General features: G+C 39.7%; 1 long non-coding RNA gene across 1 annotated transcript; it reads left to right on the forward strand.

The window, feature by feature from the left end:
• Window positions 1-25363: 25363 nt before the first annotated feature.
• Window positions 25364-37383, forward strand: LOC144454468 (uncharacterized). Its single transcript, XR_013482872.1, has 2 exons — window positions 25364-34571; window positions 36569-37383. It is a non-coding gene; the product is annotated as an uncharacterized LOC144454468 (long non-coding RNA).
• The last annotated feature ends 34706 nt before the right edge of the window (window positions 37384-72089 follow it).

Below are 72089 nucleotides of genomic sequence, written 5' to 3' on the forward strand. Positions count from 1 at the left end.
CGTCGTTTTAGTGCTAGAATGGTCCTCCAATCTAACCTCCTCATTTTATTGCTTATGAAACTGAGGGTTAAAGAGGCACCTGCCAATAATGTTGCTAATCATCGTGTCAATAGAGTCAGAAACAGAATAGAGTGTAAGTCTCTTGAGGACAGGCTGTTTCAGTTTTGTCTTTGTATCTAGCTGATTGATTCATCAAACAAAGATGCAAAACCAGCTCCTCTGACTCTAAATTTAATCCTTTCCACCAGAGTACAACACCGCCTCCTGTTGAAGTAAAATGGTTCAATTTAAAAATGGCGACTCATCTATTACTTCACCTACCCCCTTTAAGGTTTATTTCTACTGATTGATGGGAATTGAACCTGCCAGTTTCATCCAGAAAATCTCTCCCATCCACAAAGGGCTTTCCTACTACTGAAAATTTTGGTTTGCATTAGAATAATGTTACACAGAAGGGACTGGCTGCTTGCCTTATGACAGAACCAAACATTTCCCATATAGACAAAGCATAACAATGCTGTTTCGCAGAGTGAAGCTAATAGTCTTCTGATGTTCCAGTGCATAGTTTGGAACCCTGAATATGAAAAATTATAAGGATGGCAAGCCAGTCTCTTCATTCTCCATTTAAAATGTCACAAAGAATTCTTTGCTAATCATTTCTGATTAAAATGTTACATGAGCTCAAATAGAAAATCCCAATGTCATTTACTATATTCCTCGCCTGCGTTCCCACAGTCTCTTCCCTCTTCTCCCTGGTGTACAATTCCCTATTCAGATTATTTGTGCTGTTTTGTATTTAATTGCTATTGCAAAAGCAAACACATTGCCGAATTGCTTGTTAGCTTATAAATTTTCAGCTTCTAGCTGGAAGGTCTCTGTTTTCCTGGAATCCCCACCAAATTCAGTCCATGATTCCAAGGGCTCAAAAGCTGAGTTGTTTGGAAGCCTTCAGAGCTGCAATGGAATTTTCCAGTTTTCTCAAGACCAATCAGTATTGTGTTGGCACAGGGTGTGTCTACACTGTGTCAAAACACCAGGTTGGTTCAATAAGGAATTCAACCAATTTGGTAAGGGAATTGATTCTTTAGTTGTGAATGGGCCAACTAACCAGTTTAATGGCTCAGTATTCCACTCTCCAACTAGCTGTTGGGCTATTGTGAAGAGATAGGTATGACTTAAAAGAATAGAAAATTTGCTTGTGGCAAATAAGCTTGTCTATTGTCATTTGGAGTTTTCCTTTGTGTAGGGTATAGAGAGATACGTTAGTCATTCAGTCAGATGGTTGTGTATTTTAGTGGGAGAGAAAGAGTTTTTCCCCCTAAAGGTAAATGATTCTTAGTCTGAATTTAGCTTCCACCAGGACAAAGAAATTCATGCAAAATATAGGAGAGAGCTTCACTCCCCGGGAATAACCAGACTGAGAACTTCCTGAATGTTGAATGATTAAAAGGGGAGGGGATCTGTCATCTGGTGAAAACAATTGCCTGGGGATCTATATTGCACAGATTGTAGAAGGAGGGGGTGGCTTTTGAGAACATTTTGCAAATACCATTGGGTTTTTCCAGTTGGTTTCTAAGTCTTGTCCATAAGCTCCTAGGCATATAGTCTAGACTAAAGCATCAGGTAGATAAAATAATGATTTTCAAAGTCTCAAAGAAATCCACCAGTTTTGAAATCTTTCATTCTATTTGTACTTATTATGCAGTGTTCCAGACTGTATGGTGGGGGGGCACTAAAAGTGACCAGTACACTATACATTTATCTTTGTATTCTTATCATCTAGCATAGTGCCTGGCACATAGTAGGTCCTTAAATGCTTACTGATTGATAAATCAGAGAGCTTTCCTTCCTCCCTCTGAGATAAAAATGGCTCTTAATCACAGATTTAGAGGTAGGAAGGATTTAGAGCTAGAAGGGGTCTAGCCAAACCTCCTCCATTTTACAGATAGGGAAACTGAGGCCCAGACATGTTAAATGACTTGTCTAAGGCAATGTGTAGAGAAGAATCAGAATTCAAACGCAGATCTTCTGATTCCTTCTACAACATCATGCTACTTCCTTTTTTTGTGTGTGATGATTATGTTAATGAAACACAGAGTTACGCAATGAAAAGTCGGTTAGCTAGCATTTATTGACATCTACAATGTTGCCTAGCCCCATGCTAAGCACTGGGGATACAAAGAAAGGCAAATATCTATATCTACATATTTATTTATCTATCTCTATATCTATCTATCCATCCATCCATCTATTTATCTATCTATTTTCTCCTCTATCTCTAGCTAGCTAGCTAGCTATCTCCTTTATCTATTTATCTGTCTGTCTATATCTATTTATCTATCTCTCTCTCTTCTCTCTCTCTCTCTCTCTCTCTCTTCTCTCTCTCCCTCTCTCTCTCTCTCTCTATCTATCTATCTCCTTTATCTATCTATGTAGTCTCTGCTTTCAAGTAGCTCACAGTCTAATAAGAGAGACAACATGAAAACAAATATGTATAAATAAGATATAGAGAGGATAAATTTGGGATGATCTCAGAGGGAAGGAACTAAGTAAGATTAAGGAAAACTGGGAAAGGCTTCTTGAGATAAATCAATTATCAGATTGTTTGGTCTACATTATCTGTTGATGGATTTTTTCTTTCTTTCTGGTGAATTAACTATGGATAATTCAGAAGAAGGTAACATACAAGGGTGTGCTGGAGCCAGCCAGAACTGGCTCATGAGGGCTGATCGTTAAATGCTCAAAGTGAACATTTGTACCTAGGAAATCTGTAAACACTACAAATCAGGGATGCTAATTTTTGACTTAAGGAAGTGGTGGAGAAAATGTTAATGAAAATTAAACTTCAAAGCATGCCATGTGTACATTAAAAAAAGAGAGAGAGAATCAATAGTTAAAGATTTACCAGCAAACCCCTGCTTACATGGGATGAGAACCTATATGGAAGATGATGGCTCAGAAATTGCTTAAACTCAGTTATATGAAAGTCAAATCAATTATTTATTTACTTATTTACATAATATTTTATTTTCCCCTCAATTATGTTAAAACAGTTTTTAAACATTTTTAAAGTTCTGAGATCAAATCAAGCATTTATTATGCACCTACTATGTACCACTTACTGTGCTAAGTGCTAGAAATAGAAAAGGCAAGTGCTAGAAAAGCAAAAAAAAAAAAGTCTCTGCTTCCAAGGAGCTCACATGGAGGAGACAATATGGAAGCAACTCTGTTCAAACGAGATAGAGACAGAATAAAATGGAGGTGTTCTCAGAAGGAAGGCACTAGCATTAGGAGGACAGGCAAAGTGATCTGATCTTTCCTGGGCTGCAGAGTACAAATTTCCCAGAGCTTCTTGAAAACTGATGTGTTAGAGCTATTCACCATCTAGGTGTAACCATGGATTCCGATTCTTTCCCGGATTATTTTTGACACCTGAAAACAGTCGCCAAGGGGAAGAGAGAAAGTGTCATATTAGGTGTTGTGATGAATTAACATTATCGATTTTTACCTTTGGGGATTCAGGCTCCCTTCTCCGTGGGACCACACATTGCTGCTCACATCCTTCCTTTCCCAGCTGTGAAAAGCGTAATAGCGCTCCAAGCACCCCCAACTGATTGTCAGGCTTGCCTTTGAATTCAGAAAGGAGAAATAATAGATGAGATGAGATGGGAATTGACACCCGTAGGCAGTCAGAGAAGATGTGTTCTCTGCGCTCAGGCTTGATTCCTGTATTATTGTGAGTCTGTTTCATTGGAATGAGTGCCACACACACATATATGTGTGTGTGTGTGTGCATGTACACACGAGGGATTGATTACAAAGTAATGGGACCACAAGTCACGCACAGAATAATAAACAGAATGTATCTAGCCCTTTAAAATCTGCAAAGAGCTTTATATATGCTATCTCATTGGAGTTTCACGACACCCTACAGGTATTATTGTTTTTATTTTAGAGGTGAGGAAACTGAGTCTCACAGAGGTTCAATGACTTACCTAGGGTTACATGGCTAACAGTGTCAAAGATGGAAGATGAATTGAGATATTCTTGATATTAGGTCTAAGGATGTATCTTCTACCATCTTGCCCCTTAGAATTCACTGCCATCTCTTCATAACAATGCTTAATATATAGGGAAGCAGTTTAGTATGGTGAAAAGAATGATGAGTCTGGAGTCAAAGAACCCAGGTTCAAATCCTTCCTCTGACAATGACCACCTGCTCGATCTTGAGGAAGTTACCTAAACTGCCCAAGGCTTTATTTTCCTAATCAATGAAAGTGTTGGACTAAATGTCCTCTGAAATATTCTCCATTTTGATATCTATTATCCTATGGCATTTATTTATTTACTTATTCATTCATTCATTCATTTGTTTATCTATCTATCTATCTATCTATCTAGTTAGTTTTTGGTTTTTTTGGCTAGGCAACAGGGTTAAGTGACTTGCTCAAGGTCACACAGCTAGTAAGTATTATGTATCTGAGGTCAGATTTGAACTCAGGTCCTCCTGACTTCAGGGCCAGTGCTCTATCCACTGCACCACCTAGCTGTCCCTATCCTATGGTACTTAGACATGTATATGTGTGTGTTTGTATGTGTTGTCTGGTTGGGACTAGACCCATGATTTCATTGGAATAGACAATACCTGATGAGGAAATTCTTTCTGTCGCTGCAGATCAGTATTTGTTTTATGGCTTATGGTCTTAGAGTTGCCTTGGGCACCGAAAGGTTAAATAATTTGAGGACACACAGATATCATGGGTCAAGGTAACAGAGGTAAGATTTGAACTCAGGTCTTCCTGACTCTGAAGCTGGCTCTCTGTCCACTGGAAAATGTGTCTGCCACATACATACAGATATTTGTTATCTAAAATAATATGTAAATATACAAATTCTATATTGAAAGATAACATAATACAGCATAGCATAGCATAGCATAGCATAGTATAGTATAGTATAGTGTGCTAGAGTGGGAATCAGGAAGGCCTGGGCAGACACTTAACCAGCGCTGACAGCCTGGGGAAATTCCTCAACATTTCGGAGCTTCAGTCTCTTCATCTGTAAAAAGAAGGAATCAGATTCACTGACCTCTAAGAGTCCTTCCAGCTATAAATCTGTGATCTTATGATATGCATGTGTATGTGTGTGCACATGTGCACACATGCATGTATATTAGTGGTTCATAGTGGAAAGAACCTTGGATTTTGATTCCAGAGACCTAATTTGAAGTGTCAGGGTACTCAATAGCCAGATGACCATGGGCAATTCAATTTACCTTTATGTCCATGGTTTATGCAGTAGATGGAGAGCTGGGCAGGGAGTCAGGAAGACCTGAGTTCAAATCTAACCTCAGATACTACTTAGCTGTATGACCCTGGACAAGTCACAACCTCTGTTTGCCTCAGTTTCCTCAATGGTGAAATGGGATGATAACAGTGCTTACCTCCCACGATTGTTGTGAAGATCAATGCATAAAGCACCTGGCACACAGTAGGCATTATATAAAAGTTAGCTATCATTATTGTTGTCATTATTAAAAAGAGGCCATTGGGCCAGATGTTTCTAAATTTCCTTCCAGATTCTACGATGATATACTCTGCCCTAGGTATATTTTTATTCAGATACATGCTATGCCTGTGACTTGCTCTCCCTCCCAAGGTGACATTGACTAACATTTTAATCATTTATGAGCTGCCTGGTGCGGTCTCTTGAAACCTTTTGCTTTACAAGGTTTATGCTTTTTTTCTTTGAGATAAAGCCAAGTCAGAAATACAGCCCCAAGGTTGATTACCCAATTCCAACTCAAATAGCAGATTGCTTGGAGGTTGAAAATGTTTACATGTTCCTGTCAATAAAATTCAAGAGTTAATCTGAAGACTTTTAGCTTTGAATAAGTAAGGTACCATTTAGCTAGCCTTGGCCCCTTTCAGCTTACTGACCTATTACCCACAGTGATTGCTTTTGGATTCTGTGTACAAGAAGAAAGAATTTTCTACCTTCTCTACAGTAGTAAGAGCAGCATGTTAACTTGATTTGAATGCAAGCAAAGTAGCAAAAGGAATGATCAAAATGCAGGCCAGGACCCTGGATTCTGTGACTTATGACATCATAGAATCTGTAGCTAAAGGAAATGATTGAGCAGTTCACGAGTCTCATTTTATGGATGAGAAAACCGAGGTGCAGCAAAATAGAACGGCATGTTTGAGGTAACAAAGGTAATATTTAACAGAGCTGAGCAAGGAACTCGGGTTCTCTGACTCCCAATCTGGGCTGCACTAAGTTCCTTCTAATTCATTCTTTACTTTGCTTCCTGGGCAATCTTCCTAATATTCGTGTCCAGTCCGATCAGAATCCCTGCCTGCACAAAGATCTTCAATATCCTCATTCAGATAAAGGTGGGGCTGACAATACCACAGCCAAGCAACATGTTGCAACATGAAAGATTCTGACAAAGAAATCACTTGTTGGTCTATGATTGATGCCAAGTAACCTATTGGATTGATTTAAAGAAAAAATAAATAAGTGTTTCAAACTATGCAGAAATAGTCGATCAACAAGCATTTATCAAACACTCACTTGGTCATTGCTTGGGCTCTGACTGACTGAGTAAATGTAAATAGCAACTGTTTCTGTTTTGGCCAGAAACCCTGATAGTCTTCCCCTCCCAGATCTATCTATCTTTCTTTCTTTCTTTCTTTCTTTCTTTCTTTCTTTCTTTCTTTCTTTCTTTCTTTCTTTCTTTCTCTCTCTCTCTCTCTCTCTCTCTCTCTCTCTCTCTCTCTCTCTCTCTCTCTTCCTTCCTTCCTTTCTCTTTATCTCTCTCTCTCTCTTTCTTCCTTTTTTTGACTAGGTAAAAGAGGCCATTCTCTGCCTCATTTCATACCTAGCCTTAATCACTGAATGGGTGTTGCCTCAAATTGAGACCTGTTAAAGACCTTAGCTTAAAAAAGCCCACTTTATCCAGGGTCATCTCCAGTCATCTTGATCCATATCTGGCCACTGGACCCAGATGGCTCTGGAGGAGAAAGTAAGGCTGGTGACCTTGCACAGCCCTGCCTCACTTAAATCCAATTCATTTACATGTCATGGTATCACCTCCCTGATGTCCGGTCCTCTTAGAGAATGAAGGACAAACAACAACAATTACAACACTCACTCTGTTCTAGGTACTACTCTGTAGATACAACGAAAAATAAAGCAAGGTCCCTGCCCTCTGGAAGCTCACACTCTAATGGAGGAGATGACATGTAAACATCTACACGTTTACAAGATAAATAAAGTGTAAATGGGAAGTTATCTCCGAGGGAAGGCCTCGGAGGGTGTGGGTGCTGGGAAAGACCTCTTTTTAACTTTGATGTAAACATATAACGTTAGCCTTTGTTCTATCATTTATGAGATGGGCATTCTGAGAAATAAATAATTATGACTAAACAAAATAAAAGTAAAAAGTATTTAAGAAGTTAAGTAATGTATGAAATGAAGGCCCAAGAAATAGACTGACTAAGAGGATAGAGAATCAATCTCAGAAGATCTGGGTTCTAGTCCTGATTCTGATAGAGTACACTAGCTGAGTGACCCTGGGCATTTAACCACTCAGGGGCCAATGAGCAATCTAAAAAAGAGAGTCTTCACCTTTTTGTTTTGATATCATCAATCTCTTTCCCAATCTGGTAGAGCCTTATATGTCTTCCCAGAATAATGTTTTTAAATGTATAAGACAAAATACATGCAATTAAAAGATATCAACTAGGTAATGATCACAATATTAGTAACTAGCATATATATAGACCTTAAAAGTTCTACAAAGTGCTGTACACGTATTATCAATGAAATAAAAATTTTGAAACATAAGGCAATAACAACAAAAAAAGTTCAGGGACCGTCTAGGCCAGGGGTGGGGAACTTCTAGGGTGCAGCCTTCTAGGTCCTTGGGTGCCACCTTTTGAAAGAGGCCAAATTTTACAGAACAAATCCTTTTATTTTATTTTATTTTATTTTGGGGGGCAATTGGGGTTAAGTGACTTGCCCAGGGTCACACAGCTAGTAAGTGTCTGAGACTGGATTTGAACTCTGGTCTTCCTGATTCCAGGCCTGGTGCTCTATCTACTGCACTGTCTAGCTGTCCAATGAAACCACAGGTCCAGACAAAATTAATATCTCCTGATGGATACCAAACACAATATTGAAGGAACACAAATGCTTTATCCTACCACATAACAAATCTTCACAATGTTTCGGGAGGTAAACAGAAGTTAAGAATTGTTATCCTTAGTTTATACATGAGAGCTGTTGATTAAAACTTAAGAGATAAAAAAAACCCTCAACCAGGCAGTCAATAAACATTTATTATGTGTTTGCTATGTGCAAGACACTATGTTAAGTGCTAGGCAGTATATAGCATAACATATTGAAAGAAATTGGAAGTATTTCTTTAAAAATATTTTTTTTGGCTGTTCTCAAATTGATAAATATAACAAACACAAACATTTCCAAATACAAAAAAGAGGATAAAAAAGATTATATACACATATATGTGGTTGTATCTCTATATGTGTGTATGCACACATACATATACATATGCACATACATATGCATACACACACTCATGTATATTATATATGTGTGTGTATATATACATACATATACATATATACATACATATACATACATATACATATACATACATATACATATACACATATACATATACATATATACATATACATATACATACATATACATATACATATATACATACACACACACACACACACACATATTGGAGTACTGTGCCTGGAGTCAAGAAGACTCCTCTTCCTGAGTTTAAATCCAGCCTCAGACACTTACCAGCTGTATGACCCTGGGCAAGTCACTTCACCCTGTTTGCCTCAGTTTCCTCATCTGTAAAATGAGCTGGAGAAGGAAATGGCCAACTACTCCAGTATCTGTGCCAAGAAAACCCCAAATGGGGACACAAAGAGTTGGATACGATTGAAATAGCTGAGCAAGAGCAATGTATGTGTGTACATATATCCATTCACATATAATTAAGCATGTTACTTTCAAAGCTATCCTACCTGTCTGTGTCTCTCTCTGAATTTCCTTCTGTTCTCCAACTTTATTTCTAAAAAGACCGTCAAATCTACATCAATGACCGTCTAACTTTCTGTCTTTAAAAGTCACGGTCACTAGCCCCATCTCCCTCCACAGAGCCCCCCTCTCATTTAAAAAATAAAACAAAACAAAATAAAATAAAATAAAATAAAATCTCCTTTGTAACAAGCAAAACAAAACCACATATTGGCCATGTCCAAAATGTATGTCACATTCTTAGCCAAACACACACATGTATGTGTATGTCTATATACATAAATGTAAAGATTTAATAGCATAAAATTCCACTAAGCCTTTGGAACACATATACACACATATATAAACCATATATATATATATATATATATATATATATGCGTGTGTATATTATATATACATAGTGTATATTATATATACATATGTATGTGTGTATATGTATATTATATATACACACATAAATACACATAATATATATTACATATACATATATAAACACTATATGTGTATAGTCACATGTGTGTGTGTGTGTGTGTATACACACACATAAAGTTCCACGTATGGTTCTGAATATATGTTTGTGCATGTGTGTGTATGCATAGGGGTGTGTGGGTATTCCAAAACACCTATAGTCCATGCAGTTTTGCGCTTTTGAAGTTTTATGCACGTATATATATATATATATATATGTATATATGTATGTATGTATGTTATGTATGTATTTGGGTATTTGTTAATATTGTTGTTCAGTCATGTCTGACTCTTTGTGACTCCATGGACCATAGCACTTGAGGCCCTTCTGTCTTCCACTGTCTCTCAAAATCTGTCTGAGTTCATGTTCATTGTTTCCATGACACTATCTGTCTCATCCTCTGCCATCCCCTTCTCCTTTTGCCTTCAATCTTTCCTAACATTAGAGTTTTATTTTTTTTTTCCTAATGACTCCCATCTTCTCATTATGTGGCCAAAGTATTTCAGCTTCAGCTTCAGTATTTGACCTCCCAGTGAAGAGGCTGAATCAATCTCTTTAAGTATTGACTGATTTGATCTCCTTGCTGTCCAAGGGACTCTTGAGAAAAAAAAAAAAAGAACAACTTGGGGCACTTTCTAAGTGAGACAGGTAATAAAAGGCACACAACATCTCTAAGTAACATTTCCTTTGGGGGATTTTTTTTTCTTCCTGATTTCTGTGGATAAATCCAAATAGGCAAAAATGCAGCCCTAATCAAGACAATGAGCTCTGCACGAGAGCTTAGCCCTAATCCATTCATCTGTTCTGTTCATCTATCTGTCTAGCTCTATGAGATATTCAAATGATAGCTAATTGGAGTGGCACCTGCCCGGTCATCATTCTTCTCATCTTGAATTTTTCCATAATCCACTCCACCAATCTCCCCCCCACCCCACACTAAAAATAGCAGTGAGTTTCTCGATGAACCACTTTGATACTGCCAGGAATGAAAGTGAGTAAGAAGCCTCCTGCCTGACCAGCTGTGGGTCTCTGTCCATGAAATCCTCTGGTAGAATTCTAATCTCTGCCTCTTTGGAATCTTAAAGACATCTTGATGGGAAGAAATGAACTGAGCAGAGACTACTAGGGAGAGAGCGAAGACTATAAAAATGTGCTGACTTTCTTTTCCCTCCCATATTAGCCTCAGGTGTTATTATCATTTTCTTGTTCCCATCTTATCCAATAGAGTTTAGAGTCCAACAATACCTTACCATCCTGCTATATATATATATATTTTAAGAATAGAGCTGATATGCTGTTTTTCAGAGTTTAAGAAAAAGCATAAGGAGGTAAGTTCATCTTCTGTAGGCTCACTGGAAGAATCCTTGGTAAAATTCCAGTGACAAATGAGAGGATGGAATGATAGATGCCTCATTCTTTTCCCATGTGATTTTGATTTTTTTTTTCTGCTGAATCTCTCTATGTTGTCTTTTTTTTTTTTAAGGCAATTGGGGTTTAGTGACTTGCCCAGGGCCACACAGCTAGTAAGTGTCTGAGTCAGGGCTTCTTGACTCCAGGGCTGGCTCTGTATCTACTGCACCATCTAGTTGCCCCAAGTCTCTCTATTTTGAAAGTTCTTCCATGAAGCTTAGAGAGTCTTAATATTTGGTTTGGCACCATCTATTAAAAATGTTGCTCTTAATAGATAAGTTTTAGTCGGATGACTGAGATGCACGGAAGTTTCCTTGCCCAATGATACCCAGCTAGTTTGTGTCAGGATTTTATCCTAAGTCTTCCTGGCCCTAAACCTGGCATCTATTCACTGCCCCAAAATACTTATATTAAAATATGAATAATACCAAAAATAGATAATAAAATCAGTCTGGGTTGTATTGGTTGCACCAAGAGCAGACACCTCATCATTTCCCACCTGTCTACTCACCTGGATTTCACTATTATCTCCAGAAACTCATCTTCTTGCAAGATCCAATTAACTCTGAAACTCACATCTCTTCAGTACCTCCTGCCAGTTGGGTCCTCTCTCCTTTTAACTGGAGAGGGTGGAGGGTGGATGTGGAAAGAGTCCTGGCTCAGGGAAGACACGTTATAACCTCCTGTCTGGCTGAAGGACTTCATGCCCATGCACTAAATATCCTCCTTCCCCCCCCCATTCTTTTTAATATATCCTTTTATCCCAATAGTTTGTGAGCTCCTTGAGGGCTCTTTCGCCTTTCTTTGTATCCCACATAGTAGGTCCTTAATAAATACTTGTTGACTGACTTAACGAACTTCCATGGGCAACCATATACCAGGCATGCAAGGCAGCCAGGAAACTAACAGAATTCCCACCGTCCTCTTTCCCCTTTCCTTCCTACCTCCAAATCTTGTGATTTGCATCAAATAGTACAGCTATGTGCTGACAGTGGCAGTTCCTGGCGCTCTTGGCATAAGTATTTTTAAGGGTAACAACACTCCCCTCCCCCTCGGCGGGTTATCAAATAAGATCGCCAATTTGCCTGGCACTTTTATTGCAGGATGTTCCACCTAAATAGCAGCCTCCTGGAGTCCTAAGCCCAAAGCACAAATGTCAGGGGTATTTGATTCACAGAGAGGCCCAAGAACACCTAAGCCAATCTGCCTTTGTCTAAATGTACTCATTAAGGAGATTGCAAGAAAAGGGCTTTGACACTGGACTCCTTGAGGATACAAAAAACTAGAGAGAAGGCATTACGTTTTCAGGTTTTTTTACCCGTCCCACTGGTTCTGGGCATTTTGGTTTTAAAATTTTTCTTTACCACAGGATATAGTGGATAGAAAGCTAACCCCAGAGTCCAGAAGACCTGGGTTCAAGTCCTACCTAGGAAGTATACTGGGTATATCTTCCTGGGTAAGTCACAACCTCTCAGTGCCCTGGATAATTCTGTATCTATGGATTGTGGAGAAGAGATGATCTGCTTACATGGAGAATATTTATATACATGCATGTGTATCTATGTGTATATATGTAGATGTGTTTGTGCAGTAATGTTTGCATGTAGATATGGGTACACACAGATGTTCCCAGATCTGCCACTTCCTACTCTCTTGAGAAGAGTTTTCCACCTCTTTCTTTTGAGATTCTGATTTATGAACAAATGTGACTCCCAAAGACTTTAGTGATTTAAGTCCCCACTCAAGGCAGACAGTCTAAGCCTTGCCAGAAGAACCATTATATAAGTAATATATGCGTATGTAATATATAAATATATGCTATATGTAAACAAATATGCAATTATAAATGTATGTTGTATACAAATATGTAATATATAAATGTATACATGTAATATAGAGATATATGCTATATAAAAACAAATACATAGTATATAAATGTACATCTGTAATATATGAGTATATATTATATATAAACAAATATATGCAATATATAAATATACACATGAAACATAGAAATATATATTGTGTATAAACAAATATGTAACATATAAATGCACATATATGATATATAAGCATATGTTATATATGAACAAATATGTAATATAGAAATATATAGTCTATAAACAAATATGTAATACATATACTATATAGATGTACACTTGCAAAATATAACATAAACAGATATGCAATATATAATGCACATATATAATATATAAATATGTAAAATACATACAACACATATAGATGCATATATAAGCCCCGTGTGTGTATATGGCTGTGAATGTGTACAATTAGGTATATATGTGGATATGAATTTGTACATTTATGTATGTGTGTATATATATATATATGTATGTATACACATACATACATATATATATATATATGTATGTATACACATACATACACACATATCTACGATCTATCTATCTATCTATCTATCTATCTATCTATCTATCTAATATTTACTATGGATGCAACCTTGGGCATCTAGGTGGTACAATAGATAGAACCCTGCACTTGGAGTCAGGAAGACCTGAGTTCAAACCCAACCTCAGACACTTATTAGCTATGTGATTCTGGGCAAGTCACTTAATCCTATTTGCCTTAGTTCCTCATCTGTAAAATGAGCTGGAGAAGGAAATGGCAAACCACTCCAGTATCTATGCCAAGAAAACCCCAAAATAGGTCATGAAAGATCGGGAACAACTGAAAAATGACTGAACAACAGCAAAAACCTTGGACAAGTAATTTAATTCCCCTGTGACTCAATTTCCTCATTTGTAGAATGAAGGCGTCCCCTGCATTTCCAAATCCATGATTCTGTGAGTCTATGAGGCTCATTTCTAGATTTGCAGCAGGATAATTTATTGCCATGACAACTCTGGAAGGAAATTTACCAAGATTATGATCTATGATTGAAAATATAGATTCTTGAGTTGAGGTGAGATACTTAATAAATGAGGACAGTCATATGTATATGGATGGATATAGACATAAAGATAGTATACATTTACACACATGTACATGAGGTATGCATATATAGGTGCATATATGTGTGCTTATATATTTATATGTATATATTTACACATACATGCACACATATATACACATATACATGCATACATGCATACATACACACACACACATAGATTATCACAGAGACACAATTCAAGCCATGGAAGTAAGATGGCCAATAGAGTGGAGAAAGAGAAGAAAAATCTGGGGACAGAATACCTTAGAAGGGTAGGACTGGGAAGAGTTTGAAGGAGGGGAAGGGTGACAGAGAAGGAGAGGTTGGAGAAAAACTGGGAGAGGATGCTGTCTAGGAAGAAGGAAGGAGGGAGTAACTGAAGGAGGGGATGGCCTATAGGGTCAGATTCTTCAGAGAGGGAGAGAAAGATAAAGACAGAAAGAAGGCCAGGAAACATGGTGATCAAGGGTGACTTTTGATAGAGCAGGTTCAGTAGAGTAGTTAGTGAGAAATCTGATAGTAAGGAGGGGATTCTTTATCAAGTACAGATAAGAATAGGTAGCTGATGACGTTCTTTTGCACACTGTAATTCTGTGATTCTGGATGGAGGAAAGGGTGAATGTTGAGGAAATGGGAGCATTAGGTAGATACTACTTTTTCAAGATATTTGCACATGATGGGGTAGCTAGGACAGGCCTGGAGTCAAGAGGACCTGAGTTTAAAACAGGCTTCAGATACTAGCCATGTGACCCTGGACAAGTCACTTATGCCTCTGAAAGAAAAGAAGAAGAGAAAAGGATGTCTTTGTGCAGGAGGAGTGTGTCAAAGAGCTGGATGGGGTAGAAAGGGAAGCATGTTTTCAAGGAAGACCCAATAAAGAAGGAGAGATAGAAGATCCCTGAAAGAGAGGCAATGTTCGATTTATTGGAGCAAGGTTCTGGGGAAGGTGGGAAAGGTAGAGGTCGATACAGGTGGAGAGATTAGTTTTGGCAAGGATACCTCTTCTTCTGAAACAGAATGCAAAGAGGAAAGTCCTCAGAGGGTAGAGATTATTTTGTTTCTCTTATTCCTCTGAGGTCTGGTAGTCCATTTTTTAGATGAGGAAACAGGCCAGGGAATCTAAGAGCCCAAGGTCATATAGTTAGATAGGGCAGAGGAAGGACTTGAACACATGACCTCCAGCTCCAAACTAAGTGTTTGGAAAGGCTATTAAGTGAGGTATACATCATCACATAGAGAGTGAATATTATGGATAGGATTCAAACTCACTTCCCTTTTGTTCTCAACTCTAATGCTGGTGAAAAAGACAAAAATAAACAAACAACTTTGAAGCCAGAGGGCTTGGATTTGAATTCTATGTCTGTTACTTGTTGCCTTGAGCAAGCTTCTTAATCTGTTTGGGCCCCAATTTCTTTAGGAGATTAGAGTAGTTCATCTCTAAGGTCCTTTCCATAGCTAATTCTCTAATCCTATTAGCTCAAGTGTAGAAGGTATGTGAATAAGTTTGGGAGTTTGGAGAATGAAGAAAGAGGTTTTGACAGTCCCAGTGGAGAATGAGCTGGAGTGTCCCTAAGACAGGAAGTACAGAGTGGCAGGATTGTTGGGTAGCCACCTCAGGCCATCTACCTTTTATGCCATAGACAGCCAATTAAGAGGCTTGGAATCAACAGAGGAGTCTTGCTCAGTCATGAATTAAACCATCTTCCCAACGGCAGAAAATGTCAGTTGGAAACAGATGTTTTGGTAATACATTTTCATTGGGGAATATTAAGAAACTATTGTCTAAGAACTGATTTCTCCAAGGGACATTTGTTTATAATTATGGAGGCACAGAAGCTAGAGAATGATGAAATAAAGAAACAAACACATGCCAAGGGAGCATAGATGAAATTGAGAGCAAGGAGCAACCTTTGAGATCATCTGGCCCTAGTCTACCATTACACATATGAGAAAACTGAGATAAAAAAGATTAAAAATGAAATAACCCTTGCTTTCAAGGAGCTTACACTCTATTAGTGGGGGAGGCAACACCTGTGCATATGAACATATCTATCTATAATTATTTATCTATCATTTATCTATCTACCATTTATCCAATCTGTCATCTGGCCATCTCCAGTCATCCTATCTGTATCTGGCCACTGGACCCAGATGGTTCTGGAGGAGAGAGTGAGGTGGGTGACTTTGCACAGCCCTCCCTCACTTAACTCCAATTGACTTGCTTGTCATGGTATTACCTCCTTGATGTCATGGTCCTCTTCAAGAACAAAGGACAAATAACAACAACAACAATCACCTACCATCTACCATCTACCTAGCCTCCATCTATCCATTTACCTATCTACCTATCCTCCAGCTATCCATCTACCTATCTAGCCTCCATCCATCCACCTATCTACCTATCCTCCATCTATCCATCTACCTATCTACCTAGCCTCCATCTATCCATCTACCTATCTACCTAGCCTCCATCTATCCACCTACCTATCTACCTAGCCTCCATCTATCCATCTACCTAGCTAGCCTCTATCTATCCATCTACTCATCTATCTATATCTATTATTTATCAATGATCTGTCATCATCATCATCAATCCATCCATTCAACATTTAAGAAAAAATCTATCTTTTCAATAATCTTTTAACGGCATGGTTTATATCTGACAAATATCCCTTGGGAAATACATCAACTAGTATACCCACCATAGGCTAAACTCTACCATTTTTGTTTTGTTTTCTGTTACCATTAACTCTGATTTGAATAAAAATAAACATTTATTAAGTATCTAATATTACAGAAGAGTAGTAGATAAAAAACTGGCTTGGGAATCAATAAGGTCTGGGTTCAAGTGTTGCCTCAGAGACATATTGATGGTATGACCTTGGGAAAATCATTTCATCTCAGTGTTTTAAGTAATTCTCGAAGACTTCAAGCCACAGAGAATATGTCAACATGCACTGATAGAAGAAGCTTCCATGTCTGGAAGTTTCCTATTTCAGTGCAATCATAGACATAGCTTTAACCTTATTTTCTCATTCCAATGTTATTTCCATGACAATAGTGAAATTAAAGCAAAACCTGACTTAGATAAGATTTCCTTCATATTCTTCCTTCTCTGCTAAACTTATCAAGAATAATAACAATAAGATATAATTACAATAATGATATATTATAATATATATAATAGAAGAAGAAGAAGAAAGAAGAAGAAGAAGAGGAGGAGGAGGACGAGGAGGATACTGAGAAACCTAGGAAGAGTTATCAAATTGGTACAAAGTAATCTAATCAGAACCAGGAAAGAGATATATGCAATGACTACAACAATACAAATGGAAAAAACAGCAACAAAATAAAATTAAACAATGGTAGTGATCAAGCTTGTCCCCAGAGAGGAGAAAATATTCTTCCTTCCCTCCATCTAGGCAGACTTAGTGGACCATAGATGTAAAACATCGCATACACTGTCTGATTCAATCTATTTGTTTTACTGAACTGCCCTTTTTCTTTTAGCTTTCTCTTTCTTTTTTATTTGTTATCAATTGACTCTCTGAGGAGGAATCTATTGGGAAATGAGGTGTTGTCAAAACAAAGGATTTCAATAAAAATAAATTTAAAAAATAAACTACCAGCTTCCTTTGGCATAGTCAAGTCAAGACATTTAGGTTTAATGGCTGCCACTGTTTCACAATATATCATTTCGGTCATTCAGACTCTGACATCAATTTTGTGACAGGAAGAGTATCGTGATAAGGTAACTACCCTGAGGGAAAAAATGTCTGTCAGCTCCATGCTTTTCCTATACCTTCTCCCATAATCATCATTGGACATCAGGATCAGTGTGGGAGCAGTTCCATCTGGGGCCTCTGGAGATAGGAAATTTATGGACTAGCACTCCACTGCCTTCTCCCACCCTTTTTTGTCTCTAGATAAGAGCAGGGGCAGAATAGGATGCACCTGGGCTTCCCCATGACCTCCCTGTCATGCAAAGGAATTTTGTTTGGAAGAAGGAAGGGTGAAAATCACATTAAGGTTGCTATGTTATGATCGGTGTTGTCATTTAATTTTAAGTGATATTTCTTAATATTAAAAACCTTATTTAATATGCAACAATATTTTAATGGTGCCTAGGGACCCTTCAAAACATTAAACTATATGGTAACTACTCTAAGGTAGCAATGGTTTTGTTTTTATCTTTTTAGCCAAAAGTGCCTGTCACACAGTAGGTGCTTAATAAATGCTTGCTTCTTGATTAGAGCCCATATTTAGAATAGAGACTTGACATCAGAGCACATTAAAAGCTTACTGACCTGAGAATGAGTACATAAGTAATTTGTAAGGGAAATGATCATTCTAAGGTGCTTTGAAATTGCATATTCTCTTGAATGCTTTAATTTAAGTCATCCTTTCAATATTATTTACACTATTCATTTAGCAAATTCCCTCTTGCAGACTGCATATGTAAACTTCAATCTGTTCCTCATATGAATTATCACACATTTTTAATTAGACAAGTCCAAATTAATGAGACTCTGTTGTTATTATTAATGGTTATCATAAGAGCTGACATTTACAATGTGCTTTATGGTGAACAAAGTGTTCTACATAAATCAGGTCATTTGATCCTCCCAATCACCTTGTCAGGTAGGCAGAGTAGGGCAGGGTGGGTGTTATTATCATTCATTGGCAGATGTGGCAGTTACGGTTCATGGGAGATAAGTTGACTTGCCTCTTACTGAGGCTGAGGACATATAGCTACTAAGGGGTAGGGATATAAATGAAACCTAGGATTCCTGACTCTAAATCTGGTACATGAAAGTTATCTGATTATAAAATAACTAACACTTTCAAGTTTATTTAATGAACTTTAGTAATAAATAGTAACTTTGATTTTTCATAGTCTCATTAATAAGTAATAATTCTATTATAAGATGTAATAATTTTAATCATTATGCTATTATATTAAACTAACACTATAATAATGTATTATGACATTTACTCTTAAATAGTATTACTTCAGCAAGATGTATACTTATCTAATATGTTGCAACCAGGTGTTGCATTTTTTTGCCAAGGTTATGAGATTGGTAACCCTAGGGAATCTATAGCTGTAATACATCTGGGTTTTAGAAGGATATTTGAAAAATCTGTCACGATATCCTTGTATACAAGTGGGAGAAATGTAAGCTACAGAATGCTATTTAAATGGTTTTGTTGACCTCTAAAGAAGCTGACGACAAACATGCCTGCCCATCCTGTGTGACTGTCATCATGCCTTCCCATAAATCAGCCTTTGTGAGTCCACTCAACATGTTGGATTCCATCCTCATTTACTCCTGAGATCATTTGAGCTATCTGCTTGTCAACCTAACACTCTCATCATTATGAGCAGCCTATCTCCTCTCCCCATCACACAATTCCTTCATGATGTCTTTCACTCCTGTTCTTTGGAGTTTGACATTTATTATATACTGTAGCCTATTCACATCTGCCATATGCCTCTTCATTGTTCTTTGTATGTATTAACTCTGCTTCCTTACTTCATTAGATTAGCATGCAGTTAGATGGATTTGAAGCTGGCTGAATGAATGGATCCAAAGTGTATTGGTTAATGAATCAATGACAATTGGAGGTAGGTTTCCAGTAGAATTTCCCAGGGACATGTTATTGGTCCTGTTCTTTTTTAGCATTTTTACCCAAGCCTTAAATGACGTTATAAACTGCATGCTTATCAAATTAGCAGATGAATCAGAACTGGAAAACATAATTAACACAGTGAACGATAGGATCAGGGACCAAAGAAATGATGATGGGTTATAATTGCTTCCCATGAAATGTCAAAGACCTAAAGAAAGATATCCATTATGTTTGGCGGGCTCTTCGAGAGTAAAGACTGTCTTTGACCTTTCTCTCTATCCTCAGTACTTAATAAAGTGCCAAGCATATAGTAGGTGCTAAATAAATGCTTGTTGACTGGAGGATATAAGGGAGATGATAAAGAAAAATTGTACCAAATTAAGAGCATGGATAGATTGCAACCTGCATTGATATAAGGAATGACCACATTGATATTCAATGGTGCATAGCCATTGAAATATTCAAGTTAATATCACAGAAAAGGAGGTTGGCCAATGTGGCAGCAAGAATGATATATATATATATATATATATATATATATATATATATAAAACAGTCTTAAGGGGTAAGTTGGATCCCTGAAATGCTGAAAGAAAAAAATAAGACCTCCAGAGTTCTCTATCTCCATACCAGCCTCAGAGAAACATCAGCCTTGGAAGCCTCTCCCCCCTTTCTGATTGGTAGCTCTCCTGGACCACAGACTTGGAAGGAGCCCCAGCCATGCTTGCTTCAGCCCCAGTGCAATATGTGTTATCTTTCCCCATTAGAATATAAGCTCCTTGAGAGTAGGAACTATTTTCTTTGCTTATATCTGTGTTCCTAGCACTTAGTATACTAACACAGTGCCTGGTGCTAACATATCTATGGAGAACTTATGGTAGAAGTTTGACAAGTCTCTGAGGATGAGAAGACATGGAAGTGTTTTGCCCTATATTGATGTAATGAGTAAACAAAATAACGAAATTGCGTAAATGCCAAAGTTCAGAGATACAGTAAGGGCACAATAAATGTTGGTTGAAAGAATGAATGAAACCATGAAAAAATGACCATCATCATCCGCTCTCCCCATTTTGGTCATCTGCAATACTTTTATGTTTTCTTCTCCAGTTTTTTTTTTCTTCTCTTTTTTCAAGATGGCCTTTGATGTTCACTGTAACTAGCTTTTTCTTGGGTGAAGATGCTAGAAGAAAAAGAAAGGTCTCACACTGTGACTTATGTCAGCCCTGAAAACCCAGCTTGGGTCGAGGCCATCTATTAATCCTTTCAAATTTCATCTTGATGTTTTCCAGCTATGAGACCATGGGCAAGACAACTCCACTTCTCTGAGCCTCAGTTTCCCTCATCTATCAAAAGGAAACAATGATACCCGTAGCACTTATAGGTATTATTGTGGACCATTGCCGTGGGGACCAAAAGAAGGCAAACATATAAAACATATGTCAACTTTCAAGTTTTATATGAATAACAATTACCAGAATCAGAAGACCTGGGTTCAAACCCTAGCTATTCTATTAAGTCCCTCTGTGACCTTGGGCAAATCACTTTGCTCCTCTGGTCTTGTGTTCATTATCTGTAAAATGATGAGGTCAGGGTAAAGGGCCTTTAAGACCCTTTCTAGCTTTAAAACTATGATCCCATGCTCCTTTCATTATCTCTAGGCCCACGATTGGTTCCTTTTGAACCAGGAAGTCAGATCTCTGCCATTTTAATGGTGTTTGGTTTATTGGTATGTCTGGGTATCAGTGAGATTAGAATCGTAAACAGTCTCATAAAATGCATACTCAGCACTAGCCTTTAAAGTTGCTTTTAACCCACAGAAACAGGAGTGTATCAGCGGCTTGGCATACATTTCCTCCAAACTACACTCCCAGCAATTATCCCATTCTTTATCATCCCAATTTTCAAAAACGTATTTAGAGAGAGGGTGTGAGGATAGCTTAGGGAACTGATAGTGAGCAACTGGTCTGTCCTGTCTGTCCCAGATCAGTGTTAATTGTATGTTTGCCTTTATTATCTGTTGGCCTCCTTGAATGAGGGACTGAATGACATGAAAATCTTTGTATTCTTTTGCACCGGACCTTTGATTTTATTGGCGTACGGAACTCCCTGATGAGAAAACGCCCTCTGCCAAAGCAGATCAGTAGCTGCTCTGCAGCTTAGAATCTTACAAGGACACCTGGAGCACCAAAAGGTTAATTGACTTGCCTCGGGTCAACAGTATGTGTCAGTGGTGGGACTTGAGCCCAGGTCTTCCTGGTTTCAAGGCCAGCTCTCTCTTTACCCGTTAAACTGTGTTGACTCTCATGGCAACCTTACAGGTCTCTCTAGATAAACCGTTCTAGCTAAATTCACCAGCCAAGTGAAACCACTGATACGGCTGATTGCTTCTGCTCTCCACCCACGTCTAAATTTACCGGTTGGCTGAACTGACCAAAGCGATTGTCATAGAAATGTCCTTTTGGTGTTTAGTTATTTTTTCAATCATGTCCAACTCTTCATGGGCCTATGTAAGGATTTCTTTTTTTTTAAATTTTATTAATTTATTTTGATTTATCAACAATCACTTCCATATGCTCCCCAAGAAGGCGCACAATCTGATATAGGCTTTACATTTACATACCCGTTAAACATATTTTCACATTAGTGAAGTTCTAAGTAAAAATTAAAACCAATAGGAGGAACCATCAGAAAGATGAAACAAAACTCAACTGAAGGTAAAAATAAGTGATAGCGATTCGACTTCCATAGTTCTTTCTTTGGATGTGGACAGCATTTTCCATCCCGAGGCCTCTGGAGATGTCTTAGATCCTCATAATGCTGAGAAGGGTTCAGTTTAACAATCTTAGTCATTGCATAATGTGGCTGTTATTGCGTACAAAGTCCTCTTGGTTCTGCTCACTTCACTCAGCATCAGACCATGTAAGTCTTTCCAGGTTTTTCTAAAGTCAACCTGTTCATCATTTCTTATAGCATAATAGTATTCCATTACATTCATATACCACGACTTACTCAGCCATTCCCCAACTGATGGACATCCTCTCAATTTCCAATTCTTTGCCGCCACAAAAAGAGCTGCTATGAATGTTTTTGTACATGTGGGTCCTTTTCCCATTTGTTTGATCTCTTTGGGATATAGCCCTAGAAGTGCTATTGCTGGATCAAAGGGTATGCACATTTTTGTAGCCCTTTGGGCATAGTTCCAAATTGTTCTCCAAAATGGTTGGTATGTAAGGTTTTCTTGGCAGAGATATTGGAGTGGTTTGCCATTTCCTTCTCCAGTTCATTTTACAGATGAGGAGACTGAGGCAAACAGGGTTAAGTAACTTGCCCAAGATCACTCAAAAAGATAAGTCTTCCTGGTTATAGCCTAATGCTCTATCCACTGTGCTACCTAGCTGCCCCTAGAGATGACCTGAGACATTGACAGCTGTAGCAAAGCATGTTCTAAATCACTACTAGTAGATAAATATAAATCAAAGCAACCCTGAGGTTTTACCTCATACCCAACAAACTGGCAAAATGACAAAAAAAAATGGGAATAACCAATGTTGGAGGGGTTGTGAAAAGAAAGACACAGTAGTGTGTTGTTTGTGTAGTTGTGAATCAGGACAACCATTTTGGAAAGCAGTTTGAAATTATGCCAATAAAATTACTAAAAAATATCCATGCCTTTTGACTCAGAGATTCCACTATTAGGCTCATACCCCAAGGAGGTTATTGATAAGAAGGAAGCAATCTTTTATTTCAAAATATTTACATCACACCTTTTTATGGTAGCAAAGAATTGGAACAAAGATAGCCATCATTTGGGGCATGGCTAAAGGCATTGTGGCGCTTGAATGCAATGGAATATTATTGTGCGGTAAGAAATGACAAATGAGATGAACACAGAAATGCATGGAAAGCCTTCTCTGACTTGATGCAGGCAGGAATAAGCAGAACAAAGAAAATACACAAAACCACTGTAAATGGAAAGAACGAACACAAAACAATCAAAAGTGAATCCTAAGGCAGCTAGGTGGCGCAGTAGATAGAGCACCAGCCCTGGAGTTGGGAGGACCTGAGTTCAAATGTGAACTCAGATACTAGCTGTGTGACTCTGGGCAAGTCACTTAACCCCAATTGATTCATTACACACACACACACACACACACACACACACACACACAAGAATCCTGCAAAATAACAGAGAATAAAGAAGAGATCAAAGAAGACACCCCCACTATACTTCTTCGCAGAGATGGGAGGTCCATGGGGCTGGTAGGTTGCATATATTTTCAGCCTTTTTTATGTATTAATTGATTTTACTGTCTTTTTTTTCCTCTTCTTCCTCTTTTCTTTAAAAATTTTATTTGTTAATTTTGTGGCTCTTTGGGAGGATTAGTCAGTCAATAAACATTTTTTAAGCACCTCCCGTGTGCCAGATATTTTGCTAAGGACTGTGGACACTAATAAGACAAAGAAAGATGGTACCTGCTCTCAGGGAGTATAGGGAAAGACAGCACATAAAAGAAAGCTGAAAAGTAGAGGAATGGAGGACAGAGGAAGAAGTACTCAGTAGGGGAGTGATGGAGGCCAGTCTAAAAAATGTGATTGGTAGGAAATGAAGAGTTGGCCCATCTATGGGTCTCTTTCGAAGCTATGGGAAAAGGCCCTTTTTTTCTTTGCCCTCCAGACCTCCAAACAGAGTGGAAGAGGGTATTGAGTTCCAACATTAATGCAATCTTGGAAGGCAGTAGATTTTTTGGTAAGAGATTTCCTGGGAGCATGATGGTGGTGGAATCCAGTCAAAGGAGTGAGTATAGCTGGTGGAAAGTGAATAGGAGGGGAAAGGGAAGGGATAGTGTAGGAAATTCTGGTGATATCATAACAAAATGTATCAATAAAATGTATTAATATTCTATCATATTAATATTTTAATATATTAGTAAGAATACATATTTTTAGCTAGGCAATGGGGTTAAGCGACTTGCCTAAGGTTACACAGGTAGTAAGTGTCAAGTGTCTGAGGTCAGATTTGAACTCAGATCCTCCTGATTCTAGGAGGATCTAGTGCTCTATCCACTGCGCCACCTAGCTGCCCCAGAATATGTATTTTTAAAAGAATCCTATAATGATTCTTACCCCTACTGAGAAGGTTGGAGCTCATGACCTGTAAGATCACCTCTAATTCTAAGTCTATGATCCTATAATCTGTGGGTATGGATTACTCTCTCTGCCAATACAGAGGCCCAGACAGTCTTTGTGCACTTCTGTGATTGAAAACTTCATTCATACACACACACACACACACACACACACACACACACACACACACACACACATTCCTACATGTTGTTTCCCATTGATAACTTTAATTTATGCCTTTTTTAAAAGCATCAGAATAATTTCCAAATATTCCTGCTTCATTGAATCCTTCCTTGCCATATATAAATATAAAATGTAATGCATAAAATAAAATATACCAATATAAAATAAAATATGCCAATATAAAATAAAAATATCAATATCAATATAAAATATATTTTAATATATAAAGTAAAATATAAAAATCTGAACAAAATCCAACTGACCAGGTGACCACATCTGCTAATATATATATGCAACATATATGCACCATAGCCCCCTGCCTCTCCATCAAGAGAGGGGAGGTACATTGTCTTCTCCTGTCTCTGGGACCAAGATTCATCATTGCAATTAAGCAGGCATTTTAGACTCATTTACAAAGAGAAGCAATGTATGACTTAGTGGATAGAAAACAGGTCTCAGATCCAGGAAGCTTTTAATCTTACCTTGGATACATACTGGCTTTGTGCCCTTGGGCGAGTCACTTAACCTTTAGGTTAAGACCATATATCTAAGAATGTAAATTGCAGAGAAGGTGCTGACCTACATTTGTGGAGGGAGCTTTTTTCAGCTGGGAGTTCCCTATGCCAAAGAAATTACAGGTATACTACCTCTTATTATATTCCAAGTACATGTATTTTTTCTGCAGGAGGTTTCTCTCTCTCACGCCCTTCCATCCTCCCAGATTACAGACCATAATTTAGAAAGGCCAAGGTCTCCCCGTGCATCCCAGACCATCACCAGTCATTTTGACTTACATCTTGCCACTGGACTTTGATGACTGGGGGAGAGGTTGATGACTTTGCACAGCTCTGCCTCACTTAAATGGGATTCATACTCAAGTCAAGACGTCACCCCCATAACGTCATTGGTCCTCTTCAAGAACAGAGAATAAACAACTTCCCACATACTTTCTATATCTGTATAGCCTGTAGATTTAGTTATAACTTGGGTATGACCAATATAACATAACTATATGGTATGGTTTATAACTAGACATAGTTGCTTCCTCCTTTAGAATGTGATCTCCTTGAAGGCAGGGCTTAGATTTTGTTTTCGTTTTTTGTCTTTCCCTGTATTCCTAGTGATCTGCTCTTGGTAAATACTTAACACATAGTCAATGACTTACTGACTGACCATACCCTTCAATTGCCTGCCCTTCTCTTCTGTGAGGGCAGGAGGCAAGAGCCCTACCTCAATTCTTCCGTCATTGGTTCCACTGTGTGAACAACGGCCACTCCACAAATGTTTGATGATGCTAATGAAAGGCCAGGTCTTCCTCCCCTTATGCTTGGCCAGCTGGCAGAGCTCCTAGGGAGTGCTACAGAGCTTTCCCTCCCTCTGGGTGCACTTTTACCCCAGCTATCTCTGTGCTCTGTCTCTGAGTAATACGTCTCGATTTTACTGTGCATGGCCCATCCCATTCTGTTTTATGGAGTATGTCTTGGGAGTTTAAAGCCTGTCAGATTGAGTAAGGCCATTATTTGGGTCATTTCTGTAGGTCAGTAGCACAGCTCTGTGGGAATGTACAGGATGCAAGGGCAGCCAGATCTGAAATCAACTTTGGAAGTATGGTGATTATTTTGTTCACAGACTCATAGTTCCAAAAGATGTCGGACTCTATCTAATCTTTTTTTTTTTAACCAATCAATTTTATTTTATAGATGACTAAATCAAAACCAGCAAGGTGAAGCAATTTAGGATCGTGGGGTCATAGACTTAGCATTGGAAGGGACATAGATATCATCTAACCCAACTGTTCATTTGGCAGAAGAAGAAACTGAGGGCCACAGGGCCAACTGACTTGCCACACAGGTAGTAATCTTCACAGGTGGGAATTGGACCCCTTATCCTCTGAATCCAAGGCCAGAGCTTGTTCCACTGTACCATGCTGGGAAAACAGAGGTTGTGTGGGACTTGGAGAATACTGTACAGAGCTCTAGTCACTTAACCTTGGTTTGCCTCAGTTTTCTTATCTGTAAAATGGGGCTAAGAATAGCCTTTACCTCCCAAGGTTGTTGTAAGGATCAAATGAGATAATCGTTGTAAAGTACTTAGCACAGTGTCTGGCACACAGTAGGTGCTATATGAATGTTAGCTGTTAGCTATTGTTACTAGCCATTATCCCAGTAATGAGATGTGAAAAAGACAACTAGCCATCAATGTCCTCAAAGAATGTCAGATGCAGAAACTCCAGGCAATGATAGCCTCTGGGAAGAGGCAGTTTGTTGTAGCAGTTAGAGCCTTGGATGGATTTTGGAGTCAGGAAGGGCTGAGCTCAAACCCTGATTTAGATACTTGATACTCTTGTGACCTTGGACAAGTCATTTGAACTCTCTGAATCTCAGTTTCTTCATCTGGAAAGTGGGGATATGGTAGCACCTACCTCACAGGCCTATTGCAACAATCAAATGAGATAAAAGCTCTTTGAAAACCTTAAAGCTCTACAGGAATAGTGCTTTACAACCTTTGAAAAAAAAAGCATGATATAAATGTTGACTGACAGGTTTCCCCTGCATTATATCTGAGAGGTAGTATGGCTTAGTGGATAGAGTTCTGGACCTGGAGCCAGGAAGACCTGGATTCAAGTCCTGCCTCTGACACTTTATAGATGTGTGACCCTGGACAAGTCATCTAACACCTGGGTGTCTCAAGTAACTAAGTCACAGAAGGCTGTACATCTGTCTTTGTAGAGGGAATTCCCATACCAGGAGTTCCTCAGGCTGTCGAGATCTCAAATGCTTCACTTATATTTGTTTAAAAAATAAGTTTGCAAGAGCTCATATCTCAGGCACAAAAACTCCTTAGTCTGGTATTCAAGGTATTCCACATTCTTGCTCCTACCTGTGTTTTGGACCTTATCTCACACTCTTCCCCTCCACATCCTCTGCATGCCATCTGGACAGGACCCATGTGGATTTTAATTTCCAGTAACGGGTAGAAACATTTTGTGAGAGAAAGACCACTGATCCGGAACTGGAGGGACCTGGTCTTTGCTCCAAACTCGCAGAATCCTGGTTGTGAGGTAATTCAGGAGCACACCCAGTCCAAAGCCTGCTTGAACACAACAACTCCACCACAATGTAGCTGGCAAGGAGAGACAATGTGGTTGGCAAACAGATCAGTGAATCTGTAGTTAAAAAGACCTGGGTCATGGAGAAGAAGGCAGCTTAGCTTGGCCAGAAGGAAAGGAAAGATTTCAATAGATGGAATTGGGAAGAATGAAAACATTCTAGGCTTGGGGCATGAAGAAAAAAAGCAAGGAGATAGGAACAGGCAGGATAAGATCGGGGGTCACTGATTCAACTCATTTCACTGAAAAAATGGCCTCCTTCTACTGAGTAGAATTCCATCCCCATGTTACAGATGAGGAAATGAAGTTCTCTGCAAGGTGAAGTGATATGTGCATGGTTATGTAGCTAACAGGCATCAGAGGTACCCAGATTTCCTCTGGCATCCTGTGAAATCCATCATCTGAGGATGCATGCTCCTTGAAGGCAAAGAATGTTCATGTTTTTGTCTTTGTATCACTGGATCTTAGCCCAGTGCCTCTGCCCCTCTCCCTATCCTTATCCTCCTTTTGTGGTCTAAACAAGTGGAATCATTTGTGCTTGGCAGTCCCAGTGAAGACTCCTTCTAATGCACTGGCAGCATTCCAGTGCTGATTCTAATTCCAATGCATTCCAATTTTCCTTCCTCTGTCCATCCCTCCCTCCTTTCCTTCCTTCCTCTCTCCTTCTTTCCCTCCCTCCCTCCCTTCCTTCTTTCCTTCCTTCCTTTCTTTCTTCCTTCTGCCTTCCTTTTTTCCTTCCTTTCTTCCTCCCTCCCTCTCTTCTTTCTTCCCTTCCTCCCTTCTTCCCTTTTCCTTCTTTCTTTCTTTCTTTCTTTCTTTCTTTCTTTCTTTCTTTCTTTCTTTCTTTCTTTCTTTCTTTCTTTCTCTCTCTTTCTCTTTCTTTCTTTTTCTTTCTTCCTTTCATCCCTTCTTCCCTCCCTCCCTTTCTTTCTCCCTCCCTTTTCCCTCCTTCCCTCTTTCCCCCTTTCCTTTCCTTTCCTTTCCTTTCCTTTCCTTTCCTTTCCTTTCCTTTCCTTTCCTTTCCTTTCCTTTCCTTTCCTTTCCTTTCCTTTCCTTTCCTTTCCTTTCCTTTCCTTTCCTTTCCTTTCCTTTCCTTTCCTTTCCTTTCCTTCCTCCCTCTCTTCCTTCCTCCCTCTCTTCTTTCCTTCCTTCCTTCCTTCCTTCTTCCTCCTTTCCTTCCTTCCTTCCTTCCTTCCTTCCTTCCTTCCTTCCTTCCTTCCTTCCTTCCTTCCTTCCTTCCTTCCTTCCTTCCTTCCTTCCTTCCCTTATCTCATCCAAGATACAGGAAGTGCAGAGTCTACTCATGAGCTCACATGGAAGACTGAATCTACTCCATTTCCACTAGGTTAGTTTGTCGCTTCTTAGGCAGCAAGACATGATGGCCCCTATTTTCCATGGTTCACCATACTGATGCCAGACTCAGTGTGGACGTCCTATCCGCTTTACCCCTACTGCATCTCTGAAGTCCTGAGCTCGAGATCTACCAGCCTCAGCCTCCTGGTAACACACCATGTCAGGCCCTCCACCTACTATTCTAAGCTGCCCCTTAATAAATGGCTGTTCAGTGAATGAAAGTGATTTACAACCCTGCAAGGTGACCTCTTCTCGCTTGAAAATGCATGACATTTTGTTTGCTTGGGCATATACACAGCAAGCCAGGGCAAATTCCCCTAAGAACAGGCTATTTATAAGATCACAGAGCTAGAACAAGGTTTTTTAACCTTTTTGTGCATCATGGATGTCTTTGACAGTTGAAAATAGCTTATGAACTCCTTCACAGAATTAAGTTTATATTTTCAGAATAATGTTTTAAATGCATAAGGTAAAAATGCATAGGATTACAAAGGAAACCAATTATATTGAAATAGTATCAAACATGTTTTATAAAAGTTTGCAGACTCCAGGTTAAGAACCCTTCATCTGAAGCTAGAGGGACATCATGGAGTCATGTGCTCCACTGCCCACCTTCTACACATTATGGAATCGAGACTTAGGGAGATTAAGTGATTTACAGTCAGTAATCATCAGAGAAACAGGATTTGAATCCTGGTTTTCTGCCTGTTTCCACTGGATCAACCCACCTCCCTATTTGTTATAGGCAGGATGATTCCACTGAGCTCTCTCTTGGCCAGTTCTCATGACGCTAGGTCTTTCATCAGAATTCCAAGAGTAGGAAGTTGTCACGTTCTCTCTAGCTGTCGAAGCCACAAAAAGTGCAGCTTACCCCACAGGGCAGCAGGCAAAGGTCTGATGGCACACTGGGAGTGGTACAACCCTAATAAATAGCTGCCTGGGAGAAGTCGGGACCCCTCTGCTGGTCCATGAAGGACAGCTTGTCCACTTTCCTAAGGAAACTGGGGATCAGGAAAGAACATAACCTTGGCCAGCTTACTGGCTTCCTCTCTTTGCTACCTCCCATGCCATTTCCTTTGGAGCAGATGGTATCATTGTGCTGGTTAGGAGTCTGGTCTCAGTTCAAGAAGAGCGTTTCATTTTTGCTGGAGTTGCTGAATATGAGAGGACCCATGGAGAATTAATATACCTCCATATTCCTCTAACATCTTTCCCCTGTGTGATACACGCATACTTTCCTGCTGTTTTAATATTGTACTCCATTTGACCATCACATGAAAATCTGCTGGGCTCAAACCCTGCCTTCTTGGTCCATTCTGCACAGTCTAACACTCTTCAGATAAAATAGAATAGAATAGAATAGAATAGAATAGAATAGAATAGAATAGAATAGAATAGAATAGAATAGAATAGAATAGAATAGAATAGAATAGAATAGAATAGGAATAGGAATAGGAATAGAATCAAATCAAATGAAATAAAATAAAATATTGCTCAAGTTAAAATCTCTTCCCCAAATGTGCCAGGCTGGCTGAAGTGACGAAAGTGTCCTGTTTTGGGACCCATCTTCATGGGGCTGGCTAATCTTACCTATTAGCCCACATGACTTCCATGCCTCCATGGTGACTTCTACCCCTGATCTGGGTACCTTCCCTGGCCTGGCCTTGGGTGAGAGGTCCGTGGGATGGCTAGGAGGGCTTTCTCTCCTGTGAGAAAGCTAATTAAGCAGCAATTAAATAATTACAATGAAAGGTTTCTATCTTATAATCAACCTCCTGGCACCTTGTCAGTTAAAACCTCCCCTGTGCTGCACCCTTCCTCTTCTGTTCATTTCAGATGGCTTGTAGGCAGGGGCAGTTCTTCAGTCCTTATTCTAGCTCTCCTTTCTAGCTCTCCTTTCTCTCTCTCTCTCTCTCTCTCTCTCTCTCTCTCTCTCTCTCTCTCTCTCTCTCTCTCTCTTTTTGGATGGGCAATGGGTTTAAGTGCCTTGCCAAAGGTCACATAGCTAGTAAGTGGTAAGTGTCTGAGGCCAGATTTGAACTCAGGTCCTCCTGACTCCAGGGCCGGTGCTCTATCTACTATGCCACCTAGCTGGCCCCTAGTTCTCCTTTCTCAACCCTTTGAGTGCGTAAACTTTTATAGCTGGAGACTGGCTATGTTGCAAATGAGGAAACTGAGGCCCGGGAAGACTTTGTGATTTACCCAAAGTCACATTTCTAGTTAGTGGACCAGATGTAGCTAGAGCCTGAAGTTCCAGTTTAATCCTCTTTCCACTATATCATAAATCTTTGTTCAATTTATTCATGAACTTTGTCATGAGACAAAACCCAATTCAGCATCTTGGGTGGCGGGTTTGCAGCTAGCCGAGTTTCTTGACATGCAGATAGAATATTTCATTTTGTTTTATAAAGGTGGATCATAAAAGTATAGATTTAGTGATGGAAAAGACCTTAACTTGGAGTTTGTGAACTTGTTTTTTAAAATAGTTTTATAACTGTATTTTAATGTATGAGTTTCCTTTGTAATTCTATGTATTTTATTTAATGCATTTGAAAAATTATCCTGAAAGGGAGTGTCATCATCAAATTGTCAATGAGGCCAATGATGCACAAGAGATTAAGAAGCCTTGATCCCATTTTAAAAAGAAGGAAACAGGGGGCAGCTAGGTGGTGCAGCAGATAGAGTGCCGGCCCTAGAGTCAAGAGGGCCTGAGTTCAAATCCAGCCTCAGACACACAACACTCACTAGCTGTGTGACTCTGGGCAAGTCACTTAACCCCAATTGCCTTAAAAAAATAAATAAAAAGAAGGTAACTGAAGCCAAGATAAGTGAATTACTCAAGGTCAGCTGTGTGCATGTCATCCAATAAGAGCCTTGTTTACAATTCATAAACTGGGATTTTAGAATACTCAGACAGCTTTTCAATGGTCTCCCACCGATAAGAATGAAATAAGGGACTGTTTTTTCCCCAAAAGAAGGAAGCTTCAAGAATTCAGAGAAACGTGGAAAAATCAGATGAACTGATGCAGAGACAGGCAGAACAAGAACAGCACACAATGATTATCTTCATGTAAATGAAAATATCCTATCTAATATGTCTAAATAATGAAATTTAAAAAAATAATAATGGCTCTTGATAGTCATTATTATTATTAATTTTGGGGGTACTTAGGTGGTATAATGGATAGAGCACTGGACCTGGAGTCAGAAAGACATGAATTCAAATCCAGCCTCAGACACTTGTTAGTTATGTGACTATGGCCTCAGTTTCCTCATCTGCAACCTCAGCCTCAATTTCTTCATCTGTAAATTGAGATACCTCCCAGGGTTGTTGTAATGATAAAGTGAGATAACATATGTAAAACACTTTTAAACCTTAAAGCACTACATAAATGCTGGCTATTGTTACTATTAGGACAGGTAAGTGGCGCAGTGGAGAGAGTGCCAGACCTAGAGTCAGGAAGACCCGAGTTCAAATCTGGCCTCAGACACTTACTATCTGTATGACTTTGGGTAAGTCACTTAACCCTGTTTGCCTTGGTTTCCTCCTCTATAAAGCTAGATGAAGAAGGAAATGGCAAAGCACTCCAGTATCTTTGCTGAGAAAACCCCAAATGGGGTTACAAACAATTGGACGTGACTGAAATGACTGACCAATGACATCATCATTATTAGATTCCTTAAAAGAAACTGAAATCTGAGTAACTGAAAAACTAATCTGTTGTAGGTGGGGGACCAATGGGGAGAATGTATGTATTGTCAGAGAAGATCACTGTATTGGGTATTTTTACAAGAGAAGGTTCGATTCTGGAGGCAGGATAGAGGGAGGATTATTTACAGAAATTATGAGTATATAAAAACAAAATCTATCAATATTTTTTAAGCCAGATCAAACAATGGACCCATTTCCATCAATCACTGTTGACCTGCCAACTCTTATGATGGTATATTCAGGTAGTAGAATAAACAGGGAGTCAAAGAAAAGTGGTTCTACCACTTTTCCAGCTCTGTAACTTTGGGCAGACAAGTCACTTTAACTCTTCCAGCCTCAATTTCCTTATTCCTGACATGAGAACATTGGATGAAATGACCTCTATCTTGTGTTCCTTCCTGATCTAAATCTCTGATCCTTTGAAAATGAGAAGATCCAATCAGATGAGGCTAATGTTCTATAATTCTAATTCAATCTATTCTCACCAAACTGCTCAGATATGGAGGTAGCTAGGTGGCATAGTGGATAATGAACTCAAGAAGCAATGAAGTGCTCACTCTGGACCAGGAGCTCTGCTAAGGGTTGGGGATACAAAGAAAAAAAGAGGTAAGAGCATGATTCTTGACCATCAGGAGTTCACACTGTAATGGAGGAAGACAACACATAAAAAAGTGAGTTGAAGAGGGGTTACATAGAGGAAGGTGCCTGCAAGGGATGTGGTGGAAGTCTGGAGAATCAGGGATGGACCTGGAAGAGTAGTGAATGAGTGAAAATGGCTGGCCTGGGCATTTCTCAAAATAGACACTAAGGGAGGAACTCACCAAGGGCAGGTGGGGACTACAATAGTGGAGAGACCTTCCAGAATGAGAAGGCAACTGAGGCACATTGGAAAAGTCCAGAAAGTCCAGAGGAAAACCAGGAGGAAAGCCAGGAAGAGAAGTGTTGAATTTGGAGTTAGGAAGACCTAAGTTTATATTCTCCCTCAGGGACTTATTAGCCATGTGACCCTAGGCAAGTATTAACCTCTATTTGCCTCAGTTTCCCCGCTTGTAAAATAGGGATAATAATAACACCACCAACCTCACAGGGTTGTAAGAATTGAATGAGATAACAAATATAGAATGTTTTGCAAACCTCCAAGTATTTTTGCTAGCTTTTGTTGCACTCATTGGGTAGATCTCTGTGATTGTCTATTTTCTTTAACATTGACAACAACAAAGGAACTTCTCCCACCTACCTTCATCGACAAGAGTCTTAGCTTAACCCCTTATCTACTGTGGCCTCTGTTCCTCATGTGTTCCATCATGCATTCACAGGGTCTTTCACAAAATTACACTTGTAAATAGAGCTCATCATAACCATCATCACCGCCATCACTGCGGCAAGGTAATGAAGAGAAATGTGTTGGATAATGAGGAGAACAGCTACCATTAGAGTAACGAAGAAAAACGATCAGAAACGCAGCAAGAACGGCGCCGATATTATTACCCGATGTAATTGACATGAGGTAATTGCTTTATTTTTTTCCCTTCTTCATTTTAGCTTTGCAGATGACTTCAGAATTCTGTACGTCCATCACTGAGTGGAAATGGGGACTGGGGTAATAAATTAAAGAGACAAAGTAGCTTGGTTTTTTTGGGGGGGATTTATTAGTCTATAACGGAAATAAATAACACATTCAAAGGTTTAATAAAAGATTCAAGGAAAAAGGCATTCTTTTGTGCTATTATTTTAGCTGTTACAAAAACCAACCCTTCTGTTAAAAAATTACCAAGAGAAAGAATCAAAGGGAATTAATGGCAAACAAACTCTAATCACTGGTGCTACCATCTGAGTTGCTATTGAAAAGTAAATTAAGAAATATGTTTATTGCTGGTATTCCTGCAAAGTGTAACTCTACTAAGAAGCATAAAGAATGAGGTCAGACGGACTGCGTTTTTAGAGATGTACAGAGGTGTCATGGGGTGCATAAAGCAAGACAGTATGTGGTGGTGAAAAGGCTGTCTTTTGGTCATATGATAAAAGGTAATAAACTCCCTTCTTGAGATGCTTTGCCACTTAATCAACGTCCTTAAATTGTGGTATCCACAAACAGTGTAATGTTCTTGGGGTGCTTGATCACCCATTAAGGATATTACTCCTCTTTTAATGTAGTCTAAAATCACATTATTTGTTTTGTCTCCCATTAACACTGCAGATGTATTAAGCTTAGGGTCCACTAAAAATCTCAGATCTTTTTCTAATGAGCTCTTGTCTAGTCACACCCTTCCTTCCATTCTCCTTCTTGTGGAGGCTATTTTTAAACCCAAGCAGAAGAACCCCTATCGATCCCTCTAGAATTTCCTCTTAACACATTTGGCCCAACATTGTAGCCACTCAAGATTTTTTTTTTATGTCGGCAACCATTTAGCATGTTTACTGTTCCTCTGAGCTTTGCTTCATCAGCAGATTTAATGTGTATCCATCTGTGCTTCCATTCAAATTATTGATTAAAAAAGAACAACATTAGATAACACAAGATCTAGAGATGTCCATTAATGAATCTTCTTTAGGTGCTTTCAACTAACATTCAACCAGTTCTGAATCTGCCTAGCTATAACATAACCTCAGGGGTGGGGACCCTGCAGCCTCATGGCCACATGTGGCCCTCTAGATCCTCAAGTGTAGCCCTTTGACTGAATCCAAACTTTGCAGAACAAATCCTTTTATTAAGGGGGGATTTGTTCTGTGAAGTTTGGATTTGGCCACATGAAGCCTTGAGGCCACAGGCTCTCCACCCCTGACCTAACCTTACAGTATGAGAGACTGAAAAATGAAGATGGACCAGATGGTCTCTGAGGTTCCTTCTACCTCTAGACAGATCAATGATGACCATTTACTCATAACACTAGGGTCCTGTTGGGCCATCCAATGCATGCCCCCGGATAATATGATTCCTCGGGAGAGACATCCTGGGTAACCGGGTGGAGTGTCAGATTCAGAGCTAGGAAGAATTCAGGTCAAATCCCATCCCTAATACCACTCATGGGCAAGGAAAGCTGCTTCCATTCTCTAAGTCACAGTTTCTTTATCTATAAAAGTGAGATGGTAAGACTCATTATATCTTCACAAGGTATAAATAAGACTATGGGTGTAGCCCACATGAGCTGTCAAATGCTTTGCAGAAATCTAGGTAAATTATGTCTGCCGCTTTCTCTTGATCCATCGATCTAGTAATACTGATCAAAAAGGAGATAAGTTAGCTTGGCATGTCCCATTCTTGATAATATCTAATAATTACGTAACAGTGTAAGGGTTGTAAATAGCTTTACATAAATCATATCATTTGATGCTCACAACAACCCTGTTATGTAGGCAGCAAAGGTGTTATTATCCTCATTTTAAACTGAGAAACTGAGGTGCAGAAAGATTAAGTGACTTGCCCAGGATCACTCAGCTAATAGATGCCCAGGGTGGCATTCGAACACAGATCTCTCTGATTCTGAATCCTGTTTTGTTTCCTAGATGTTCACAATTCATCCAATGGAATTTTGCTAGGAATCAAAGTCAAGGTCACAGCAAACTCTACTCCTTTAAAAAAAATGATAAGAAAAATATATGCCTTTCTTTTTTTTTTTTTTTTTTGCATGAGCTATCCTCCTTCTCCATTATCTTTCAAAGACCGCCGATAGGGGCTCAGCAGTCACCTGGACCAGTTCTTTCAATACCTTACAACTTAGCTCCTTGTGCCTAGTGACCTGAACTATTCCTGAGTAGCCAGAGTCTCTCTTTTTACCTACTAACCCATCTCAGATTTCACCTCCTTCGGACCAGGGGTATTTTTGTTCCATCCTTTCGGGCTATACAACAAAGGACTGGAGTGCTGATACAGGCAGAAGTTTGTTTCCCATGAACAAGCCAGTTCCTGCTCCAGCAAGAAGGGGACCCTCGCAGCAGGGGCAAAGGTGGATAATTTTAGATAAAATGCTTGGAAAGGGACCTTGAGTGACGGAGAACTTGGCAGCATTGTGGAGAGTTTGACAGGCTGTGCAGGTCGTGATCTCATTCAAAATGGGACACTACTGGTGCTTCCTTAGCACTGGCTCCTCAGAGATGACCACGGAATCCTAGATGTGGAGCTGAAATGGACCTAAGAGCTCACTGGCTACGAGTCCAGGGGCTCCCAACCTTGGTGAACTTTTTTTAAAAAAATAGATTTTGAGATCTGTATTTCAATATAACTGATTTCTTTTACAATATTGTTCATTTTATTTTATGCAATTAAAACCATTTCTCTGAGGACCAGGTTGAAAATCTGCCTTTGATCCTTATTACCTGTATGACTTTTAGCCGAAGCTTCTTTTTTTGGTTTGTTTTTTATTTATTTATTTATTTGTTTGTTTATTGGGAGGCTGTGGGGTTAAGTGACTTGCCCAGGATCACACAGCCAGTAAGTGTCTGAGGTCACATTTGAACTCAGGTTCTCCTGATTTCAGGGCCAGTGCTCTATCCACTGTGCCACCTAGCTGCCCCTGGCCTGAGTTTCATTTTAAAAATAAGGGGGTTGGACTCTATGATCTCTGATATTCCTTCCATCTCCAAAAATGCTTTTTTTAAAAAAAAGTGTTTGTTCTTTTACTTATAATGATCATTTCAATTTTTTAAAAGAGATTTTAAAATTATTTTTATATCGGTTATTCCACACATGCCCTATCCACAGCCCTCTAGTGAAGTCTTCCCTTTGTAACAAAGAAAAAAAGATTACAGGTTCCTTGGAATAGTCAGCCTGACATAATGGATGGTGTCAGACTCAGAGTTACCACGGGCAAGCTACACTAACCATGCCACCTTGGGCAGGTCACCTAACCTCTGGCTGTCTCAGTTATCTTCATCTGTCAAATGGGCATAATAATAGCACCTACCTCCAAGGGTCTCTTTGAGGATCAAGTGAGATCATCATTATAAAACATTTAGCACAATGCCTGGCACGTAGTAGACACTATATGTATTAGCTATTATTATTGTGTGTGTAAAAAGTGCTTCTCTTGGGGCAGCTAGGTGGCAAGGTAGATAGAGCACTGGCCCTGGACTCAGGAGGACCTGAGTTCAAATCTGGCCTCGGACACTTGACGCTTCACTGGCTGTGTGACCCTGGGCAAGTCACTTAAGCCTATCACCAAGCCAAAAAAACAAAAAAAAAACAAAAAAAGTGCTTCTCTGACTTTAATGCACTATGTAAACATCAGTTATTATCGTAACACACCTGGCATGAGTGTGCTCACTCCTTTCACAGAGACACCCCACTTTACAACAACTCTGCCCAGCAAAGCTGGCTGGAATTACCAGCATGAGGGAATTTCCGTCACAACAAGGGTGGCTAACGTACATGCAAGACGGAGAAGGTATCTTCCCATACTCGTCCCACGGAATCATGGAGACTTTGCTGAAGGTTTATGGCCAACCAGTAAGCTTGCAGGCCCCAAGCTTCTGATTAGAGCGGCTTTGAGTGACAGGCCAATCCCAGGGAAGGCAGAGAGGCGGGGAGATTTGGTGAACCACAGCTCTATCCATAAAGATTTGCACAGTGATGACTTCTATGCCCAGCTGTCTGGAGGCAGAGCCGAACTATCTTCCTGTCTTTTGTCAATGCAATTAACTTTGCCTTTATTAATTTAGATGCTATTTCAGTTGGTGCATGTACGCTTAGCATTGATAATTGGTTCACCGTCTATGGTTCCTTGAAACATAATTTAGTTTCCCTGTATGTATCTCTTGATACTGTGAATTTTTAATTTTCGTTTTTGTCTCCTAGCATGATGCAACAACTAATTTTTTATATTCCCCTGATGCATGGCGAATTTTGTTCCAGACTTTTATTTTCATTCAATGTCTTTACTTGTAAATTGTATTTTTTTTTCCTGTACGCAACACATTGACGGATTGTGGTTTCTGTTCCGTTCTGTCACTCACTTCAGTTTTGCTCAGAACCAAAACATCATCAGTCTTGGAACTATAACAAATGGGTGGCCCAGGTTGCTGTCAGGAATAATCAGGTCAGAGGTATTTGAGAGGGGAGAGAAGTGGGGGTTGGGGGATGAGGGATGTTGGCATCATCAAGGGCTCTGGGACAGCTGAGACGGATGCAATGGGAAAAGGTAATCCAGAGCCATGGGAGAGGAAAGCACTGAACACAAGCCTCTTCCACCTCACAGTTTTGCCCAGGGCCATGTCTGGACAGAAAAGAGCCAATCGATGCTTTGGAAATACTGGTTTTCTATTTGTTTGTCCTTTTACTCATGGTGACCGATTAAAACAATAAAAGTTTATTGATCATATTTTGTCTTTTTTTACATGACGATCATTTCCAGATATGACCCCAGCTGTAAAGGGAGCTTTCTGATATGGTTATTCAGTCAATTTTTCAGTCGTGTCTGACTCTTCGTGACCCCATTTGGAGTGTTCTTGGCAGAAATGCTGGAGTGGTTTGCCGTTTCCTTCTCCAGCTCATTTGACAGATGAAGAAACGGAGGCAGAGTTAAATGACTAGCCCGGGGTCACATGGCTAGTGTTTTTTTTTAATATGGTTAGTGTTTGAAGCTGGATTTGAACTCAAATCTTCCTGACTGCACTACCTAGCAGCTGAGCAAAACCAATAGAATCATTGAAAACGACCAATATATCTAACATTCTGTATCTGTAGTACCCTGCCTCTCCAGTGAAAAAGTGAAGATGCAGTTCCTCATCTTTTCTGTGGGCTAAGGCCATCCATTAAAATTAAATTTGCTGGTGAATTATTCGTGGGAGGAGGTAAAAGGAAAACGGAACTACGAGGTACTACAGAATTAGTCAGTGGAGTCAGAGGATCTGGATTCAAATTTCACCTCTGATGAGGATGGCTACTTAGTATGACCTTGGGCAAATCACAAAACCTCCCGGAGGTCTCAGTTCCTTGTCTATGAAATGGACTAGAGGGCCTTTGAAATTGATCCCAGCTCTAAATCTATGTGCCTACATAATACTCTTTTGCTATTAAATTCTTCCTAATTGGGTCGAAGGAACATCCCGAGAGAAGGAATTTCTTTTGGAAAGATCTTGAAATCTAACCGGAAAGACCAATGACCCTGGATAAGTCACTTTGACTGGATAGGACTCATTTTCCTTATCTATGAAGTGGTGGCGTTAGATTAGATACTGCTTCTCCAGCCTTTGTTTCTAGTTCATTAGACACTCCAAGGTCTCCGTTAGGTCTATGAGTTTTCCAAGTCAGTTGCTTTTGCCATGTGCCTCTCTTAGCCTTCTGAGAAGCCAGGAAAGGGGTGGGAGCTGGCTCAGTCTTGGCTCCCTTCTTTTCTTCTTCCAGCCAGGATTCCACTGTCAGCAAGATCCTCCTTCCCATCACTCCCTCCCCAGTTTCCACCGCTCCCCCCTCACCCCAATCTGTGTTCTTATTTCCTTTCTGGGAAATGAAATCAATGAGTTTCTCATCTGAAAAAAGGTTAGAGATGTTTGCCCTACTACATGGCATTTTTTGTTGTTGTTGTTGAAGGCTTCCATGGAAATTTGGGCCAGTCTTCAGCGAAGTTAATTCGAGCTTACTCAGAGAAGGGACGAGACAGTTCCCTTGAAAACTTTAGAGAAGGTTAGAAAAGAACCTTCCCTCCTAGAAATCGTGGTTCCCCTTTCTGGTTCACTTTCCTCTTTTTTCAGTGTGAAAAGACAGGGTTACATAACAGGCCAAGAAGTCAAGATGTTCTGGGTTCAAATTCTGGCTCTGGCTGTGTGACTCCAGGGAAGTCACTTAACCTCAGTGCCCTCGGGAAACTCTAAGGCTAGAATTATGTATTATAGAAAAGGTCAGCTACACTGATAAGGAGGAGAGAGTGGTGTCTCATTGGGAGCTCCCTCCACTAACTAGCTCTGTGACCTTGGGCAGGTTCCCTAATTTCCCTAGGCCTCATTTTCTTAGTTTTTAAAATGAGGGGGTTGGTCCTTAGATGGGTTCTGAGGCCCTTTCCAACTCTCAAGCATTTATTAAGTGCCTGCTATGTGCCAGGCACTGTGCTAAGTGTTGGAGATACAAAAAGAGGCAAAATACAGTCCCTGCCCTCAAGGAGCTTACAATCTAATGGGTCAGACAATGTGCAAATAAATATATACAGTAGAGATAGGAAAAAATTAAGAAAGAGAAGGCACTAGAGTTAAGAAGGGTCGGGCCAGCTTCCTGTAGAAGGTGGGATTGTAATTGGGACTTAGAGGAAGTCAGAGAGGTCAATAGTCAGACCAGAGAAGGGAGAAGAGAGTTTCAAGCATGGGGGACAGCCAGAGATAATGCCCAGAGCTGAGAAATGGAGTGTCTTGTTTATGGAACAGCCCAGAGGCCAGAGCCTGTCAGGGAGGAAACACTAACACTACTCTCCTCTGAACAACTCTTTTTGCTATTTTATTATGTCCAGAAATGTCAACAGAACAAAACCCCAAGAATAGAAGGAAATTATTTACTTTGCTCAAGAAATTTTCTCATTGTGAGGACCAGGAAGAGGGCAAGATCATAATCTTACAGATGGAGAAACTGAGGCCCAGGGGAGGTTTGCTAACTTGTTCAAGGGCCCCAGGTAGCACAGAGGGACAAGTATGCTCCTTTTTCCCTTTCCCTTCTCTCCCCTCCACCCCCATGAATTTCCATTCTCACAGGAAGACTAGAGTCAGTGGATAGCAGATCCCCTGCTGCTCAGTGCTAACAGACTTCTGATTATTTTCTCGAGCTATCCATCTTTACCTCTCACCAGAAATTAGGCCCTTCCCTGGAGGGGGTTAGAGGGAATTGAGAAGGTGAGACGCCATGCGGAAGTCTCTCTGCTCACCAGCAAAGGGCAGGCCGCTTGCTCCCTCCCACGGAGAACTCCAAGAACAAGGCCTAGGCAGGCCTGGGGAATATCTCGTACCATACATCCAGTAATACTTGTTATTTTTATCTTTGTCTTCCCGCCAGCCTCCATTAGTGTGTGCTTTGATGGTGAAGGAGAAATAGTCCATTTTGTTTTTAAACATTAACTGACCTCTTACATTTACAGGTGCCCTTGGTCTGAGGTCACTGGATAGATTTCAGAGAATCTATGGTGAGACCCTGGGCAAGTCACTTAACCTCTGTTTGCCTTAATCCACTGCAGAAGGAAATGACAAATCTCTGTGGTATCTTTGCAAAGAAAGTGGAATCACAAAGAGTCAGAAATGACTAAGTGACTGAACAATAATAACACAAGAATACAGATGGCAAAAAAAAAAGTTTTAATTTTCAGAAACCTCTAGTTGGAATTGAATATTCCCTTCAATTATGAATTTTAAAGAAAATGTTATTCTGAGAAGGGGTCAGATTGCCAAAGGAATCCATGACCTCAAAAGGAGTTAAACACTCCTAAGAGGTTGTTCTGAATTTTCTCTTTTAGCCCAGGTCTACAAGCAATTGGGCATTGATTGTACACTACCCTGGGGGCAACTAAGTGGTCAAGTGGATAGAGGGCTTGGCCTGGAGTTAGGAAGAGCTGAGTTCAAATGTGACCTCAGACACTTACTAGCTAGGTGACCCTGAGCAAGTCACTTCACCCTCTTTGCCTCAGTTTCCTCATCTGTCAAATGAGGTAGAGAAGGAAATGACAAACCACTTCAACATCTTCCCCAACAAAACTCCAAATGGAGTCACGAAGAGTCAGACACAGCTGAACAACAGCTCTTTGAGAAATTTATGTAGTATCCCTCCTCTCCAGAATGGCATGTTTTATTGTCACCAGAAGGTTTTGATGAACACAGTTAGCTAACATTTATATAGCACCTTCTACATGCCAAACACTGTGCTTAGACCTGGAATTAGGGTTAGACAAAATTTGGTTTGTGTTTCAGCTCTGGTCACTGTTGACTATCCCCAATTTATTTTTATTTTATTTTATTTTATTTTTTGGCAATTGGGGTTAAGTGACTTGCCCAAGGTCACACAGCTAGTAAGTGTCAAGTGTTTGGTCTGAGGCAGGATTTGAACTCAGGTCCTCCTGACTTCAGGGCCAGTGCTTTTATCCACTGCATCACCTAACTGCCCCTGATTATCCTCAATTTATCCTGTATATATCTTGTTTATACATAATTGTCTGCTTGTTATGTCCCTCATTAGACTATGAGTTCCTTAAGAGCAGGGACTGATTTTTGCCCTTGTTTGTATTCTCAGCATTTGGCACAGTGCCTGACACATAGTAGGTGCTTAATAGATGTTTACTGACTTGACTGGGTGAGTCACTTAATTTTCATGAGCCCAAGAAAAAACGGAATTGTAAGAGTTGTACTCTCTACCTTCTGTGTTTGTATTGAGGATTCATTGAAGGGAAGTCCTAGAAACCCCTTGAGGGCAGATACAGCTTCATTTTTGTCTCAGTATCTCCAGAGCCCTGTCTAGTGCCTGGCACATGATAGGACTAGGCTTGTAGATTGATGGATTGGATAGAACCCCAAAACACAACCTTAATGTGAGTTGTTATTAATTAACCCAAAAGATTGAAACACGGGCAATTGAAGGCCATCTGTCCAGTGGTTTGGGTAGGGGGGTGGTTGGGCGAAGCAGGAGTTTCAGCATATTTTGGGAGGGAGCTGCTCACCTGTTCCACAAGAGAACCTGCTTCAGAGTTAACAGCTCGATAAATACAGCACTGTATCCAGGCCTTGGGATTAAAGTTTAACAGACAGAGATTTAACTAGCTGCTTTATTAAATAGACATGAATGACACTGAGGACCCAGAACTACTGGTCCCCCGGCTCCCACAGCCACTGCAACCAGGCGTGACAAATGAGACCAGCCCGACCTTTCAGTCACATCCTATTCAGCTCTAGTTACATCAGACACAGATACATCTGCTCAAGGGACCCTGGTTGGAGAAATCCTGTAGCCAGAGAAATAAAGGGCATAAGGGGATACCTGAGAAACGGGGACCAATACAGGACCATGGATTTATAGCTAGAAGCAACCTTAGGTCCCCAGAGATCATCTGGCCCACACCTCTCCTTTTACTCAGGAGGAAACTGAGGCATAGAGCTATGAAATGACCTCCCCAAGGGTCACCTCTTACTGTTGGACACTGGGGTAACAGTCGAATATAGTGGCCTGAGCCAGGAATCAGGAGACCTGGCTGAGGGTCCTAATTATAAGACTTAGAAAAGGAAGAGAGGACATTGAGTTCAACCTTCTCATTTTACAGATGAGGAAAGCAGGGCCCAGAGGGGTCAAGTAATTTATTCAGATTCACACAGCTAAGAAGTGTCTGAGGCAGAACAGGAATTCTGATCCCCCCACCTCAAAGTTCAGCACTTTATCCTCTCTTCATTACATTAACTCCGAGTCCTTCTCTGGTGCTCAAGTTTTCTCATGAGTGAAAACCAAGGGGCAGGACTAGGTAATCTTTAATAATTTTGCCAGTTCTAGCTGTGAACTGATCCAACAAGTCTGGGTTTTGTTTTATTTTTTTTTTTTTGACTAGGCAATGGAGTTAAGTGACTTGCCCAGGGTCACATAACTAGTAAATGTTAAGTGTCTGGTCTGAGACCGGATTTGAACTCAGGCCCTCCTGACTCCAGGGCCGGTGCTCTATCCACTGCACCACCTAGCTGCCCCGAGTTCCAACCATTCTCAAGAGCAACTGGGAACTATACCTAAAAGGCTATAAAACTGTGCATACCCTTTAATACAGCAATACCACCACTAGGTCTGTATCCCAAAGAGATCAAAGAAAAGGGAAAAGGACCTATATGTACAAAAATATCTATAGGAGTTCTTTTTATGATGTCAAAGAAATGGAAACTGAGGGGATGTCCATCAATTGGGGAATGTCTGAACAAGCTGTGGTATATGATTGGAATGGAGTATTATTGTATGAGAAACAACAAACAAGATGGTTTCAGAAAAACCTGGGAAGACTTACATGAACTGATGCAGAGTGAAGTGAGCAGAACCAGAACAGTATACACAGTAACAGTAATATTGTATGATGATCAATTGTGAATGACTCAGTTATTCTCAGCAGTACAATGAATGATTCAAGACAATTCTGAAAGACTGGTGATGAAAACCACTATCTACCTCCAGAGAAAGAAGTGATGGAGTCTGAATGCAGATTGAAGCATGATTTATTATTATTATTATTATTGCTTTGTTTGCTTTGTTTTGTTTTGTTTTGGTCTGTGTTTTCTTTTGAAACATGGCAAATATGGATATGTTTTGCATGATTGCACAAGTATAATTTATATCAAACTGTTTGCCTTCTCAAGGAGGAAGGGGGGAAGGGAGAGAGAGAATTTGGAACTCAAAATTTTTAAAAAATGTTAACATTTTTTATTTGCATGTAATTGAGAAAAGAAAGATGAAATAAAAATTAAATATAAAATAAATAAACAGATAAACCAATGCTTCTTGGGGGGAAATAAAAGAATTTTGCAGGTTCTAAGAGTATAGGGTTCTGCCATTCATCCTTTCTTCAACTGGGATTTTTGTTTGGAGCCTTGAAGGATCCTTGATTTCATCAGTGTGTGTCTTCCCTCCACTAATGCAGATTGCTACTCTTTGCTCCTGATATCTCCTGATTCTTCTACAGAGGGTGTGACCAATACACTTAAAGGATTCTAAGTGAAACCTTTACTTCAAGGATTTATAATCGACCTGACAGTTTAATTATTAAGCAGAGCACTCCCATATCTACACATCCACCCTTATGCTGCACCCTGAGCCCTAGTCTTGCAACACAAGCTGGTTATTGGACATTTTGGCCTTTAAATCCCATAGGCATTTCAGACTCAGCATGTCCATGCCTTTGCAGTCTATTCTATAATGCTTGAAAAATACTCCTTTTTTTTTATCCTAATTTAAAAGCTATCCCCTATATGAAGCTTTTTGTGATTCCACTAGGGGCTAGCACTTCTCCCAAATTATCTGTTACTTATTTTTTGTGCAATTGGACATATATTAGAATATAAGCTCCTTGAGGGCAAGAACAGTTTCATATTTGTCACTGTTCCTCCTAGAGTCTCCAGGTGAAACGGTGCAGTGAAAAGAACCCTGAAATTGATGCATTAAGTATGGCGTCATGAGGCCCAAGTTGGAATTCCTGCTCTGGCGTTTACCACCTTTGTGGCCTTAGGAAAGTCATTTATCTCTCTGTGAATCAGTGTTCTCATCTGTAAAAAGAGGGGGTTGTACTAGATGGCCTCTGAGGTCCCTTTCAGCTCTAAATCTATGGTGCTATGAACCTCCTTGGGCCTCAGTTTTATCTGTAAAATAAAGGGGTCAGGCTTAATGACTTCGGATATTCTATCCGAATCTGTGATCCTAGGATACTGTGATGTGTTTTAGCTGCTCTTTGGAAGCTGAGAAATTTACCCCAAAAATATAGGTCAGGGTGATGATGCTGAAAGCAACAGGCCTCTATTATAATGCCTTTTTTTTTTTTTTACAAAAGGGAGGTATGTGACTTGGTGCAATCTAGGAATGGGGGGATCTGAAGGGGAAGAGAAGGTGGTGGAAAACCAAATATTAGAATTTCAGTTGCCCAAGAGACAGAGACACCACCGTGTCTCCAGGTTTCTCCAGGCTCCTGCCCCTTATCCCAGTTGGGTGGGGACCTATCTGTATTGTTCAACCCAACAGGGCTGGTCAGCAGTGGGGAAGAGAGCCTCCCCACTCCCACCCACTTTATCCAAAAGGGCAGGGCATCTCTCTGGCATATCTTAGTAGTTTCCCGTCTCTGATGTCACACTCAGGTAGGTTTCAATTAGTTGGAAATTTCCGGCAAGGAGATAGGATGAGAAGGCATGCTTAAGGCAGACCCAACTGAAAAAAAAAAAAGGGTAGATTCAGAAAACCAGACTACCACAACTCTCTCCTAAGATTTAAAGAGCTGTAATATATGGCTTTTTTTGTTTTTTGCTTTTTGATTTTTGGTGAGGCAATCAGGGTTAAGTGACTTGCCCAGGGTCACACAGCTTGTTGCGATATGTATGTATTGATGGAGGGGATAGCTACATTAATGAAATGCTTGAAGTATCTTGCATTATAGGAGCAGCTAGATGGCGCAGTGGATAGAGCACCAGCCCTGGAGTCAGGAGGACCTGAGTTCAAATCTGGCCTCAGACACTTAGTAGCTGTGTGACCCTGGGCAAGTCACTTAACCCCAACTGCCTAAAAAAAAGAGAAAAATAAAGTATCTCACATTATAGTTATATAAAAATAATAATGGACATCTAGGTGGCACAGCAGATAGAGTGCCAGGCCTGGAGTCAGGAAGAGTCCTCTTCATGAGTTCAAATCCAGCCTCAGACACTTACTAGCTGTGTGACCCTGGACAAGTCACTTGCCTCAGTGTCCTCATCCACAAAATGAGCTGGAGAAGGAAATGGAAAACCACCCCAGTATCTCTGACCCCAAATGGGGTCAGGAAGAGTCAGACATGACTGAAAGGATTGTACAACAGCAAAAACAATGCTAGCCAGAGTTTATAATACCAGTTTAAGACTTATCAAACACTTTACAAATATTATGTGCTTTGATCTTCACAATAACCCTAGAAAGTAGGGGCTATTATTATCTCCACTTTACATATGAGGAAAGTGAGGCAGATAGAGGCTAAGTGACTTGTCCAAGGTCACACAGCTAGTTAATATCTGAGGTTGGATTTGAATTCAGGTCTTCCTGACTCCATGTCCAATGCTTCACCTAGCTGCTATATGTGCATGTTCCCCATCTTCCTGTGAGTACTTTGAGAGCAGGAAACAAGACTTAAAAATAATTTGTTTCTCTCACAGTGCCTAGCATAGCTCTCTGTCCACAAGAAGGAACCTGATAACTTTTAAAAATTAAATTGAATAAATAGCGTCCTTCAGCAGCCAAAAACTCAAGAAGGAGTCAATCGGAAATTGTAGTAATACATTCTGCTCTCCAGTTTGTTTATTGAAGGTGTTTCTGAAGCTTTTTTAAGGTAACTTATTCTGTGGCAGATCCCACAAAAAGGGCAGAAAGAAAGAGTCTGAATCAGGACTCAGACAACCTGAGTTCCAAGCCTAACTCTGGTTTTATTAGTCCCCTGGGCCTAGGGCAAGTATAATTAATTTCTCTGAACCTCCGTTTCTTCATCTGTAAAATGGGTATAGGAACCCGTATCTTGCTTATGAGATGAGTATCCAGCACTTAACACAGAACCTGGCAAACAGTAGGCACTTAATAAGTGCTTGTTGACTTGACTCATTGACTTTGTAATGCCACACAAATGAAGTCTCACCACCTGTGTGGCCTTGGGTTACTCATCTTTCCTGTTTCGTGATAATAATGATGATCCTTATGATAATTATTATATGATCACGATCGATGAATAATTATCACATAATCATGACCGATGAATAATTATTATATAATCATGATCGATGAATAATTATTATATAATCATGCTCGATGAATAATTATTATATAATTACAATCGATGAATAATTATTATATAATTACAATCGATGCATAATTATTATATAATTATGATGATCTATTAGCATTTACATAGTGCTTTAAGATTTGCAAAGCACTTCACATGTTGTCTTGATTAATTCTTACAACAAACCTGGGAGGATTTAGTGTTATTCTTTTCCTTTCCATTTTATAGATAGGAAAAATAAGACTGAACGAGGTAAAAGTATCATCCAGGGTCCCTAGCTAGCAAGTGTACTAAACCAGGTCTTCCTGACTCCAGGCTCAGCCCTCTTTCCATTCTGCTGCCCAGCTGCCTGGTCTATAAAATAGTATAGCTATTATTCACAGGTCTTTGGTGCAGTGGATAAAATACTGGGCTTAGACCCAAGAAGATCTGAATTCAAATCCATCCTCAGACATTTACTAGTTGTGTGACCCTGAGCAAGTCACTTAACAGCTATCTGGCTCAATTTCCTCCCCTGTAAAACAACAGAGGTGGAGTAACTGGCTTCCCTGGTCACCTCCAGCTATAGATCTACAATCATAATTAAGGGAGAGGCTGAAGGAGAATTTGTATCAATGTCAACTATGTGGTGCAATGACTAGATTCAGTGTCAGAAAGACCTGAATTCAAGTCCTACCTCAGACACTTGTGGGCAAGTCATTTAACCTGACTTAGCCTCAGTTTCCTCACCTGTAAAATTGGGATAACAATAGACTTCCCAAGCTTGTTGTGAGGTAATGAGATAATATACATAACAGGTTTTGCAAATTTAAGATGCTGTATCAATTGTAGCTACGGTTGTTAAGAAATGTCATACTTTTCCTTGAAGTTATTATCAGTAGCACTACCATACTTCCTAAGAATTTGGAAACATTTAAAACCTTCTGCCTATCCTTTCTCCCTTGATTAAAATGTGGCTCAAGTATACTTGTCCTGGGTTTTTCAGTTAAAATATCCTGGTAGCTATTAGGAAGCTTCCCAGCTCATGAAAACTGTCTCTACCCCCCCCCATTTTTTATAGGACCCAACATTTGCTACCAAATTGAATTCCAGGTTCTAGAGCTTTTCACACAGGGAGGTGGAGGTGGAGAAGGAATTCGCACTTGTTCATTCTAATAGAAAAGGGCAGCTGGACTTCTAGGTCTCTGTTTTAATTTGAGTTTTCCTCACTGGTGATTTTATTGAAAGTGAAATCTATATCCCTATTATGATTGGGTATCTCAGCTTGGAAAACGGAAAATTAAAACTTCAAAAGTAGAATGCAGGAGCAGGTGCCGGCCCCTTTCTGACGGGAGTCTTTGCGAAGCTATCTCATGCTCAAAACCCCCTCTCCACAGGGACCTTCCCTGGTCACACTGAGGCTTCCATTACCCAAGCCTCCCTTGTCCAGAGGGTAAGGGATTGTAAGATCAGGACAAAGAGTCTGTCCTTCAGAGTCTGTTAGCAATTCACAGTACCTGACACACCAGTGGTTTTAGCCTTTTCATCTGCCTTTTTTCCTCCTTTAATGGTCCAGACATTTTGTTCTCTTGGCATTGAAAATCTTATTTTCCTGGTGAGATGCCCAGACTTTTTTTCTTTCGGCATGGGCAGGTGGGTCAACTCCAAAAGGGAGGCATTATCTAGAAAGAGGAGAATTTCAAAAGGCCAAGAGCATTGCAAACAAGTCTAGAATCTGGGGTGGAGCCAAGATGGCGGAGTACGGGCAGCAACCCAGCAGATCTCCGCCAACTTTCTTCTTCAAACAACTTGAAAATAATGCCTCATATCAAATTTTGGAGCAGCAATGCCAATGGAAGGTCAGAATGAGACTTCAGAGTAAGGCCACTTAGGAGGTCAGCAGGAGAGGTCTGTGACACTGCTGTGGGAGTTGACCCTGAGCACACCGGCAGCAGCACCAATAGCAGCTGTGAGCCTTAGAGGCGAGATGGTAAGGGTGTTGGATAACTGGTCAGAAAGAGATCACAGTGGACCTCTTGCTGGTACGGGATGCAAATTATGCTTATTTATAATTCTATTGCCCACAAGAAGTTCTGGATTGTAGTTCTAAGGTCGAGAGGAGTGCTAGTGCACGTAGGTACAGGGTAAAGACCAGAGCATGTACCAGGAGAACAGTGACCATACCTCTCCGAGGATAACACTGCCAGACTTAGCTCTGAAAGCAGCAGCACAAAAAAGCCTGAAGCTCGGGAGAGTGTCTCCCCACCTCCAGGAAGCAGATCCCAACTTTAACACAAAGTTCAAAATCAAGAAATAGGCTAGAAAAATGAGCAAACAGCAACAACAAAGCTTGACCACACAAAGCTGTGGTGGCAGGGAAGACCAAGATAAAAACTCAGAAGAAGACAACAATGTAAAAACAGCGGCAAAGCCTCAAAGAAGAATGCTAATTGAACACAAACCTAACAAGAATTCCTGAAAAGGTTAAAGAAAAAGATGAGTGGTAGAGGAAAAATTTGGAAAAGAAATAAATGATGCAAGGAAATTATGAGAAAAGAATTAACAGTTTGGTAAAAAAAAAAAACAAAAAAAAAATACTGAAGAAAATAACACCTTAAAATACAGATTTGGCTTAACGGTAAAAGAGTTACAAAAATTCACCGAAGGAAAGAACTCCTTAAAAAGCAGAATTGCGCAAATAAGAAAAGAGATACAAAAGCTCACTAAAGAAAATAATTCCTTAAAAATTAGAATTGGGCAAGTGAAAGCTCATGACTCCATGGGACATCAAGAAATAATAAAACAAAGTAAAAAACATGAAAAATAGAAGCAATTGCAAAACATGTCATTGGAAAGAAAGATTATTTAAGACTTATTGGACTACCTGAAAGCTACAATCACAGAAAGAGCCTAGACATTATACTTCAAAAAATTATAAAGGATAACTGCCCCAATATCTTAGATTCAGCAGGCAAAATAGAAATTAAAAGAATCCATGGATTACTTCCTGAAAAAGCTTCCAAAATGAAAACATCCAGGGATATTATAGCCAAATCACAGAGCTTCCAAGTGAAAAAGAAAATACTTCAAGCAGCCAGAAAGAAATAATTCAAATATTGTGAAATCCTAGTCAGGATCACACAAGATTTAACAGCTTCCACGTTAAGGGAGTGGGTGGCTTGGAATATGAAATTCCAAAAGACAAAGGAGCTAGGATTAGAAGTAAGAAAAATCTACTCAGCCAAAACTCAGCAAAAAAAAAAATCCTTCAGGGCAAAAATGGATGTTTAATGAAATAGAGGACTTCCAAGCATTCCTGATGAAAAGGCTAGAGCTCAACGGACAACTAGACATCCAAGCAGAAGACTCAAGAGAAGTATAAAAAGGCAAACATGAAAAAGTAATTATGAGAGACCCGGTGAAGTTAAAATGTCTCTGAGGATAAAAATCAGTCATTCAATCAGTCAATCCATCAAGCATTTCTTTAAAACCCGCTAGGTGCCCAGTACTACATTAGGGATTGGAGGACATAAATCAGTCACCCATAAAATAGAAGCAGATAGCAGAATGGATTAGAAACCAGAATCCAACAACATGTCACGCACAAGAGACATGCTTGAAACAGAAGGACACACACAGTCAGCAGGAATACTCTTGCTCCCTTGTTCCTTGTCCAGTGTTAAGGAGTGAAGCCATAAATGCATTTATCAAATTCTTGGCTGTTGCTGGAAAACTCACCAATCCTTTTTTTTTTTGCATAGAACTCCTCTCCTGATTGGTAAATCCCTCTCTAGGACCATCATTTCTAAAAGGCAACTCATCCATGCTTTACCTCACTAAAGTTTGAACTTTTTATAATCCTCATCATGCTCTTGTTGCATTGCCCGCTTTCCCTTGTGTCTCCTCTTCTAACTTTCCTTTATATGTTTTCTTTTCATTGAATGTAAATTCTTTAAGGCAGGGATTATTCTGCTTATTTGTATTTGGATTTTTATTCTCATTTCCATAATGTCTGGCATATAGGAGGAGCTAATTCTCTCTCTCTCCCTCTCTCTCTCTCTCTCTCTCTCTCTCTCTCCTCTTTTTCTCTCTCTCTCTGTCTCTCTTCCTCCCCTCTCTGTCTGTCTCTGTCTCTGTCTCTCTCCATTATCAGCAGCAGCAGCAGCAGCATCTATCTATGTATCAATGTATGTATGTGTGTATCTATCATCTATATTGATTTACCTGTCTCTATCCATCATCTCTCCATTTATCTCTGTCATATCTACCTATTGTATCTATAGTTATTTATCAATCTCTACATGTCACTCTGACTTTTTGTCTTTTTATCTATGTCTATCTGTCTGTCTATCTGTCTATCTATTAATCTCTACCTAGCTGACTCTCTGTCTGTCTGTCTGTCTGTCTCTCTTTCTCCCCCTCTCTCTGTCTGTCTCTCTATCTCTCTCCATCATCAGCAGCAGCAGCATCTATCTATGTATCGATGTATGTGTGTCTCTATCATCTATATTGATTTACCTATCTTTATCTCTATCCATCATCTATCCATCTATCTCTATCATATCTACCTATAGTATCTATCATTATTTATCAATCTCTGTCACTCTGATTTTTTGCCTTTTTGTTTATCTATGTGTGTCTATTTATCCATTAATCTCTGCCTAGCTGACTGTCACTCTGTCTGTCTGTCTGTCTCTCTGTCTATATCTGTCTCTCTCTCTTTCTGTCTTACTATCAATCTATCTCTACCTATCTGTTGTTCTGACTTTCTGTCTGTCTATCTATATATCTACACTAATGAGACTATCGAGAAGATATTTAATTCCATTTTTCAAGTGAGGAAACAGCTCCTGAGGGCTAAACTGAGTTCCTCCATGTCAGGCAGCCAGATAACTGCCTGGCTGCCTCCTTTCTTTCACCTCCTAAGAGTATGTTGCTTCCTTCAAAGTTCTCTCTTACATGAATCCCTTCCTGACCACTTCAACTTCTAATGTTCCCTCTCACTCCTGAAATTATTTTAAATAAGGACTTTCTTTGTCTGTGATTTCATTGGTTTAGAGAACTCCTGGAAGAGGAGATCCCTTGGACTCACGCAGATCAGCAACTTTTGTGCAATTGACAGCCTTAGAGAGCTGCCTAGGGCACTGAGATGTCAAGCAATTTGCCCAGGGTCACACAGTCCATAGGAACTAGAGCTAGAATTTGAATCCAGTTCTTCCTACCTTGAAGTCAGTTCTCTATCCATTACACTACCTCTTCTTTCCCTTTTAAGTATTTCTTTTTTTTTTCTTTTTTTTTTTGGCTAGGCAATGGGGTCACACAGCTAGTTAGCATTATGTGTCTGAGGCCAGATTTGAATTCAGCTCCTCCTGAATGCAGGGCTGGTGCTGTATCCACTTAGCCACCTAGCTGCCCCCTTTTAGGCATTTCTGTACTTATATGTGCATATGCTGTTTTTCTTGACAGAATGCAACCTCCTTGAGGTAAGGGGGTGTTTCGTTGTTGGCTTTCTATCCGCAGTGACTAGTACATGTTTTTAGAAGTAGGTGTTTAAGAAATGCTTGGTAGATTGCAGTAACTGGCATACAGCAGGTATTCAAGAAAGACTTGATAGATTGAATGATTGATCTGTGTCCTCAGAGCCCTAATTCTGTACCTGACACATAGTGGATTTTAAAGAAATGCTTGAGGGTTTGAATGACTGATTTTTATCCTCAGGGACCTGGTGTAGGGCCCACACATGGGTAGAGTCAATCAATCAATCCACTCGACCCATACTTTCAGTCCAGAGATTTTTCCACCACATCATACTTGTCCCTCTTTCTCTCCAACACACACACACACACACACACACACACACACGAGAGTTTCCTTTTTGGACACCAGTAAACATACTGACCTTTTGAAATATGGAAAGAAAAGTGCTTTGGAATACAACCATAAAGAACAGTGGTCAGACAGTCGTCATTTGGAGTTCTGAACAAACGGGGCTATAGTTTCCAAGTTGCCCCCATCCTGACTTAAAGTAGCTGGCCCTCTGGCCTGAGTTGGCTCCCTGTACCCCAAGCAAACAGTTGATATTTGAGGAAGCACATAGGCTCCTTTGTCCCTGAAACAGGCTCCGTTGTGGGAAACCCCCCACCCAGCTGCAAATCACATGCTGATGATAGTATTTTCTGAGTCTCTGTCCTTATTTTCTTTCATGCCTGCCTGTTAAAACACCCTGCTCCTCTTGGCAAAGTCCATCCAGGGAGGCGAGCATTAATTAACAATAAAAAGCTCGACATCTTTCAAGTTGATGACCTAAATCTCAGATCTCCTACATAACCACTAGAATTTACATAATGCTTTAAAGCTGGCAAAGTCTCCTTTGCGTATGTCATCTCACTCCATCCTGGAAACAGCCTTATGAGTCCAGTGTTATCATTCCCATTTTATAGATGAGGACAATGAGGCTTAGAGGAATGGGACAGAAAGAGAATAAGTATTTATAGAGCACCTATGATGTGCCAAGACATTGTACTAAGCCCTTTACAAATGTCATCTTATTTGATCCTTACCCTTACCCTAACAATAATACCAGCTAACATTTATATAGCACCTACTATAGGCCAAGACACTATGCTGAACATTTTACAAAGATTATCTTACTTTATTCTTACTCTAATAATAATGACAGCTAACATTTATATAGCACCTACTACGGGCCAAGACACTGTGCTGAGCATCTTACAACAACCCTTGGAGGTAGCTGCTGTTATTATTCCCATTTTACTATTGAGGAAACTGAGGCAAATAAAAGTTAAAGTGATTTGCCCAGGGGTCATACAGCTAGTATGTGAGGCTGGATTTGAACTCAGGTCTCAATTCCAATCCATCAAGACTGCCTAAATGAAATACTTCTGCTGTAGTGTGGGAGCCTCGGTACGTAGGGAGGCCGGGAATGTGAACTTTGAGCCACTGACACTATTTTGTACTGGCAAATGGCCAGAAGTGCATCCCATTTCCCCAGCTTCCCTAGAAAGTACCCAGGCAGAAAGCGAAGTGGTGGGCTAACCTGGTTCTTCAGGCTTATTTGGGAAGTTCACTGGCACATGAAGATGAAGCAAAGTTGAGCCACTTTTTTTTTCCCCCCAAATGTTACATGAATGTTTTGGAAGTGAGCACAACGCAGAGGGAGGAGAATTCCTGAATCAAATGATCAGCAAATTTCCTTCCAAGAAATAAAAATGACAATAACAGTTAAACAAAGTTGAATTCAGTGCAATTAGTAACAAACAAGCTTGCCCCAAAGAGGAAAGGAGATCAGCCATGAGGCTCCCTCTTTTTTTATTTTTTTTTGCAGAGGAGGGGGACAGTGAGTGTGGAATATTATGAGTACTGTCAGATTTGGTGGGTTTGTAGGTTAGTTTTGGTGAATTGCTTTTGTTTCTGCTTCTTACTCTGTTATAGGGAATGGTTCTTTATATAGGGGAGAAGTCATATATTTGGTAATGAAGGTAATGTAAAAATAAAACAGGCCAAAAATTTAAAAAAAAAGCTTTTTTTAGTGCTAAAAAACTCTTTCAGACTTTTTAAAAAAATAATATTTGTTGAATTAACTATCTTTAAGAATATTTACTGAATTTTAATGACCAGTTTAATCTCTGAGCCAGAAGCTGGGTCTGAGTTTATATAAAGGTGGCTTGATCCCAGGACATTTTCCACAAATCACTGTTGCTCATGGTATCAACCAGGATTTCCTCTGGAAATTTCAGAACTCAGGATTGAGTCTAGGTCTCCGCAAAAAACGTAAAAGGCTCTCAGCCCCACTTCAATGCAATAATAATAGCCAACGTTTGTAAAGTGCTTACTATGTGCCAGGCACTCTGCTAAAAACTTTATAATTACCTCATATGTTCCTTACAATAATTCTGAGAAGTAGGTACTGCTATTTATCCCCATCTTACAGATGAAGAAACTGAGGTAAGCACTCAGGTTAACAATATACAGGGAAGACCAGACAGCTTTTATTCTGCCACACAAGAAAGGCAAAACATAAAAGGATTTCTACCTGAACTCATCCTTCTGTGAGTAGCATCTTTCTCTAGGGATTTTTACAATCCTGCAAATTTATAATGACATTTTAGATTAAGAGTCCCTAAAAGAAGAAAAACCACACTTGTGGTCAATCAGTTGATTGGAACATAAATGTAGAGTTGGAAATACTTTAATCCAACCTCCCTTATTTTCTAGATGTGGAAACTGAGTTCTCAAAGAGTTAAATGACTAGTCTGGTAATAAGTAATAGAGCTGGGAATCAATCCTAGGTCTCTGACTCCAAATATTATACTCCTTGCATGGTACCAGCTTACCAAGTCTCTCTTACCCTGCCATCTCCAGGGTCAAGAGGGTCTAACTATTAGTGCCTTTAGACACCTCGCATCTCTTGGGCTGAGAATTTCTCTGGGATGTGCAAGTTTTCCTTCCCCCTCTCAAGGATGTCTTTCCAAGCGCTCCCTCAGCTTCGGTCTCCGTCCTTTACCCAGCTTGCTTTCACATCTGTCTGCTTCCTTTTACTTCAGCCAAGCCAAAGCCCTTTGAATGCTAACCACAACTACATATGAAAAAAGGTCCCCCCTGGTAGTCATGTTCTTGAGCCTTGGTATTAGATTTCACCTGAGATCTCAAACTACTTGGTGATCCATGGAGGTCGATGATATGAATATAAATAGGTTAAAACTGATCATTTTGAAAAATAAGTTCCCTTGATCCTTAATTGTAACTGCTGCTTGATATTTTCAAGAGCCACTGAATTCGGCACAGTAAGTAATGGATGCCTATTAAAATGAATTCATTGTGGTTAAAAATAAAGCAAATAATGCACACCCATCCCATTTTCAACCCCATTATTTTGCATTAGCAATTTCAGTCTTGTGCTTGGTGTTTTTATTTGATTTAGAACAAAGACATATCTCTTTGCCCACAGAAGAAACAAGGCAAGACTTGTCTGTGCAAGGAATCTGGCAGCATTCACGAGAAAGCAGTTACTTCCATGCTAAAAGAAGCCCGCTCCCACCATCTACTCCTTCCCCCACCTGTTTGGGAGCCTCAAGTAGGGGAGATGTCGACATCATTCCAGAATGACCTGCTCAAAAGTGAAAAAAGTAATCAGCTGCTTGCTTTGTCTACACAATAGCAAACATACTCTGGCTGGGTGGTGAGGCCTTCTTTTCTTTTCCTTCTTTTAAAGTAAACTTTTTGGATCGAATTTACAGGTTCTTTTGAGGTCAACGAGATTCAATAGCACAGTGCCTTGTGCCTATGTAAACTTCGAAAAAAATCTATATAAATGCTAAGTTATTATTATTATCATTATTATAGTTATCCCTTCTTCAATGCGGGGGCTCAGTGCCCAGTGGAAAAATCCACATAAAGCTTTTTGGTCCTCCCTTTGTACCAGAGAAGAAGAAATTATGTGTATTTATGGTATTAAAAGATCAAATATGTTGCTATTATACAATGCTGCCCATATATTTCATACGTTTCTGAGCTTCTAAACTTTTTCTGTGTCATCGGCTGGCCTTTGCATTTTGTCTGTGGCTACCACAAATTCCCATTTAATTTCTTATGCCCACCCACGATATATCGAAACAGTGATGGGGAAAGTCACAATGTGGAAGAGTTAACTGTATTTATAAAAGGTCATTCAGTTGAACAAATATTTATAAATATTCTGCAATGCTCCAGGCATTGTCTTAGGCAGTGGGGAAACAAAGGCAGTAATATAGTTCCTACCCTCAAGGAAGTTACATTGCACCAGAGTGGATAAAATATGTAAGTAAATAAAAAATATAGTAAAAAATAAAAATTAAAAAATTAAAAATAAAATAAATTTTTAAAAAAGTAAAACAAATAAGTAAATAAATGCAAGGTTAACTTGAGGAAGGAGAGAATAGCAGCAGTACTTTGCATCAGGGAAGGATTTGAAGAGGAGGTGGAGATGAGTTAAGCCTTGAAGGGAGAGAAAGATTCTAAAAGGGAGAAATTTAGGAATGAGTGTATTCCAGGCCTAGGGTTGGGGGGGGGAGGTTTGAGGTGGTGACTTTTGTTAATATAGAGAACAGGGGGATGGCATGTCGAGTTCCTGGATGATAGAATTAGAACTGGAAAGGTTCTTACAGGTCATTAAGCAGAAACTCTGTATTTTACAACTGAGAAAGTTGAAGTCCAGAGAAATGTCTCAAGGCCAAAGGGATGAGGGCAATTGTCCAGGGGTCCCACAGCTGGTAAATGTCTGAGGCAGGATTACAAATACAGGTCTTCATGACTCCAAACCCAACATTCTATTCCCTGTACCATGATGCCTCTCAAAGGGAACAGTTGTTGCTGCTCAGTTTCAGTCATATCCAACTTTTTGTGACCTCATTTGGGATTTTCTTGGCAAAGATACTAGAGTGGTTGGCCACTCCCTTCTCCAGCTCACTTTACAGATGAGGAAACTGAGGCAAACAGGGGTAAGTGACTTGCCCAGGGTCACACAGCTAGGAAGTACCTGAGGTTATATTTGAACTCACAAAGATGAGTCTTCCTAACTCCAGGTCCAACACTCTAGACAGCTGCCCTGATTCAAATAAGACTGGAATATAGAATGCGTGAAAGGCAGTAAGAGGAATAAAGGCTGAAAAGACCAGTTGGAACTAATCTTCAAAACCACATAAGGCTTTCAATGCCAAGCAAAGGAATTTATATGTGACCTAGGAATCAGTAGGTAGGCTTTGAGGGTTATTGAGCAGAAGAGTGACCTGGTCAGTCCTGTGATACACACACACACACACACACACACACACACACACACACACACACACACACACACATACACCCCATACACTTGTGCACACGCATATGTATTCATGTGTGTGTGTGTGTGTGTGTGTGTGTGTACAGGTATATGTATGCATGTATATTTATATATCTATACACATATGTATAGACATATATGTGTGGTACACACATGTATATACATATATACATGCACATATATTCGCATATACATATATACATACCCATATACACACATATACACACATACATATATACAGACATATACAGACATATGCATGGGAGTAAATATTGTAGTGGATATGAAAGAGAAAGAGAGAATTAAACTCAAATATCATATTGAGATGCTTATATGTATGTACATATTTGCGTGTATATACAGATATATTTATGCTCATATACACATACATACACACATAGATAATAGGTATATATCACATATATTTATTCACTTTATATTTATGTTGTATGTATATATACATATGTTGGTAAGTATATATATATATATATATATATATATATACGTATATATATATGTATATATATATGTATATATATATACGTATATATATGTATATATATGTATATATATATATACGTGTATATATACACGTATATATATATACGTATATATATATACGTATATATATACGTATATATATATGCGTATATATATATACGTATATATATATGTATATATACACGTATATATATATGTATATATATACGTATATATATATGTATATATATACACGTATATATATATGTATATATATATATGTATATATATATGTATATATATATATGTATATATATATATATGTATGTATATATACCTATATATTTGTTTTATCCCCTATTAGAATGTAGAATCCTTGGAGCAAGCTGGGTGGCCTAGTAGATAGAGCACTAGGCCCAGAGTCAGGAAGACTTGAGTTCCAGTCCAGCCCCACTTCCTGGCTAGGTGATTCGGGTCATCACTTAATCTCTGTTTACTTCAGTTTCTTCATGTGTAAAATGAGACTAACGATAACATTTAATTCCCAGGGTTGTTGTGAGAATCAAGTAAGATAACTGTGACCTTGCTTGTCACAAAATAAATTGACTGATTAGAGGATGGATTGGGTAGAGGTGGGTAGGATGGAGAGACGGAGAACCATGAGAAGCCATTGTGATAGTACAGGCAAAGGTGATGATTTTAGGTCTATCTGGCTTTCTAGGCAATCAGCACACACAAGGCTAAGCTAAACTTCCTTCATAAGAAGATAGACTTTCTAAATAGCTTATGTACAATTTCCCTACCTGCAAATGGCTGGTGGTGGGGAGAAAGGGTGCTAGATGAGATGACCTCTGAGTTCTATCTCTTCCAGCTCTAAATCAATACCATTTGGAATGTCTTGGGCACTTTCTCCATGCCATAATGTATAGAAGTGGTTATACCTATTAATCCTTGGGCCAGCACTATTTATCTGGAATCTTACCAGCTAGACTGATAGTGTGAAGGGGGCAGGTAAACCAGAAAGCAATGTTCCTTCAGTGCCTACATTGTATTGGCCTCCATGAAAAATATTCTAATGGAAAAACACAACCCCTTATCTTGAAACAAGTTTAGCAGGTATGGATGCCCCTTTTGGAAATTCTGTTCAGTGATCTGACACCCTGGGGACTGGCCTGATCAATTTGGCCTGCTCAATGAAGAGAACTGGACTTTTTTTGGGGGGAGGGGAGTTAAATGAGGAGGTTGGATTAAATTTGGAGTTCTTAACCCAGGGCCCACAGACCCCCACTGGGTACATGGATATATTTCAGGGCATCTGTAAACTTGAATAGGGGACACTACCTATTTTTGCTAACCTTTGGTTTCCTTTGTTGTTCTACGTATCCATTTAAAAACATTATTCAGAGAAGGGGTCCACAGGTATCAGCAAACTGCCAAAGGGTTGAAGACAAAAAAAAAGGTTAAGACCTTCTAGATTAGGTAATCTCTTAAATCCATTCCAATTTTATGATCCTGTGATTCTACTTCAGTTACGTATGGAAGAAGTCAGTATGGGTTACTAGAGACTAGTGGTTCGGGAATCAGAAGATACCCCATCTCCTGACCCCGGGCATTCGCACTGGCTGACCCCCACGCCTAAACACTCTCGCTCCTCACCTCCTCCTCTTAATTTCTTGGATTTGTTTGAAGTCCCAGCTAAAATCCTACCTTCTATAGGAAGCCTTTCCCAATCAGCCTTAGCTCCAGTGCCTTCCCTCTGCTGATTATTTCTGGTTTATCCCTCACACAGCTTTTTATACACAGCTCTCTGCATGTTGTCTCCACCACTGGATTCTGAGCTCCTCAAGAGCAGGGACTGTCTTTTGTCCTTTTTTTTGCATCCCTAGCACTGAGCACAGGGTCTGGTATGTGGTAGGTGCTTCATAAATGCTTATTGACTAACAGTGAAAACTTGGCTTCATATTTTGTTGTTGTTGGGTCATTTTCAGTTGTATCTGACTCTTCGCGACCCCATTTGGGCTTTTCTTAGCAAAGATAATGGAGTGGTTGGCCATTTCCTTCTCCAGCTCATTTTACAGATGAGGAAACGGAGGCAAACAGGGTGAAGTGACTTGCCCAGGGTCACACAGCTAGTAAGTATCTGAGGCCAGATTTGAACTCATGAGGATGAGTCACCCTGATTTCAAGCCCAGTGCTTTATCCACTGCACCCTAGCTTCTTACAGTAAGTACTTAATAAATGCTTATTGACTGACAATGAAGACTTGCCTCTGAATCCCCGCTGGACTTTTTTACTACGTTATTTAGTATCTTTAGCAAGGCCAGTTTCCTTCCCTGGGTCTCAGTTATCTTATCTATAAAACGAGGCGGCTGAGACAAGTGGTCTTGACAGCTCTTTCTACTTCTGGAGCCTATGAAATCCAAACGAGCCCATATTCCCAACAGAGTTACCGAGTCACAGCTCAGAGGAGTTTTGGAGTCATCCTTCCAAAGCAGTAACTGTTTTAAATGCAGAGATTTTTGTCTGGCAATTCTGAGAAACAGGACTGGGTGGAGGTAACGCCCGTGACCTACTTCTCTCCATGTCCCTCAAGTTGTGAAATGGGATTTAGAAATATTAAATAGCAACAGCTGTAAGACGCCAGAGGAATCTGACATGTTAAGCACCTACTACGTGCTAAGCTCTAAAGGAGCTGCTGGAGCTACAAAGATTACCAGCCATAGAGTCAGGAAAAATAATTTTCATGAGTTCAAATCCGGCTTCAGACATGTATAGCTATGTGACCCTGGGCAAGTCGCTTACCCTGTTTGCCTCAGTTTCCTCATCTGTAAAATGAGCTGGAGAAGGAAATGGCAAATCACTACAGTATCTTTGCCAAGAAAACCCTAAAATGGGGCTGTGAAGAGTTGGTCACAACTGAAAATGACTGAACAGAGATACAAAGACAAAACCAAGAAGAAAAAGTCTCTGCCCTCAAGGTGCTTACATTTTACTAGATGATATAATACAAGAACAAATGAAAGCTCATCTGAAGAGTAGAGCACTCACTCCCTGCTGGGGGGGATCTGGAAAAGCTTCATGGAGGAGTGACAATTTGGAAAGACATCATCTCAGTAAGCTACTATTTTCAATTCTATTCCATTCAACTCAACTCAACTCAATTCCATTCACCTCAATTCAATTCAATTTCATTCAATTCAATTCCACTTAACTTAATTCAATTCCATTTAACTCAATTCAATTCAATTTCATTCCATTCAACTCAACTCAATTCCATTCATCTCAATTCAATTCAATTTCATTAAATTCTATTCCATTCCATTCCATTCCATTTCATTCAACTCAACTCAATTCAATTCAATTCCATTCAACTCAACTCAATTCCATTGATCCCAATTCAATTTCATTCAACTCAATTCAATCCCATTTCATTCAACTCAATTCAATTCAACTAAATAATAAATTATAAGCAATTTCTCACTGCTAAATGAGGAAGATACAAAGCCAAAAATGAACTGATTCCTGCCCTCAAGGAACTTGCATCCTCCTGAAAATAGACTTTCTACTTTAGAAATGTTTGGCTTCTTTCTACATTTTCTTTCCCTTTTGCCATTAAAGCCCTTCACAAGTTTGTTTCTGCTCTTCCTTCCTTCTTCCATTTCATTCTCCTCCCCTTAATCTAGAATCCAGTGACACTGGTTTTCCTGCTGTTCCTTCCCACATGACATGACATTTCCCAGCTGTCTACCTTCTCACTGCTGCACCACATGCTTGGACAATATTCCCTCCTCACCTTGACCTCTTGGCTTCCCTGGCTTTGTTTAAGACTCAACTCAACTCTTTCCTTATACAGGAGGCCTCATCTTCTGCAGGATGGCTTTCCTCTTGTTCAGTCATTTTCAGTTGTGTCTGACTTTCTGTGACCTCATTTTGGGGTTCTCTTGGCAATGCTACTGGAATGATTTGCCATTTCCTTCTCCAGTTCATTTTACAGATGAGGAAACTGAGGCAAACAGAATTAAGTGACTTGCTCAGGGTCACACAGCTTGTAAATGTCTGAGGCTAGATTTTAACTCAGAAATATGAGTCTTCCTGACTCCAGGCCCAGAATTTTATCCACTTCTCCACCTACCTGCCCTCAGTCCTCCATTATAACAATATAATGCCTTTTCTCTCTTATTTCTTACTTATCCTGTATATAGCTTGTTTGTATATATGTTTGTGTGTTGCCTCCCTTTTTAGATTGTGTACTCCTTGAAGGCAGGCACTGTCTTTTGCCTTTTTTTTATTCCCAAGGTTTAGCACAGTGCCTGGCACATAGAAGGTGCTTTATAAATGTTTACTGATGGACTGACTATGCATTCCTGCAGAATTGCATTTCTCACCCCTGGAATTCACTCCTTCCTGGTCTCTGCCTGAAAATCTCTTTGATCCTTCTATGCCCAGATTGGCTGCTGTCTCCTCCATGAAGCCTCTGCAGTTCTAGTTCAGATTTTTCTAGAGTTCATTTTCTGGATCTCTCCTTTGCCCCCATCCCATTTTACATTTTGCCCTGCTTAATTTTGTATATTCCTCCCTTTTTAGACTGTGAAAAAATTTTTAGTGTAAAGATTATATTGCATTTTATTTGTCCTAGCATGTAGCACAATGCCTTACATATGCTTCTTTTTTTTTAGGGGAATGAGAATCAATGGGGTATAGACCTTCGAGGCATAAGGAACTCTTTTTAAGGAAACTCTCACTGTAACTGCTCTTAAACTTAGTGTCTGTGAGAGCTGTTTGGGGTACTGAGAAATTAAATGCCTTGCCTGGGTTTCCACAGCTGGTAAATGTCAGAGGCAGGGCGGGAAACCAGATATTCCCGATCAAGAGGCCTAGCCTTTTATCATTCCATATTGGCTCTCTAGGAACATGTACACCTGGAATCATAAAATCAAGATTTAGGGCCATAAGGGACCTTAGAGGTCATTTAGCCCAACCTCCTCATTTCCTTGATAAGGAAACTGAAGCCTATAGAAGAACAAACAAAACTTGTGCAAGTGAGTATACTGGTCAATGTTTAACACCCAGCTCTTTGAGGGGAAAATATATATCCACATTGCACCTTTTAAAGTTTAATCTTTATTATTAACATCCTTGCCCCCCCCACCCCATCACTTTCTTAAATCTAGATAACCAATGAAACAATAAATCAAGCTCCATTTTGTAGTGTTCGCTGGTTTCTGATGAGGTATAAATACTTATACTGAAAATCAACATTCAGCTCTCACTAGCTATCCTATATAGTTCCAGCACAGGTAGAGCTTCAGGAGTCAAACCCAGGTCCTTTGACTCCAAAATCTTTCTTTTCTTTTCTTTTCTTTTCTTTTCTTTTCTTTTCTTTTCTTTTCTTTTCTTTTCTTTTCTTTTCTTTTCTTTTCTTTTCTTTTCTTTTCTTTTCTTTTTTTTTCCATAGGGGCAGGGTTGTAAGGGTCAGTTCTCCAGTGATATTTTCATGGAAATTTGACTGACCATCTACTCAATGGGGTGGAGATTGAGAGGAGATAGTTTCCTACCCCTTTTGATTCTGGGGTGACGGTACAATTTGCCTAAGACTCATGCACTCCACCCTCTAAGGAGCCCCTCAAGGCTCCTGAAGTAGGTTCTTCAATATAATTTGTATGTTACATTAGGTACAATGCCCAGCCCCATCCTACTCCCCATCAGCCTTGCTTTTTTTTTTTTTTTACCTCTTCCTCTTATCTTATTCTATCCCATCAGAAGGATGAAGGAGATAGGATTGGGATTGGGGTTGCTGTTGTTCGTCCTTCATTCTTGAAGATGATCATGATGTCAGGCAGGTGATGCTATGACTTGCAAGTGAATTGGATTTAAGAGAAGAAGGGCTATGCAAAGTCACCAGCCTCACTGGAGCCATCTGGTTTCAGTAGCAAGATGTAGATCAGGATGGCTGGAGATGGTCCCAGATGGAGAGCTGGAGTTACAATACATGAATGAAATTGCAGGTGCAAGGACTCAAAGAAACAGGCTGAGACTCCAGAGATGGAAAATGCATTTCTTCAGACAGATGACTCAATGACTGGTCTGAGACACAGAGGAAGCACACGGATGGAGACATGGGTGGAGAGAGATGCATACAGAAAGGGATGGACATGGGAAAAGAGGAAACAGATGGAAAGACTTTCAGAAGCCAATTGTTGAATGAATATGGAAGACAGGCAAAGGGAGATAGCTAATCATGAGGGTAGGGAATGAGGCTGACCACTGTTCTTTCTACTACATAGTAAGGGCTTAATAAATGTTTGATGAATTGAGTCTTGCCTCTGATGCTTATTGTACTGGCCTCAAACATTTACTAGGTATGTGACCTTGGGCAAGTCATTTAACCTCTGTTTGCCTCAGTTTCCTGAACTGTTAAATGGGGATAACAATCATCTACCTCCCAGGTTCATTGTCAGGATTAAATGAGATTTATAATGTACTCAGCCCAGTGCCTGGCATATAGTAGATGCTATAGAAATGCTTATTCCCTTCCCCACTCCCCACTCCCCACTGCCCACTCCCCGCTCCCCCTCCTCCTTTATTTTCTATCTGCAGTTAGTGTGGTGGTTGGGGAGATCAGTAGGTGAGCTGATTATAGGGAAGTGTTCAGCTTTTTGGTTCCAATTATTGTATACTTAGTGTAAACATAGCTCTGGAGGATTCTGAACTGCTGAGTTCAGTCCACAAATGATATTTGCAATTTGCGGCTCACTGACGTGAAGAGGGCAGTGGGACTCAAAGGTAGAGTTCCATTGAAAGTACCACCACCGATTATGGACTGCAATTGACTACATTAGCACAAAGCTTGTCCAATTACTCAGAGGGGGCCAAGTAAGTTGGACAAAAGCATAGCATAACTGGCCTTTGCTTTCATTTCAGAAATCCACGATACCCAGTTTGAAAGCTCCTTGACAGATTGGATTCAGTGAAAGTCCAAATCCTATAGTCAAGATTTGTAACCAGAGTCCCACTGCAGGTACTGGGGCTCACTTCCTTCTGTGGTTTTCTGAAGAGCTGAGCCAGCACCCCATTCATTTGTACCTAACCTCACAAAAGGAGATAAATAGCTCCTTTGGTACAATGTGTCCTGGGTCTGTGCACTCACGAATAGCTTGAGCTGACTTCTTAGAAAAATATGATCACTACCTTTTTTTTCAAAAAAAAACAAAGTACTGTCTCTGTTGAGAATCCTAGGGGAGAGAGTAGGTCAGCAATTCCTCCATTTGAATGAAAACAGGAACACAGGCTCCTAGAGGAGAAGGCTGGTCTGTGGTCAGTTTGGGACTTTCCATTCCACCCTGCCTTTCAATGATAACCCATGTATTTTCACTTGAAACACACTTTGGATGACTCCACGGCAAAAGCAGTGAGCCAATCAGACAAATGGCAGGGAATTTCTGGTTGAGTGACTCAGTACACAGAGTGGAAACTTGGCTTCCTCTGCCTATATACTCTTTAAGGATGGGCAAAAAGAGTTGGGCCAAAACACAAATTGCAACCCCAATCCAACCAGTCATATTTGAATCCTTCCAAACGACACAACTTTACTAGATCAGACCAGATTGTACCCCTAGGCTAGCAGGGGAACAGGAGGGAAAATCAAACAGTGAGGGCAACCACGAAGCAAATCCAGCCTAGGCCACCCTTTGTCCTGAGAAGATTGGATCACATTTAGTCCCCATCTTGTTTTCCATTTCCCCATTGACCTTTCTAGGGTCTGGCTGGGACTAGATGCAGAAGTGCCAAAAGTACTATGGGAAAGGCTGACCTTTTCACTGAATTTCCAGCCTGAGTGACAGTCAGAACTGGCAACTTTCTCCCAATCTCCCCACCTCCCCAATCCAACTGAAGAGTTTGGGGAACTTACAAAAATCTGATATGTTCTCAAGCCTTGGAGCTAACGTTTGCTTGTCACCTTGAAGAGAAATGATCCAAGAGATTCTTGAAATCAAGAAGCTTAGACCCTCAAAACTATGGTACTTGGTGTTGTCCATTGATGACATTTTATCTTCTACTTCTGTGGCCCACGTCTGGCATACAATCTCCCCTTTACCTTTTAGCAACCCTAACCTCCTTCAAGGTTCCGCTCAAGATCTACCTCCTGCAAGAAGCCTTTCCTGATCCCCCCAATTGCAAGTGCCCACATATCACTTTGTATTTACTTTGCATATACTTTATATTTATCTATGTACATGTTATTCTCTTCTTCCTCCACAACAGAATGTAAATTCCTTACACTTTTCAATCAATCCTCGATAAACATTTATTAAGCACCTGCTAAGTGCCAGGTACCATGCTAAGCACTGGACAGTTTCCTCATCTGTAAAATGTGAATAATAATAGCACCTCCCTCCCAAAGTAGCTTTGAGGATCAAAGGAGAGCATATCTGTAAGGCTCTTAGCACACAGTAGGTGCTATATAAATTCTGGCTATGATGATGATGATAAGGATGATGATAAGGATGGCAATCATGATGATGAGAGATTTCACTGACTTAACACTCTCACAGAGGTTAAGTGCCTTTCCCTATGACTTTATGAAGCCAGAATCTCCCTGAGACATCCTTTATATGGCAGATGTTGGCTTCCATGGGTCCCAGAAACCATGAAACAACAATGCTGGATTTCATGATTTATCTGTATGTTTCATTGCTCTCTTTTGTTGTAGTTTTAATTTTATGTTGTTTTTTTTTAAAGACTGACTATTACTCCAAAGAAGTGTGCAAAGATTGTTGGTCTTCAAGAGCACATTTTGATGACTGTTATAGATATTGCAGTGGTTGTTGGCAGGGGAAAGTGGATCAGAAAACATTTATTAAATGCTTCTTATGTGTCACACTATGTTGTTTGGGTTTCAATAAACACATTAGTGTGTGTTTACTACAACCCCACTAAGTGGGGCTTCTTTACAAAGAAAGGCAGAAATGTATCCCTACCCTCAAAGAGCATACATTCAGACAGAGGAGACAATTTGCAAATAACTAGGTATATATAATATCTATTCAGAATGTGTGGTAGTAATATGAAAGAGGAAAGAACTAGCAGTTGGGAGCAGGGCAGGAAAAATCTATAGCAGAAGGTGAGACTTAAGCTGGCTCAAGAAAGACAAGAGAGAGAGAGGCAGCTAGATAGTGCAGGGGATAGAATACGGGCTCTGGAGTCAGGAATTCAAATCCTGCCTCAGGCATTTATAGCTGTGTGACCCTGGGGAAGTCACTTAACTCTGATTGAAGAGAGAGAGAGAGAGAGAACATTCTAGGCATAAGTGACAGTCAGCCCAAAGGCATAGAGATGGGAAATGGAGCATTACAAGGAACAGCAAGTAGGCCAATGAAACCAGATTTTAGCATCACGTATTTCAGGAGTAATTCAAATCCACAATAAAACAGGGTCATTTGCACCAAAGTATAAAGGGAAGTGTGGTTGATCACACAGGCATAGAAGCAATGCAGAGAACTGACAAACGATTGCAATAAAGCAGCCTAATTAATCCTCAGAAAATAAGCAAAGAACTTCAGAGAGACCTAGAAATTGGAAAAGTTGTAACTGATTCCTTTAGAATGTGTATAGGCTTCTTGAAGCTGGAAGATCAGCAAAAAGAACAGGTAAAAACAAACAAACAAGCAAACAAAGAAAAATAAAATAGCTGCTAACCTTTATTATTTGGGCGGGGGTTGTTTTCTTTTTCTTTTTTTTCTTCAATTTTTTTATTAATTTATTTTGATTTATCAACAATCACTTCCATGTGCTTTTGAGTTTAAAATTTTTCTTCCCCTTCCTCCCCACCACCCTCTCTAAGACGGTGCACAATCTGATATAGGCTATACATACACGTTTTTATTAAACATAAGTTCACATTAGTGATGTTGTAAGTAAAAATTAGAACCAGTAGGAGGAACCATCAGAGAGAGGAAATAAAACTCAACAGAAGAGAAAAAAAAATAGCAATTCAACTTCCATAGTTCTTTCTTTGGATGTGGATAGCATTTTCCATCACAAGGCCTTACTTAGGAGAGGTCTTAGATCCTTGTATTGCTGAGAAGGGCTAAGTCTATCAACATTAGTCTTTGCATAACATGGCTATTACTGTGTACAAAGTCCTCTTGGTTCTGCTCACTTCACTCAGCATCAGACCATATAGGTCTTTCCAGGTTTTTTTGAAGTCAGCCTGTTCATTTCTTATAGCACAATAGTATTCCATTAAATTCACATACCACAACTTGCTCAGCCATTCCCCAATTGATGGGCATCTTCTCAATTTCCAATTGCTTGCCACCACAAAAAGAGCTGCTATGAATATTTTTGTACGTGTGGGTCCTTTTCCCCTTTGTATAATCTCTTTGGGATATAGCCCTAGAAGTGCTATGGCTGGGTCAAAGGGCATACACATCTTGTAGCCCTTTGGGTATAGTTCCAAATTGCTCTCCAAAATGCTAACTTTTACTATTAAGAAAAAATGCTTACACTGGTATACTGTCCATGGAACTGTGCATGGTTTGACCATTCTGGAACAAGGACCAAAAAGTTGTTAAATTGCACTTACCCTTTGATCTGACTATATCCCTGCTAAGCCCGTATCCCAAGAAGATCAAAAAAAGAGGAAAAGAACCCATACATACCAAACTACATTTATCAGCTCTTTTGCAAACTGTAAACTAAGAGGGTGTTTGTAGGAAATGGATACACAAATTATGGTACATGAATGTAAAGGGATGTTATTGTGCAATGAGAAATTATGAAATGAATAGTTTCAGAGGAAACTGGGAGAGTGAATGGACGTGGAGCTACGTGAGCAGAGCTAAGGAAACACTTTCTACAAAGACAACAACATTATTAAGAAAAACAACTTTGAAAGATTTTAGAACCAGGATCCATGCAGTGATAAATCACCAGTCCAGAGGAATGAAGATGAAACATGACACCTACCTCTCTTGCCAGAGAGTTGATGCATATTCAATCAGAATAAGAAGCACATTTTTGGACATGGACAATGTGGGATTTGTTCTGCTAGACCAGGGGTGGGAAACCTGCAGCCTTAAGGCCACATGTGGCCTGCTGGGTCCTTAAGTGCGGCCCTTTGACTGAATTCACATTTTACTGTAAAATTTGGATTCGGTCAAAAGGCTGCACTTAAGGACCCAGCAGGCCACATGAGGCCTTTAAGGCTTCAGGTTCTCTACCCCTGTTAGACTATGCATATTTGTTATGAAGGTTTTCCTTCTTTCTTTTTTTAATTGTTAAATTAAGGAAGTCAATAAGAGGGAGAAATAAAAAATGCATGTAAAAATTTTTTAAAAATTAGAAAAAAAAGAAATGGCCTTCATGAGCAAGACAAAGCAAAGACTGAAATACCAAAGCTTGGGGAAAACAATTTTTATTGATAAAACTCCCTTTTTTCATTCAAGACGACACTAAGACCACTGGCAGAAGTTCAAATACTGAGCATCTTTATCAGACCATATGACATCTACATCAAAAATGTTTTTTTTTTTTTTTTATTTTTAGTGGACCGTGGAAGGAAAGAAGAACCCTGTCAGGTAGAGTGACCTACTAAGAAACATAACTGTTGCAGTATTATAGCAATCCACAAATGGAAATGGAATACAGCAACCTGACCCGGTACCATGTCACTTTATTGGGAAAATCAAATAAATTCCTTCAAGAGATAAAGATAAACATGCCAATGGCCTGGGAATTCATGTTTCAACCCCACTGAAAATCCATAGGCTATAATCAAGGCTCCACTTGGAAAAGTGACTATTTGTCAAAGGATCACTTAATACTCAACGTGATAAAAGTGCTTTAAGGATGAGGAATCAATGCATGCATGTCAAAACCTTGTGAACTGATTTAGGACTTTTCTGATGTCTACACGATATCCCAGGAACCTCATCACTGGGAAACCTCAGCATCCTACAAGATTGAATTAGCCTCAGTACTCATGTCTCATCCTACCCTCTGCCCCTCTGATTGGGGGGAGGAACTATGAATTCTCAAACCTCCATTTGAAGAAAGAACAGGACTGATATCTTCTCACTTCCCACCAGAGAAATTACTTTAAATGCCCCTGAGTTGGGTCCCTTTTCACTTTCCCCTATACTTTCAGCTTCCCTGAGGGCAGAGACTGTCTCTTTTTATATTTATATTTCTTTTTTCATATTTATATCCCTACCACGTACCACAGTGCACATAGTAGGTGCTTAATAAATATTTATTGACTGATGAAATTCAATACCAAATCATATAAAACAAAGGGTTACAG

Source organism: Phascolarctos cinereus, unplaced genomic scaffold (assembly GCF_003287225.1).
Source record: "Phascolarctos cinereus isolate Bilbo 61053 unplaced genomic scaffold, phaCin_HiC Scaffold_1;HRSCAF=81, whole genome shotgun sequence".
Lineage (NCBI taxonomy): Eukaryota > Metazoa > Chordata > Mammalia > Diprotodontia > Phascolarctidae > Phascolarctos > Phascolarctos cinereus.